The sequence below is a fragment of the Suncus etruscus genome, chromosome 16 (genome assembly GCF_024139225.1).
Source record: "Suncus etruscus isolate mSunEtr1 chromosome 16, mSunEtr1.pri.cur, whole genome shotgun sequence".
Taxonomy (NCBI): domain Eukaryota; kingdom Metazoa; phylum Chordata; class Mammalia; order Eulipotyphla; family Soricidae; genus Suncus; species Suncus etruscus.
In genome coordinates this window covers 10603436-10675524 of record NC_064863.1, presented here as the reverse complement: position 1 = coordinate 10675524, position 72089 = coordinate 10603436, and positions in this window count along the sequence as shown.

Sequence of the window (72089 nt, the reverse complement as noted above, 5' to 3'; positions counted from 1 at the left end):
GGCCAATCCACCACCCGTGTTGCCCTCTCTCCACCAATGTTCCCAGAGAGTACTTATACACTACCTGGTGTATCCTATAACACAACCCTTTTCCCCCTGGCCTTCCATTATAACAGGTCCATTTAAAGTTTATTGTTAGAATTTGGGTCTCTTTATTCCATCGTTGTTGTTGAGTTTGGCTTAAAAGAAAATGTCTCACATAGTTGACATAGTAGATTATAATACATTGTTTCAGATCATCAAATCAAGTTTATTAAGAAAAGAAAAATATAAAAAAGGAGAAAGGAAGACAAGGAATACAATGGTAAAAGAGTGAATAAGCTCTTTGTGCTAGCTGTCTGAGAAGGAAGCATCAGGCTCCCAAACCAGAATTTGGATAGATGCTGGTCTGAAAGCAAATGACAATGCAGGAAATAATCCACACAGTGAAAGGGAGGTAAAAATTGGTTCAGGAATTCCAACACAAACAAGCCTTCTACTCCTAAGGGACAGGGAGGTTAGTGGAGGAAGACCAGAGAATGAATACAAAGTCTTCCTGAAATCTAGGCTTTTTCTTTTTTATTGATTTTTGGGCCACACCCAGTGATGCTCAGGAGTTACTCCTGGCTATGCACTCAGAAATTGTTCCTGGCTAAGGGGACTATATAGGATGCTGAAGAATCAAAGAGTTGTCCGTACTCGATTAGCATGTGCAAGGCAAATGCCCTACTGCCCTGTGCCACCACTCTGGCCTTTGAGACCCAGGCTTTTTATTAGCAAGAACCAGACCACATCCTAGGGTGGAAAACTAATATTAAGTAAGGTGGAAGCCAGTAATCCAACACCAGATTGCACCCTGGGGTGGAGAACAAATACTGAGTAGTGTAGGACCACTTAATACAACAGCTGTTTATTTTGTTAAACTGGTGTGTTCCTATAGGGATAACATTGTTAAATAAACAAAGTTGTCTAGACATTCACAGCACTATTACTGATACTATGAATTTTAGGGGTCTGTACTCAGCTGCCAGGGTTCCTGGAAGAAGGAAGAAGGAGTTGGGGGTGCCCTCACTCACTCCCAAAAACTGGTAATATCAGCCCCAGAACTGTCAGACCTGAAGTTTGGTTAGATAAGTGTTCCCCAAGGAAATGCTAGAGCAAAAGTCCCCACGCTATGGCCTACAGGCCACATGCTGATAGCTGAGGACTTTATCTGGTCTGCTGGGTGTTTTTGTCACCATTGCCTGTCCTGTTTAATAGCCAACTCATCTCAGGCTGGCATTGCACCTGTGTGGGATGTGTAGTTCACTTTGCAATTCCCTCCTCTCAGTCCTTTAACTCGTCATCTTAGTTTCTGACAGGGGTTCTGAAACTACAGCTTACCAAAAGGAGGCCCAGAGTTCCTATGGAGATACTGGGAAGTTTGTTGACTTAACTTTACTTTTTTTTTTTTTTTTGGTTTTTGGGCCACACCCGGTAATGCTCAGGGGTTACTCCTGGCTATGTGCTCAGAAGTTGCTCCTGGCTTGGGGGACCATATGGGACACCGGGGGATCGAACCGCGGTCCGTCCAAGGCTAGCGCAGGCAAGGCAGGCACCTTACCTTTAGCGCCACCGCCCGGCCCCTTAACTTTACTTTTATCAATTTTAAATATTGTATTTGTTCCCATTTTTTTACTTCAAAATAAGATATGTGCATTGTGCTTAGGAATTTGTTCATATATTTGTTTTAAACTATAGTCCAGCCCTCTCATTGAGAGACAATGAACTGGCCTCTTGTTTAAAGAGTTTAAGGACCCTTGTCCTAGAGGGACAGCAACAAGACAAGTCCATCTGGAAAACAGCAATTGTGGATGAGGAAGATAGCAGTTATGACTTCAGCATGGCGGGGCCTTGCCCTGTCCTCTCTTCCTGAAATGGCCATCTTTCTGCTGTGTGGACTGGTGTATCCATGATCTCTCATGGCTCGGTTTATGTCTTGTTGGAGAGCATATGGAACTGTCTGGCTTGAACGTAGTAATTGCATTTGTGGGTGTGTAAACTATCTTTTAATAATAATTTTTTGGGAAGTGGGGATATACCTTGCAATATATATATATATATATATATATATATATATATATATATATATATATATATATATATATATATATATATATATATATATATATAAAGCTTTGCTTTTTGGGCCACATCCTCTAATGCTCAATGGTTACTCCTGGCTATGTGCTCAGAAATCACTTCTGGTTAGGTGGACCATATGAGGCGCTGGGGATTGAACTAATGTCCGTCCTAGATCGACCACGTGCAAGGCAAACACCCTACCACTGTGCTATTGCTCTGGCCCCAAGCTCCTCATTTTTAAAATTGAGAAAAAATGGCAGGGGTCTGTTGATTAAATATTAATTGGTGAGTCCTGGATGGTGGTGGATAGATGATGAGATGGGTGGATGGAGAGAGGCCTTTCTCTGCAGACCCGGGCCATGTGCCTGAACTCCCTCCAGCCTGCCATCTCAGGATGAAGGCCAGGAAATGATCCACAGGCAGTCAGGTTTCAGGAGACATCAACTTTATTAAGGCCCTAGCTACCATATGTGCCTCCTAAGTTTTTAACCTTTTAAGCCTGCTCTCCATAAGTAGCCCTGTATTCAAACCTGGCTCAACCAGCTACCTCTCTTGCTGAAAACCTCTCTCCCAACTTTCTCCTCTAAATATCCTCCAATATCCTCCTCTTGCCCAGGAGGCAACCCCCTTCTTTGCCTTTCAAGGTCAGCAAAAGAGGAAGCCAAAGACCTCTCCCAGATGTGGGCAGGTCTGCCTCTAAAGGTGAGCAAAACAAGAAGTTGGGGGAGGGGAGTAACAGGGGTCAGCTGAAGGTAGGGGTAAGTTTGTTGGTGATCAGAGTCCTGCTAGGGATGCTTATGAAGCATTTTTAGAGCATATATATTTTTTTAACTTCTTGAAACGACCTTATTTGAGTTTCTCTGAGGTGATGGTTCTTGTACCTCAGTTTCAGTAACTAAGAAACAGAGACCCTGGAGACAGAAAACGTTGTGCAATTCACAAGGGTAATAAGGCACAGTAATTGCCTTTGGCTTTCCCAGATCCTGCAGTCCTGATTTTCCCCCTTAAGAGGTCCAGTGCTTTCATGTTGCTGTTTCAGTGGGAAAAGCCACAGATTCAGTTAGATTTTCTCTGAGGTGCCCTGCTTCGACAAGGTGGACACATAGGAACATTTTCCTTTTCCAAAATCTGGCATCTCACACTTGAGTCTTTCTATTGGGTCCCATGCAGTATCAAGGACATAAAATTAAGTTTTCTCCCCTATTTGCATTTTGCTTATTCAGCGGCTCTTCTGCCTGATCTCAGTGTTATTAAAGAATATTTTGTTCTCCCCCATAACTGCAAGCATCCAATTTTTTTTAGAAAGCAATATTCCTATATTTACCTCCTATTAAGCTATCATCTCTCGGTAGCTCAACTTCAAATCTCATTTTCTGCACCCTTCCCTTAAAAAAAATGACACTAAGAACCTGCAAGAACTGTATTTCTGCTTTGCCAGCTGTTAGGATCTGCCAATAAAGAAAGAGTATTAGTTCAGAGCTAGAGGGGAGAGCAAGACAGTGGAAATGGACCTTGCTGTTATTCCTTACAGTGTGGTCCCAATAATGGATCCCAATTGCTTTTGCAGTACCAAGCAGAGCCATTTCTCTAGAGGATGGCTGATGCTCTCTGTTCAACTTCCTCCAAGCTTCATTAAAAAAATCACATACTTCACCAATTCTGAAAACGAAAATATCCATGTTGAAATGCCTAGCATGGCATTTTCTTGTCCTGATTGCACCTCAACTGAAAGTTATCTGATACTCGTGATTTTTTAAAAAATTACTTTATTTAAAAAATGGCCACAAGTTTGTTCATAATATAATTATTTTCACAATTGCAGAGTTCTTTATAATTGAGTTTCAGCTATACAATGAACACCACTCTTCACCAGTGCACATTTCCTGCCACCAGTGCCCCCAGTTTCTCCTCTTCCCACTCCTTGCCAGATATTTTTCTGTTAACTTTCTCTCTTTTCTTTTTTTCCCTTTTAGACACTATGTTTTGTAATATTGTTGCTGAAGGAGGGTTATGCCTATCACTTTATCTCCTTTAAGCATCCAATTATTTTTTTTTTTGATTCCTGAGTGCAGAGCCAGGAGTAACCTATGAGGACTGCTAAGCTTTCTCTCTCCAAAATGGAATGGAGGTTCTCATAAAGTGATTTGTTTTCTTTTATATATATATATATATTTTATTTAAACACCTTGATTACATACATGATTGTGTTTGGGTTTCAGTCATGTAAAGAACACCACCCATCACCAGTGCAATGTACCCATCACCAATGTCCCAAATTCTTGTCCAGAGAGATCATTTCCAAATATCATTGTTATAGTGGTCCCTCCTATGCCCTAAACTGCCTTCTTCCTCTATCTGAGGCATTCTCACATTCATTACAGCACTATTCACAGTTATCAAAATCTGGAAAAAAAATCCAAGTGCCCAAGAACAGATGATTGGACAAAATAAACTTTGGCACATCTACACAATGAAACATGTTCTATTCATCTATCAAGAAAAACAAAGTCATGAAATTTTCTTATACATGTATGAATATGGAAAGTATGATGCTGAAAGAAATTAGTCAAAGGGAGGATAGATATAGGATTTTATTTTAGAGCCTGAAGTATAAGGTATACATGTGAGATGGTCTTAGAGGTTGTCAAGTCTAAATTATGTCACAGGAGAGAAGTGATCTATCTATGATGGCTGGAGATCCACCCTCAGACTGCTCCCATTAAAGAAAGTTTCTGAGGTCCATGTTTTAGAAAAAAATAACAGATTATCTGTGATTGTAAAGGAGAAGGTTGGTGTTGTGTTGACTTAATGTTATCTGCTGTTAATGCATCAGACAGAAACAGTACAATTCAATCTGGAACACACATTCTTAATATACATGTAGAATGAGTTCTTCCCATATAATTCTTGCTGCTTGTTCAATTGTACATGTAACAATACATTTAAAACTGTGGTCAAGGGGACCGGAGAGATAGCATGGAGGTAAGGCATTTGCCTTGCATACAGAAGGATAGTGGTTCGAATCCTGGCATTCCATATGGTCCCCTAAGCCTGCCAGGAGGAACCCTTGAGCGCTGCTGGGTGTGACCCCAAAACCAGAAACAAACAAACAAACAAACAAACAAACAAAAAACTGTGTTCAGTAATCAGTAAAATAAAGACAAGAATATGTTTCCTTTTTTTCTGTCACAAGTCACAGTCCTCTTTAAGGGTTAGATCCATTTATTTAATCTATCATCCATTTATTCATATATTTACTCATATAATGTATCAATTATTTTACCTCTTCATCTTTCCATGCTGGAACTTATTAATTTATCTCATTTGATTTACTTTATTTAGTCATTTTTCCTGAGTCTCATATTTTCTGAACAATATATTCGATTGGAAAATAAAAAAAGAAAAAAACAAATATTTCTAGGAACTTTATAAAAATAAGGACATTTCCAATGAATTAAATCTAAAAGTTATAATGGGGAACACTTACAAACATCATAGAAGAAAAGAAAGTCATTGAAAGATGATAGCTGAAATATTCATAAACTGAATTGCAATTAATTTAAAGCTGAGGTGTTCTGGAAATTGAGAAGGCTCAGATAAAGTAAACAGATGTAAGTAGTAGGTATTTTGTAGAGGCATGCAGTGTATTTCAATATGCTTTGTGTGCACATTATTTTTAAAGTCTACAAAAACTCTATAATTGAAATGGAGATTAATATTTAACAGTAGACACTACCTAGCAAAGCTAATGAATATTATGAATCATTCAATAATAAATGTAAATCTTGTTAAAATTGCTATTCTAAAGAACTTGATCCCACTCATTTCAATCAATCATTTAAATAGTGGGTGCCTATTTAATATTTGGATATACATCATTATACATATAATCTTTGGACATACATCATTCATAGAGCCTATATGTTTATAAATAGTTTTCCATCTAAAATATGAGGGTCTCTTTAATGGATCCTGGGGTAGCCTAAAAAACTAGCTGTAGAAACAAACGATTAAATATGGGAATAGAGGAAAGTGTGTTATTTTAAAGTAGAAATCATATATTTTAGAATGTACTAAAACTGAATTTAAATTACCTAGAGATTCATAATAGATTTCTGGAAAAGGTAACAAATAAGCAACACTTAAAGATTTAGTAAGAATTTGTCACAATTTGATGATGGGAGTTAACATTCCTGGATAAAATTAGCAGTACTTCTGGATCTTGGAGTTTGATGAAATTTCAGTGTTTTGAAGCCCTAAAATAAGTCTCTGGACTCTGGTTTTGTCTCTTGGAATTCTTGGCTGGATTCTGGGTGTTATTAGGAGGGTATTGGAGGCTTTCAGAGACCACATCTAGAGTATCTTTCCAGCCAAATGAGCTTCAGATTTTTCCAATGTCAACTAAAATTTCTTGGATGATGCAAGTGCTAGAGACACCATTAGACTTGCAATGTGTTCGCATTCTAGACTAGTAGTCAGAGGGACAACTACTTCCAAAGCAGGTGGACTTGGGGTGAACAAATAGTAGTAAACTAGTCTGGGGATACTTCATTGGAGAAAAAAAATGTGAACCCATTTAAGAGTTGTGCTCCTTAGGAGAACTTGTGTTGGATTGACACAATACCAGGATACCTAAAGAATGAGGTGGTAGGAAGAAAAGATGGTAACTATCTGGGGATAAGAAACTGTGTACCTTTAGTTCAACTGAGCAAAATTTAGAATGTTTGCCTTGATGGAAAAAAGACACATTGAAAGTTGATGGTAATGTGATTAAACTATAAATGGGAGAAGAGCCAGCAAAGCCATTATTCTAGAAAGAGGAAGAATAGGGTGGGTATGAGAAGTGTTTATTTTCAGGTTTCGGATTGTTGGTTTGTCCTTTGCCCTTGTTGCTTGCTTTGTTTTTATAAGATAGAAAATGAGACGATTTGCTTATAAAATGTTAAGAGTTGGAGTTCATTGAAAATGGTGGCTTGAAAATAAATTGGGCTGGGCTTTGTAGAACTCACATGTCTGTGCATAAGAAAGAAGTTATTCTTTTCAAAATCAGCTTCAATAAGGAAACATTTTGAGCCTAGATATTTTCATTCTTAAGAGTTTATTGAGATTTCCTTTACTTTTGCTTTCTACCTTCTTTTCTTTCCATGAGCTAATTTTGCACTGTTAAAGCTCTCATCACTTTACAAAATAATAGTTAAATACACTTTTAGAGCTTTAAATAGACCCTATTCTCTTCTGGGGGAACATACTGTTAGCTGATATATTATTCCAGAGAATTGGGAAATCAATTCTGTGCCTTATTATTACTAGTGATAACTGTAGAACCTGTCCACTTTACAAAAATGGATATATATAATTATTTTACCACTTATATATAAATTACTTTATTTGGGGGGTAAAAGCATTTGAACTAGGGAGATAGATATAGCAGAGAGCTAAAGAAAATATCCTGAATATACAGATTCCAAGTTTCACCTTGAATCCTGAGTTACCACCACCGGCTAACACTGGGTTAACTCTGTTGGCTCAAGAACCTTCAGTCCCAACAGTCCAATATCACAGGCCTGAGAACCATACTATTAACCCATACCACTGACTGAGAATCACTGAGTGTCCCTCAGACCCCCCCACCAGTTCTAATGGATCCTGGGGTAGCCTAAAGAACTAGCTGTAGAAACAAATATACAGTACAGTAGTAGAAATATAATGAATAAAATAAGACAGAAACACAGATAGGAAAAAAATGTAATTCTCTAGATTTGGAGGATAATATTCAAATAGGCCTCTAAAATCAGTGTATATGTAGACGTGACTTCCTATACAGTGGTCCTCTCTGACTGCCAAGCCAAATCCATAAACAATTCATCTCTACAATGTATATAACCCCTCTGATATATTTCCCCTCCTCCACACCAGAGCCCCTTCTACTCCCTCATCTCCCATTATGGATTCATTATCTTCCCCTTAATTAACCCTCTCTACCCTCAGTTCTTTAATTTGTTAGGCACCAAGACTGACCTCCTGCCCCAACAGATTCTGCCCTTTTACACACCCCTACAAAGCTTATTATTATTCCTTAACTCTCTCACCCCAACCATCAGTACCACATATTTACCCTTTTTAACTTCAGTACTACACAGTCCTAATCACAGACCAAAGTCGTGTATTGGATTTAACAACCCCAACTATTTTAAAAGACATAAAATGGAGACATATGTCTTCTGAATATTTTATGTGTATTTTCTTTAACAGCTATAACTCTTTCTAAATATTCTTTTACCATGACGATTCTACCTACTTTTTATCTTGTCTTCTCTTTGTGAGCTGTTCAATAAGGAATTTTGGTGGAAGAGTCCCTCAGTTTAATGCTTATGATTGAACCATGTCATGGGGATTGTTGGACTTGTTCTTATGGCCCCCATATGCGCCGATAACGCCACGTGGCATTGTTCCTTGTTTCCATAGGCACATTAAAATGGGAAAATACTATACATACAAATAAGTTCTTATCTAATAGAGATTGGAACACTCAAATCTCGTAGTGCAATGGGGCCTTACACCCTGAACATTGATATAATGACCTGGCACAGGCCTCAGTAGAATGGGCATCCTCCATTCACCCCTGAACCAGGGAAGCTATCTACGAAACATCCAAGGTTTTTTTTAACAACTTTAACAACGCCTGAAAGCAATCCTCTACCAGGGAAGACACTACCATGGCACTGACATCGACCTGCTCAAAAGAGACTTCCCTTAACACTAAGAAGACTCGACAACAATAACAACGACCTGCTTACAGGACAGAGTTCTCTGCATTGCCCTTTAATTGTGAGGTGAAACTAGAGGACCCTCTGCACCATCCTGACTGCAATATAGGATATGCAGATTCCAGGATCTTTAATACAGAAACATGATAGCAACAACAGAGACTGTGTGAAAAATAAAAGTGTATTGGCACTACAGACAATGACCTTGATTGGACAAACTAGTTTGCCTGGAGCCTAGATTTGGTCTTATGCCAGGAAACTTCAGGGCTAGGGTCTTCTTGTATTTAGGCCAAGGTTTTTCCTTTTCATATCCCTCATATTTTGGTGGGCCTATGCAAACAATAATTGCCACTCTAACACCATTTTTCTGTGCTCCTTGGACTATAATCCTTAAGAAAAACAACCCACTTAAACTTTTGAGGTTAACTTAAACTAATATGCATGTGTGGAAATGTAAAAAAGTACTTTACCTTTATTGTTTAAGGAGTTACATAAGTTTTATGTCTTTAGATTGCTTTGTGTGCTGCTAAGGGCCTGGAGAGATAGCATAGCGGCGTTTGCCTTGCAAGCAGCTGATCCAGGACCAAAGGTGGTTGGTTCGAATCCTGGTGTCCCATATGGTCTCCTGTGCCTGCCAGGAGCTATTTCTGAGCAGACAGCCAGGAGTAACCCCTGAGCACCATGGGTGTGGCCCAAAAACTAAAAAAAAAAAAAGAAATATTATGTACTACGATTTGGGGACTTGAGGGACAAAGTAATTGTACATGGGTTCTGTTTTATTTTTCTTAATGCTCTGGCTGAAAGTTCAAAGTTAAGATATCAGCAATGGGTCTACTGAGAATTTTGTTTATGGGTGATTGTCTTTCCACTGTCCTTGTCCTCTTTCTTTGCATCTTTGTTCTCATAATTAAAAATAAAAATTAATAAAAAAAGAAACACAGTCAGAACAGAAAAATATTGTCTTATAGAACTTTAATTGACAGATCCACTTAGTAATTCATCTTCTATCAAATTATTGTCTCTATAAGGGACATATACAAGATACTGAAAATTCAGCATCCATAATCGTTTCACACTTCCAAGAGCTTTCAGTTTATTTCTGATAGATTAAATAGAAGAAACATGTCACCAATAATCGCAATGCAATATAATTTACTACAACCCCATAATACCTCTTGTGTTTGGGCAAGAAAATATGCTGCAGACTCTGTGGAGAAGTTGCCAAATGTTTCACTGAAACTTGGTTAAATGAGTAAACCAGTATTTTCTCATCCAACTCTGCCTTCATCCCCTCTTAGACATACAAAGTTCCTGCAAAGCTGTGTTTGCTATACAATATATCTCAGAAGCATCGATAAACAGAAATTTTAAGATCTTCAAAATGAATCTGGAGACATGCACTCAGTCTTCATTTATGGAGAACTAGTCTTGTGGCAAATGTCTTGACTTGGCAGGTTAGGTAGATTTCTCCTCTTCCCTGATATCAACCACCATTTTAGCGAGAGCCGGTAACAATCAGTACTCTTCATAGAAGGCAATGGATATTATATATAAATATATTAATATAAGACATGATATATAATATGCAATGCACATGCATTTTACAAGGTCTATATGAGAACCAGTAGCATTGGAGTTAAAACCAAAGGGTCTGATTAGAGCATCATTCCCTTTTCTCCCTTAAGCCACATACATTTGCTTCTTTCATGGGTTATGGGTGACAACTGGGTGGAATACAAATGCATTATCACTGCAGTTGATCGGCCTGAAGATTGGGTTTAAATTAAAATCTCCAAATCTCATTTGCTGTGTGAAAGTTTGGAAATGTCAGTGTTCTATAAAGTATGTAAAAATATTGAAGCATTCTTAATAATTTTGTCCTTTTCTCAGAATTTTATTTCTGTGCTGGCGTTTGTTATAATTTTCATCCATGATAGATTCTTGATTCATTAAGAATAATAAAGTGAGAAACCTTGAATTCAATAGTAAGATTAGTTGTAACACCCCAAATAACCTGCAAAAGAATTCTTTTAATGCCTTTATTATTGCATCTTTCATCATGCTTCTTTAATATTTCCTTATTAAAAAAGTAACAGAAACTCATTACAGACAAATAGGAACAGTCAAGATCTCCCACACTTCTACATTAATGGTTAAAACTGTTCTATACCTATCAAATTTCCCCATACATTTTTCTTTATGCCATTTTACTTTAACATTGAGATTTAATACACTCTCGCTATTACCTGCCACACTTTATATCAACCTCATAAATAATTGCTTGACATTTAGCTTATTCCCATTATTCACTACCATAAACTTCACAGAACAGAATTAATTGATAAAAGATGATTTAGAAAAGAACTAGTGAAAAATAAAACTGACTTGAAATACTTGTGATAAGAGCACATTTAAAAATTTCCCAAACCCTGCAAATGCGCACTCAGCATTTTCCTCTTGGTAAAGCTAATTACTGAATAGTTTAAAAGTCAGGATGCGGGGCCGGAGAGATAGCACAGTGGTAAACCGTTTGCCTTGTATATGGCAGACCCAGGACTGACCCTGTTTGATTCCCAGCATCCCATATGGTCCCCTGAGTTTGCCAGGAGCAATTTCTGAGCACAGCACTAAGAGTAACCCCTGAGCATCGCCGAGTGTGGCCCCAAAAGCAATCAATCAATTAATAAATAAACTGCTAAAAAATCAGGATGCGTTTTGCCAAATGATTATTAGCAGGAACATACTCATTTGTCTTTAGACATTCACCTTCTCTGTCCAGGAAAAATGAAATTTATGAGCATGGTCAATTCAACTTTCTTTTTTGGGGGGTTGGTTTTGGTTTTGGGGCCACACCTGGTGACGCTTAGGGGTTACTCCTGGTTATGCACTCAGAAATCACTATATGGGATGCCAGAGATAGAACCCAGGTTTATCCTAGGTCAGCCAAGTGCAAGGCAAATGCCATACAGCTGTGTTATAGCATAATTCCCCCTCCCCCAATTCAAAACTTTCTAATGATCTAGGTACCCTCCAAAATGTTCACTTGTGGGCATTTCATGGGACAATCCTTGACACCTTTACTCTTATATTAATCCTAGCAGCATATACATCAGCTATATATCTACATCTTCAGTCACTTCTACCCAATTCTCAACACAGCCCTACTTATTATTCTAGTCCCAGGCACTCATATTACTCTTCCTTGGTCTTCTCAATTATAGTTTACCTCTGCATACTCTATATCTCAGGCATAGATTGGATTAACCTTAATTAAACACTAGATCATATATTCCAATTCTATATTCAAATGTCCTGTTATCATATTCAAAGACAACCCCCAACATTTATGGCATGTATAATGTCCCACAATGCCTTCTTTGCAGCCCATCTTTTCTCTGTTTTCATTCCCTAATGTTGTTCTCCTTATTTAATCTTCTACTGCCAACCGATGTTCTTGACTTTTACTCAAATGAAGCATTCTTCTGCCTCAGTCTGCTTTGATTTTAGTATATTGCTGGAACGTTCTTCTCTCCATTTACATTACTGGGTCTTTAGGAGTTTACTCAGTTGTTACTGTCACTCAGATTCTGCTCAGCTGTAACCTCTACAATCCCTCAGTAGTTCCCTTTTTATCTTATTGTTTTTCTGTTACATAGTAATATATATATATTAATATATTTACTGCTTTGTATTGGATCTCAGTTGATTAAACTAATCTGCTACAAGCCAAATATAAGCCCCATGAAAGCAAAATGTCTGTAGTTTAGTTCACTGCTATTCCCTAGTTACACAGAGTAGGTGTTAATATACCTGTGTGACCAATGTGCCCCTTCTTCACCTCCACCCATCTGTTGTTATAACATTTCTTTGTTGACCATTGAAAGTAGGAATGGAAAGAATTGGTAGCAAATTAAAACAACTATGAGGTACCATTTCACACTACAGAGATTGGCACACAGCACAAAGAATGAGAAAAAGCAGTGTTGGCAAGGATGTGAAGAGAAAGGAACTCTTATTCACTGCTGGTGGGAATGCTGTCTAGTCTAACCTTTATGGAAAGCTATATGGAGATTCCACCAAAAACTGGAAATTGAGCTCCCATACGATCCGGCTATACCACTCGTAGGAATATATCCTAGGAACACAAAAATACAAAATAAAAATCCCTTCCTTACACCTATATTCATTGCAGCACTATTTACTATAGCAAGACTCTGGAAACAAGCAAGATGCCCCTCAACAGATGAATAGCTAAAGAAACTATGGTACAATATTATTTAAAAAAAAAGAAAGAAGTGGAAGACATCACTAAGGTCAGGTATGGAGGGAAAGAGGATGGAATAAAATTTATGTGAGAAATTTTACATGATTATTCCCCCACTGGTGATCTATACTTTTATCTGCAAGGTGAATATTTATCCTTGATTTTATCACTATAATTTAGACATCAAGGGTGTTTCAGCACCCTTAACTTCTATCTTGCTTTATCCTCATTTGTTTTTTTTTTTTTTTTTTTTTTTTGGATTTTGGGCCACACCCAGTGACGCTCAGGGGTTACTCCTGGCTATGCGCTCAGAAGTCACTCCTGGCTTGGGGGACCATATGGGACGCCGGGGGATCGAACCGCGGTCCGTCCTAGGCTAGCGCAGGCAAGGCAGGCACCTTACCTCCAGCGCCACCGCCCGGCCCCTATCCTCATTTGTTATCATCACCAAAAAAACACAATTTGTACATCAAACAACAAAATGGTATGGTACTCAGCTGTTAAAAATATATATAAGCAATAAGAATTTCAAAGAAATATGAATTCAATTTAAAAAATAAAGTAACATGTGATAAGTCTCTTTCTGGATCAGATGGGCAATGTATGAATTCTCGATCATTGTTTGTTCATTGGGAAGTTCCTCACTAATTTAGGCATGCAAATTGGACTCAATTTTAATAGCACTTAACTAAAATAGAAGGGCTAGATGATAAAATAAGAGAATGTTTAAGAAATTCATAGTACATCAGACCTAATGTTAAATAATTGTGAGCTATTTTCATTGTCACTCTAATTTAGTTATCGGAATTATTGAGCTATGTGTAAAAACAGGACAGTTAAGTGTGTAGGTGGCATAAAATGCCTATATCAAAGAAACTCTGGAATGTTTTCTCTCTATAGTTTAGAACTCGATGGCTTACCCTTTTAGTCCTCACCCTACTCACGACTGACCAGTTTCCATTTTTAAGTATCTGATTTATTCACTAACAATGTACTGACTCTTTAACTTCCCTTCCTTTTTTTTAGTGGCAGACACATAAACTAAATTAACAAGAAATGTGAGTGTTTGATTCATAACAATAGTGTAGAGTTGCCATTATGCAAATTTAAACTGAGGCATCCAATTGAAACAAGGTTCAAATCATCCTCTTCCATTCCTATCTCTCTCACCTTTCCTACATTTCTCTTTTCCCAAACCCACTCCCTTATATTGGATTATTTTCATGAAGAATTTTTTTCCTACATCAAAGCAAAAATTCAAGTCATTCCTTATGAGTGACCTTACATTTCAGAGAAAAGTCACCCTTTTCGATAAATCAAGTAAAAGTAGCGGAGGTCTTCTATGCACTGGACTTTGTTCAGGTGTCCATACTTAAATAATTATTGCTAGGAAAGATCACTTGGACTCTCACTTCACTTCTTAGGGGCTAGGGAGCATTGTGAGGCTCATTGCACTACAATGGTATTTATTATTATTATTATTATTATTATTATTATTATTATTATTATTATATGTAAGAGTATCTAAGGGAAGACATTAGTTTTTCTAGAGAATTGTTGAGTAGACATAGAGCAAAATAAATCATCAGATAATTAGTGAAGGGGTCCAAATGGCTCAATATTCTCTCTAGTCAGGCACAGATCCTGCTCTATACAGGCTTTGGATGCAACGTGCTGTTTCATGGCTGATGCCCCAATTTACAAGAAAACTATAGTCATGTTTAAGCTGCCAGAAGCTAGGGATCCTCTGAAAAGAGTATGAGATCAGCAGTCAGAAGACCCGGATATTTGTTCCACCCTTGTCCTTAACAGCTGTATCAGATGTCCGACACTCTGGTCTGCAGGGCTCCCGTCTATAATCAGAAAGTTTATTTTGGGTATTAACAATCTGTGATGACTATTTCCGCTTACTGATGGAGTAACTAATTACTTCATTATAGGATTTCTCAAGACCAGTTACCTCCTGTTTGGCTCAATTAGTAGAACGCCAATGTGATTGTCATTGATTTTGATGGTTGGGCTGCAGGAAAAGAGCCCATTGAGAAAATACTTTGGGATCTTAAGCAGATTTTGTGTTTATCATTCCAATGTAGTATAAATAGGAGCAGAACTTGTTTGCGGTTTTCAACATTCTTACTTGAAAAATGCTCACTCACCCTCCTATTCTTTTAGAAATCATTCACTTTTTCCACCCTTTGATTAGAGGCAAAGAAGAGGCACCAGTCAGGATCCAAACTGGCTGAGACTAAACCTCTCTGCTGAAGCTGAATCTCATAGACCATTTGTATAGTCCTTTGAAGTCAAATAGGAATGGTTTGGGTTCTTCCTCTCCCACGGATTGGTATTCCATATCTGAGTAATATCTCATTTTGTCTGAGTTTTATTCTTATTGTAATCTACATTTTGAAACGGAGACTAAGTGGCTGAAGAGTGATTACAATGCCTGTCTCTGGTTCTGTCCACATCGCTGCAGGTGGTCCGTTGGGCACTACAAGGAGCACAAAGCTAGGGGTAAGCCTTGACTATTTCCTCATATGGATCCAAAAAATACCCTCCCAATGATAATACCCACCTTGTAATAATTATATAGATCTGTGAGCAAAATAAAAACTCATACTCCCTCCCACAAACATTCTACTTCCAAATTCCCATGAATATCTAAACTCACATGGTCAAAGGCTCTTTGAAGTTTGAATTAAAAATCTTTTGAGATGGGAGATTATTCATGGTATGAACATATTTTCAAGGACTTTTCTATGTGAGAGGAAAGGGGGGAGATCAGAGTTAGAAGAAGGAAAAAGAATTACAGTAATGCTCTTTGGGTAGTATAGAGTGAAGGTTATGTATCTAGAAAAGAGGGCAACTTCTAAAAAAAGGATATGAATTTTCTTCAGAACCTGAAAAAGACACCCACTCTCCCACTCCTGGCTTAGACACTGGAGATAAACATGCATAATATGATTGTGGGTTGTTTAAATTCTCAACTTTAAAATAATTTGCTTATAGAAGCAATTGAAAATCAATTGAATGAGGATCAGCCAGATGTTAAGTGACTGGAATACAATTTATTTGTTTTACTACCTTTGTGGTTATGGTCCCTTTCTCCTGTTTTCTCGTCATTCTTGTTTTCCCCTCAGCTATTTTTTTCCTTCTTATTTTTTGAGTGCTTTTCACTTCTTGGATCTGTCTGATGAGAAATAGAAAAAAGGAAAGAAAAAGAGAGAACACATTTCATCATGGACTCTCTAGGTGTCAGGCCAAGTCCTTGATGATGCCATATGCATAAATGAATGCAGTCTTTCATGTTACACTTTGTAAATTGTTTCATTTCTGTCTTAAAGATGATAAAATTGAGCTCAGAATCACAAGTGACTTCAAATACAACAAGGGTCAATGATAGTTCTGAGATTGGTTCCCTAATACCTGGCATACTCCTCTCTGTTATTAATATCCTAGTTTCCATTCCAGACAAAGAGAAGTTCACCTGCAGCTTTTTGTGTGTGTGTGTGTGTGTGTGTGTGTGTGTGTGTGTGTGTGTGTCCTGGATAATTCGAGCTAGACTGGACCTGGGCCTCCATCACCATGACAACAACCTTACCTGCCTGGCTTTCAGCTTGCTACACCGGAGGGCAGGGTAGCAGATGTTGAGGAGACCTGCACAGCCCCACTAAGGTACTGCCAACTGTCCAGAGATATCCCTCTGCTTAGGACAGTACATAACCTGTCAAACTCCTTACCTTCTCTCAAAATTCTTTTTTTGTTTTTATGGATGAGCATGCAATGCTCAGAGCTTACTTCTCACTCTACAATCAAAGATCACGGTTGGGGGGACTTAGAAGACCATATAGGCTCTTGGGGATTGAACCTAGGTATGTTGACTGCAAAGCAAGTGCCCTTCCCTTGGACTTCTGTCCCTGCCCCCTTCCTTACTGAAGATCAGAAACAGGAACTCATAGCCCAAGAGTATTCAGTGACTAGGAGCAGAGCTATAAGTCAGTGTCTAAAATTCTTTCCTCTAAATGATGTTGCTTCATTGGAATAAAAAGTGATAAACAGTGAATAGCCAGTGCCAGGCTCTGGGACATGAATAAAGCTTCCCAGCTCTGCTTCCTTGTTCTGCTCTGGGTGAGGAGGTGACAGGATGCTTTCTGGGCTGGTTAGCACACAGGTGCTGCAGGACTGCACGTGATTCTCTAGTGGCACATGTAATGCATAAAAGACATTCATCTCACATAACAAAGAAGCATAGCCACTAATGGAAAAATTCATATGCTAGAACCATTTCTTAAATAGAACCACTTGTGAATGTAAAATTCCCTCCAGATTTTATTTAATAAGCTTATCTGAGATGGAGAAAATGCAGATTGTATGCTCTGAAATCCCATCCTTGCCTCTTCATTTAGCATCTTGATGGGAAGTCTCTTTCCCTGAATAACTACATGTCTGTCCTGGTCTTTTGCTTGAACTTTCTTCTTTTTCCTTCTAAGCTGTTACTCTAGAGAGAATTCACCTCTTCGCAATTCCTTGTGAGAGATTCTATGACAGGCATTCAGTCTCTTCACTTTCCAATCATGCTATTGGCAGGGACACTTGAAACACAAATGGCTCATCTAGGATTTAGTCCCTGTTGCTAGAGAGCTTACATATGCGTTGAGAGATAGACACTCTTATAAAAGAGTATGGTAGAGAATAAAATGGTTGAAGACAATCCACATAGACACTTGCAGTAGTTGGAGGCTGATGGTGGTTCTGGCAATGGTGGGATGGTGATTTGTGACAGTGGAGGTGATGAGGAGTATAGTGGTCAGGGAAGGAAGTGATGTGGGAAACACAGTTGCTATGGTAAAAGGTTGTTGTAAGGTCATTGAAAATACCCATTAATAAAATGTGAGTAGATCTGAATACTAAAGAACCAGACCCTAAAAAAATATAATCCAAGTTAGACTTAGGGTCTAAAATGTAATCTATCCTTAAGAATGTTCTGTGTGGCCTAGAGAAGACTGCGTTTTCATCTTTTGAAGATGGAAAGCCCTATATGAAACCACTAGTCACATCTCTTCTGATTTGTCATTTAGGTCTCTAATGCCCTTAATCATTTTGTGCCTAGTGGATTCTCCAGTGGTGAATAATTTCAGTAAGGTACAATGGTTTAATGGAGCATTCACTAGAATACTCTTGGTTCCAAAGTATAATGAGGAGAAGAAAAGAAGTTGAGTTGAGGAGGAGAAAGAGAAATGCTAAGTAATAGGGGATAGGGACAAGAAAACTTGGGTCCATTTGTGGTGTTAAGAAAGAATAGAATTAAATATTCAAGCCATGGACTCAACCACCATGAAATCATGAGCCTCAAGCTTTAAAAACCAAATTTAAAAAGATGTCTGTTAGGATGGCAGGCTGGGGCAGGGCAGCAGTGGCACAGAATGAACTCTGAGAAAGTTGATAAAGGAGGCTGACACTGGTATTGAAATTGGTGCTTCAATAGTGTATGTATAAATCCTAATTATGAATAACTGTAAATAACAATGCTTTAAATAAAAAACTGAAAAGAAAACAAAGACAAACACATTTGAATCAGGGCAGACGCAAATTCAAATGAAGAAAAATGAGACTTCCTTTCCTCCCTTTTCCATTTTGTTTACTTCAAGAAGTGACTCACCATGTATATGGATTCTTAGTTCTTTGAATGACTGAGCAAATATTACTCAGTGGTTTTTTTCCAACAAAACATTTCTTAGTCGTTACTTCTTCATAGCTCTCCCTCTTGTGGTAGCCTTCTATGAACCCCAATTTAAGACTGTGTGTATAAATATCTCTTTTAAGGCATTTTCCTGTCATAAAAGGAAATTGTGGTCAAGATTCCTAAGTCCCACAGGCAACTCAAACCCAGTATTTTCAATTCTAAATCCATTGACATTTTCTCTTCAACTTGGCTTCTTTTCCAAGGTTAACCTTCTCAAAACATGCTAACATTATTCATATGTCAAAAAATATCCCTGAGTCATTCTCTCTACTCCATTCTATCCCCAGACTTGTAATCTTTCTCCTGAACCATATGGAGTTGGCAAGGGCTTGGTCAAGAATAATGTAGCTGGTATTGGTGACAATGCAGGCCACTAAAGCATGTTCAACTCTGTTAACCCCAAATAAAGCTATATCCATTTTTTTCAGCTTGGTTCTTAGAAGTCCTATAAAAATGGTACACTGTGCCTAATGCCAATTTCATTCAACTTTTTAAGTAAAAATGGAAAAGGAATATATTCCCCAACATGTCCATGAATGCTCTTGCAAAGGGTGAGGGATTATACACTTACTGTGTTTCCTCCAACCTCTAAGAATATAACTATAATCTGAGGGGAAACTCAGTAGATTCTTACCAAACAGCAAAGGAAACAGGTGAGATTTTGGGAGGGGAAATATGTGGTTTCAAGTTTGAGATTCTGAGGCAATCTGGGCTTTGAAGAACTGGAATAGAGAAAGAAACCCTACTAGTAGGGAGCTGATTCAGAATCCAAGATTATCATCTACCATTTAATTATGTTGTCTGAATCACTGCCCTAGGAGTTCAGTTACTTTCTTTCAATACCGGTTATAAGAAAAGAATATGATTCCGGAGGCTTGGGGTCCTGCTCCTAATTTTCACTTAAGATAGAAAATAAAAAATCTTCCTTTTGTCCCTTTTCTATTATTTTGTCTTTTAAAGAATAGCCATTGTCTTAGATTCTTTCCTTCCTTGGCAAATAATCATTTTTATTGTTTTCATGTAAGTACAAAATTCTAAGTTTATTTCACCTTGTAGTAATTATGTCAGATGAATTACTGGATACAAACTCTTCAGTTTGCCTATTTTTGCTTTTTATTATCTGAAGTGAATCTCCTAAGACATATATTTTGTGTTTTAGATACTTGTCATGTATACAATCAAGGATAAGTCTGTCCTAGTTTCATGTATATTGCCACACTAGCTTTTGACCAGGAAAAAGATATTAGCTACAGCTTTATACATTTTAAAACTAGTTTACAAAATGAGTAGGTGGGAATTAAAAAGTCACATGATGATCAAATGAGTGAAATCCAATATTCAAAGACATGGTTATGTGACTCCACTAAGCAACCATCTCTTCCCACTTTGATGAAGTGAAAATCTGTGAAATAGTATAGTCAAGATATTAGTCTTGCACAAATATTTCAAAAACATTGTGACAAAAACTGTAACAAAAGAACTATTCAAATTTTATTGACTAGTTCTGGCCTCTGCTAAATTTATTTTGATATAATTTCAAAATTAAGTCAAGATAAGGTATTAGGACTTCATCATGTTATAAGCCAATCCTATTTGTCTCAGTTTATTGATCTTGGCAAGACCAACATTGTCCTCATATTTAGGACTGAAGACCTAGACACATAAGGAAATATAAACAGCAATGAGGAGCAGAGATATAGTAATAAGAAGAATTTGAAAGGAGAGAAGAAATCTTAGAATTACAGAAGTAGATACATGTGAATTATAAACATATATTTTGCAGAGAGAGAGAGAGAGCCTGAATTTGACCCTTGGTAATTTTATGAATAAATTTTCTAAGAGCAACATATCTAACAACAATATTTCTAACAATAATATAAGGCAACACATCTACCAAAACCTTAATTTATCTTATACTATAAATTATATAAGTAAAACTTTTTTGTTTAATTGGAAATAATGCACTCTTTCCCCTAGTACTTTTTGCTGGAGCAGTTGAAACATATATATATATATATATATATATATATATATATATATATATATATATATATATATATATACCAGCTGTTATTATTACCAGTACTATTACCACTACCACTATTACTACTATAACTATTACTACATTGGCTTTTTTATTAATTTTTTATTATTAACTATGAGAACAAAGATGCAAAGAAAGAGGACAAAGTAAAGTTACAGTGGAAGGACAATCACCCGTAAACATAATTCTCAGTAGTCCCATTGCTGATATCTTAACTTTGAACTATCAGCCAAAGAACATTAAGAAAAATAAAACAGAATCCTTGTACAATTACTTTGTCCCTCAAGTCCCCAGATTGTAGTACATAATATTTCTTAGCAGCACACAAAGGAATCTAAAGACATAAAACTTATGTAACTCCTTAAACAATAAAGGCAAAGTACTTTTTTTTTCATTTCCACATATGCATATTAGTTTAAGTTAACCTCAAAAGTTTAAGTGGATTGTTTTTCTTAAGGATTAGAGTCCAAGGAGCACAGTAAAAACGGTGTTAGAGTGGCAATTATTGTTTGCATAGGCCCACCAAAATATGAGGGACATGGAAAGGAAAAGCCTTGGCCTAAATACAAGGAGACCCTAGCCCTGAAGTTTCCTGGCATAAGACCAACTCTAGGCTCCAGGCAAACTAGTTTGTCCAATCCAGGTCCTTGTCTGTAGTGCCAATACACTTTTATTTTTCACACAGTCTCTGTTGTTGGTATCATGTTTCTGTATTAAAGATCCTGGAATCTGCATATCCTATATTGCAGTCAGGATGGTGCAGAGCGTCCTCTAGTTTCACCTCACAATTAAAGGCCAATGCAGAGAACCCTGTCCTGTAAGCAGGTTGTTGTTGTTGTTGTTGTCAAGTCTTCTTAGTGTTAAGGGAAGTCTCTTTTGAGCAGGTCGATGTCAGTGCCATGGTAGTGTCTTCCCTGGTAGAGGATTGCTTCCAGGTGTTGTTATAAAAAACCTTGGATGTTTCGTAGATAGCTTCCCTGGTTCAGGGGTGAATGAAGGATGCTCATTCTACTAAGCCTTTGCCAGGTCATTATATCAACGTTCAGGGTGTAAGGCCCCATTGCACTACGAGATTTGTGTGTTCCAATCTCTATTAGATAAGAACTTATTTGTATGTATAGTATTTTCCCATTTTAATGTGCCTATGCAAACAAGGAACAATGCCACGTGGCTTTATTGGCGCATATGGGGGCCATAAGAACAAGTCCATCATCCCCCATGACATGATTCAATCATAAGCATTAAACTGAAGGACTCTTCCACCAAAATTTCTTATTGATCAGGTCACAAAGGGAAGACAAGATAAACAATGGGCAGAATCGTCATGGTAAAAGAATATTTAGAAAGAGTTATAGCTGTTAAAGAAAATACACATAAAATATTCAAAAGACATATGTGTTCATTTTATGTCTTTTGAAATAGTTGGGGTTGTTAAATCCAATGCACGACTTTGGTCTGTGATTAGGACTGTGTAGTACTGAAGTTAAAAAGGGTAAATGTGAAGTACTGATGGTTGGGGGTGGGAGAGTTAAGGAGTAATAATAAATTTTGTAGGGGTGTGCGAAAGGGCAGAATCTGTTGGGGCAGGAGGTCAGTCTTTGTGCCTAACAAGTTAAAGAACTGAGGGTAGAGAGGGTTAATTAAGGGGAAGATAACGAATCCAGATTGGGAGATGAGGGAAGTAGAAGGGGCTCTGTTGTGGAGGAGGGGAAATATATCAGAAGGGTTATATACATTGTATAAATGAATAGTTTATGGATTTGGCTTGGCAGTCAGAGAGGACCACTGTTTAGGAAGTCACGTCTACATATACACTGATTTTAGAGACCTATTTGAATATTTATTTTTCCTAAAAACAGTCGAGAATTAAGAATATTTTGGGTGTTGTTAAAAAGTATATATGTCACTTTTGAAAATGAATGATAGTAAGAAGAGAACTCCTGAATGGGGTCCAGTCTGGGGAGGGGGGATCTCAGTCCCCTGGACTAAGTGGTTAGCCCAGGGGGCCTATGGCTAACTGTCCTGCCCAGAGCCCCCAACATACCAGCTGAAGAGAAACAGAAGAACTGGCATGTGGAGTCTTCTGGGTGCAGCCCTGCCTCACTACATTGGGTTTTTACTACTGCTGCTACTATTGCTCTACTACTTCTAAACTATCAACCTACTTGGGTTAGCATCTTCTCAAATGTTGTTTTCTTTTCTCCAGGCACTACGTATAGTGATTATCTTTCACCTGATTGATGTGAAAAATAAATGGCATGATGCATGGGAATACTACGGATATTTTTGACAAATAAAATGTATGTGGTACAAAAGGCTGTTTCTGTAAATTATGTTTGTGTAAAATAGACATATTTTCTCAATCCCACTGGCATTAAGTGCCTATAGTGATCCAGGAAATGTATGAAAAAAAGGAAAACAATAATGTTTCCACCAGTATAAAATTTGGACTCTTGTGACCATGAACACTTGCCACTGTTAGTAAGCAAAATAATTTCTACTAAAGATTGATTTAATAGTGACAATCCAATCCAATAGGATAAAACTGTCAGTTAAAGGGTCAGTAGCTATTTTTTATTCCCTTTGGTTTGGGGGCTACATGGATGATGCTCATAAATTACTTCTGGCTCTACACTCAACAATCATTCCTGATTGTGCTTGGGTACTACATAGGATTCTGAGGATTGAATTCCGTTTGGCTGTACTCAACACTAGAACTCAGGTTATGCACATTTCTGCTGTATCTGCTCCATACCCAGAGTTGGTAACTTCTTTGAAGTGTAGAGACAGAGACTTCTGTGAGGAGAAAAATTGGAGGAGGAGATACACAGGATGAGTTATAAGAATAAGGTATAAATAGCATGTGGCCAAAGAGAAGCTTCATTAAAAAATACTTAGTTGACCCAAACAAATAATTCTAAATTAATAGACTGGAAAAAGTTCTTTGGAGTAAGGGAGGGTAAATAATGCTAATAATTTTAATGCAATTGTCTATAGTCAGTACCAGGGTATTCACTTTTCTGTAAAGGAACAAATAGTAAATAGTTAAGATTTTATGCCAATGGTAACTATAAATTGTTAATTGTTTAAACTCAGCCTTTACAATCCCAAGTGCCAAGAACATATGATTAGATAAAGAAACTCGTACATCTACACAGTGGAATACTATAAGGAAAAATAATACTGTAAGGAAAAATACAGTCATGAAATTTGCTTATACATGGATTGATATGGAGAATATTATGCTGAGTGAAATGATACAGAGGGAGAGAGATAGAAATAGAATAATCTCACTTGTTTTGGGGGTATATAAAAAAGATGAGTATGGTAATATCCAGAGACAATAGAGTTGAGGAACAAAAGGTCAAGTTCATGGTAGGAAGCATGTCACAAATAGTGAAGCAGTGCATTTAGGGTGGAAAAGTGTCCACTCTGAAAATGATAGTTGGGAAATGATTACATTATTAAATGTAATGATAATAAATTAAATGATTGACAATAACTGGATGTTGAAAGGAGATAAGGTGATATGCATAGTATCTTTTCATTAACAATAGTGCAAGTCACAAGTAAAAGGGGAGAAAAGGGTGGGAGAGAGAGAGAGGAATAAAAGTGTAGAATGCTTGCACCAGAGCATGCAAGGGAGAATATAAGAGGGAGAATGGGCACATAGGTGGCAGGAAATATTCATGAGGGAAGGGTGATATACATTGTATAACTAAACTCAATCATGAATAACTTTGTAATCATAGTGTTTAAATAAAAGGAAAAATACAAATTTGGTGAAAATAGTACATACAGAGATGGGCTTGATTGTGTTTCAAGAAAACTTAATTTACAAAACAGGCAGAGGTCCAGTTGTATTGACCTGTTGACCATGATTTGCTAACTCATGGTTGATAATATTAGACAAAAGATCTACATATACAATATAAAAGGAAATTGTTTTTCAAAGATTGCCACATGACAATATCCATGTCATATTCCTATTACAGTGTTCCATTGACATTCTTATATTCATACATAGAAGCTATGTCTTAAATTTGGGTGTTTCTGGGACTGCAGCAGATGTGTGCTGTCTGATGTTTACAGATAAATCATGAAAAAACAAGGTGGCTTTCATTTGACTTTCTTGGAATACAGCTTGAGAAGCCTGAGTTTATACATTAAAAAAAGTCCATCTGTTCTGAGACTACCATGCTGGAGACGGCACAAAGAGAAAGTACCTAGAGTCATACTCATTTGTATTCATTTAAATCTGGAGAACCCAAGGACTAGTCTCTTGCACAGAATACATACAAACTTTAATTCATTATTCTTGGGGGAGGTTTTAGATCACATCTGGCAGTGCTCATTATGAAACTCAAGGCTCCGTTCTCAAGGAATAACCTCTTGTTATTCTCAGTGGACCATATATATTGCCAGGGATTCCAACTAGAATCATGGTTGCCCTATAAAGGCAAATGCCTGACCTCCTATAGTATTTATCAACCCACATGTGACCATTTAGATAATTCTTTCCCAAATCATCTAGCTATTTCAGCTGATGCTAAATTAAGGAGAGATTAGCTATTTGTCAAACTTTTACAATATTTCATATTAATAATCAACTAGAGATTTTACTGGCTTAGCCGACCATATTTGAGCAAGTTTGTTACATGAAATTGATAGTTAATTCTATTTTTAAAAAGTATTGCTTGATGGTATTTCATTCCTCAAATATCTCAAAGAGACTGCATATTATCTTCATTATATTTACAGGACTTAACATCTAACTTCAGGGAGAGGAATTTATAATAATAGGATTCTTGAATCACAAGATCATTAAATATTTATATTTAGCACTGACACTTTTAAATTCTATCTCATTTATTTTGCTTTGTGCATTTAGAATTTTGTTTGCCCCTTCCTTGGTCTGAGAATTTTTTGGTTTTAAGGAATGCTTTTAAGATTCTAGAGAGATAGTACAACAGGGAGGGCACTTCCCTTGTAAGCAATCCCCAGGATCCCATATGGATCCCCAAGTACTGTCAGGAATCATTCTTGAGCACAGAACCAGGAGTAAATACTGAGCAACACTGTATTCACTCTACAAAAAATCCCCTGAAAATAAATAAATAAGCAGTGCTTTTAATTGCCCACTGGAGTTTTATTATAGTTATCTTTAAATACCTGAGCAGTATTTTCAACTTTTGCATCATCATAGTAATAATATTTGCTTATTGTCTTTTCTCAAGGTGGGATTTTTGTTTTTTACTATTATGAAGTTGTATTCTTAATATGGTAAATATTATAAGACTAGTTTTGATCTAAACTTTCTGTTTTAGTATTTTAGTGTGGGCTGCTATAGCATAATATACTAAATTGTGTTACTTAATAAAAATGAGCATTTTTTCTTGTAGATGTAGGAACTAGAAATTTGAGATCAGGGTAATAGCGTGAGGAGAGATGACTAGATGACTTCCAGATTAGGATTGTCAAAGCACATTGGAGAGAAAAAAACAAGTTTTCCTGGAATTCTCAGGGATACTATTGGTAACCCCATTTATGTGGGATGAACCTTCATAGTTTCATCTAATCCTAATCACCTCTGAACTGTCCAAACTCATAATTCATTATATTGCAGGTAGGATTTCATCAGAGAAATTGGTGAAAAAAACAAATATTCAGTCAAAAGCAATTCAAAAGTCAACCTACTAGTATTCAGAATTAATACTCTAGTTCCCAATTGTTTAAATGTTAATTTTGATGCAGTATGTCTGAGACACTTTTCTACCTACTGAGGGCTGCTGGGTGACAGTGTCATTGTTATGATGGGATAGGCCTGAGGACCATATGTTCAGCATTGGCCATAAAATTCACCCAGGAGTGGCACCCTGACCTCAATCATTTTTATTAATCCCACTCAGTCATCCTTGCTCACTCCACATTTCAATCTTTTTCTGAGAGCTAGTGTGTTGTGTCTAAGTTTTTAAAAATTGACTGAAAGACCAAAATGAAATACATCTTCCATGTGTGTTATTCTAGTTCTTTCTCACTCTAAAACTTGTACTTTCCCCACTCATTCACACTTTGAGGTTGTGATATCAGAAACAGTGTGTGTTCTGCCTACTTTTAAATTGAATTCTGGACATTCAGACACATTTCTTCTGTGCTTCTTCTTGTCCCTCCAATTTTCCTTCACCTAATTTCGTGTCATAGTTACATTCAGAATATTTTCTCTCTGCTCTCTGACTCTCTCATTCTTTCTGTATCATTTCCCTCCAGTGGACTATCAGCATTCTATTCATATTTTTGAGTGGCTTAGTTTGTAAGTGTGAGATCACTGTGTTTTTAAGGAATACACAAAGAATGAGGAACTTTTTTTCTGATACTGGTAAAGAACTGGAATATAAAATTCAGAAAAAAGCTTTTCCTGTCTCTGTGGTTCTTTCTTATTCTTCTTTACTATACTGCATCAGACTTTATTGATACCGGTGCAGAAACTATAGTGAACCTGATCTTAGCCATATCTCTCTATTTCTCTTTTTCTTCTTCAAATTGCTATTGCATGTAATGGAAGAACTCTTCCATATAATGAGAAGAGTTGATTTTGTTCCCAAAAGGAAGGAAACCTTATTGTTATGCTCTTGATTTTATTTTCTGGGTATCTGTTGTATTTGGTTCTAAGATTTTGGAAAATGAGAGATTGAGCTGAAAAATTAATACAATAATATATCCCTTTGGTTCAATTTGTGATTCTGGTTAATTGCATTGGCTGTGAGAATTTTGGCTGAATAGTTAGTCTTATCCAGTTTTGATTTTCTTATAATAGCAGCACAATTAGACACTTTGAGAAGGAGGTACACTAGAGGGGAGAATGCATGAGAGAAAGAGAGAAAGGGAGAGAGAACATGTAATGTTTATTATAGATATTTTTATAACTACCAAATTTTATTATTGGTTTTTAAACTACCATTATCTAATTAAAATTCATGCATCACATATTTGTATATGTTTATATATACACATCTATAAAAATAACAGTACATACGGAATTGGTACTATCTGTAGTTACAGGCATCTATTGGGCACCCTGAAACATACATTAGAAAATTAAGCTGGGGGTTACTGCATGAGTGTTACTCAAATTCATAGTTTAATCCAAGCCAATGCTTGGGTTAATGCATATGTGCAAATGTGTGTGTAAGACAGGGAGATATGGTGTGTGTATTTGTGTGTGCTCTGGAAAATGTTGTTCAGTTATCAAGAAAGGGGCTGAAATATAGTATCAGGTGGAGATGTAAGGCACTTGTCTAGTACATAATGGTCTATGGTTTGATTCTTGACACCTTAGGGGTGCTCAAATAGGAGAAATCTCTGAGTCAAGAGCAAGCCCTAAGTACAATCCCCAAAATAAATCAAATAAGAAAGATGTAGAAAAGAAGTCTCAAGTGCTTATTGAAAGCATTTGGACAATGATATTCTTCAGATTTTTAAGATTCTAATTTGAGGTCTATTCCTAATACCAAGTGAAAGAGCCCAATGGGATCGTTGTTATTGTGGGTTACTGTGGTGGTAGCTTGTTAGATGGATAATAAGTGTGCATTTTTCAAATCACAAGCTTTACTCCTGGAAAAATTAAGAGGTCATTTAGAAGTAGAGCTCATCTCCCTTTTCGAGCATCAAACAATGAACTACCGGTTTCAGACAACTGTCTTTTCTCTCTTGCTCCCTCTTTTCTCTAGCCTATATGCAAAATCCCCGTAAATGATTTAAAGATGAAATTTATTGTCACAAAATTAAAAAAAAATGATTTTTTTTGTGACTAGGAACTGGATAGCTGAATTGAAAAAAGTGCTCGGACATTAGTATTCTTTTTTAATTGTTATGTAAGAGATGACTCAGACTTAGATAGAGGGATGAAAGGAAAGAAGGAGTGGAGGGAGGGAGGAAGGAAGGAAGGAAGGAAGGAAGGAAGGAAGGAAGGAAGGAAGGAAGGAAGGAAGGAAGGAAGGAAGGGAGGGAGGGAGGGAGGAAGGAAGGAAGGAAGGAAGGAGAGGAGTTAGTGATGAAGGGAGGGAAGGAGGGAGGAAGAGAGGAAGGAAGGAAAGAAGGAAGGAAGGAAGGAAGGAAGGAAGAAAGGAAGGAAGGAAGGAAAGGAGGGAGGAAGAATGAAGGAAGGAAGGAGGCAGGATAGTGAGGGAGGGAAGAGAAGGAGGAAGGAAGGAAGGGAAGGAAGGAAATACTTTCATTTCACTATAGAAAGCTCACAGTTGTTGTGCATTTTAGTAACTATGTCTCTGCATGATTATTGAGCTCTAAGCAATCGAATTTCTACCTTCTTGCAAGAAGAAGATGAATACGTATGACCCTGCCCTGCAGTTCAAGCCCAAGCTACCACAATGTCTGCATGCCGAAGTAAATATAGTCTAATTAGCTGCATAAATTAGATCAAGAGCTACAGAATTCACACTTTATCCTTAAACAAACCTCCCCTACTCCACGGCCAGGTTCCCCAATCTATCTTAGAAAAACACAGTTCATTTACTCAGGCAAGTGAATCTGGGCTGAAAAAATCAGAGAAGAGAAAAAAAAGCAGCTATCAAAAGTTTTTCAAAGTTTTGTTTTCACTACCCCCTCCCAGTTTCCAATTCCTTTGCCAATTTCATTCTCCAACTTTCTTTCAACAGGGCTTGATCTAACAAGAAAACAGTGGGTTCATTTACCCAGCAAGGGAGCGCTTTTCATGTTTGAGCTTTGAAATGAAAATTGTCTTTGGGCAGACTTCTCCCAGTTCCATCTGAGAGCAGCAGGCCTGTCATCCTGTCTATGAACTTGCAGAAACGAAGCCAGACTCGGGAAGGCAGCAGAAATGGGCAAGTTTCTCCCCGAGAAAAGGTCTGACCTAGAGAAGAGCCCAAATCAAAAGTGAAGAAAATTCAGTATTCAAAAGACTGGGGTGATACAGTTTGATCTTGCAGACTACAAGCATTAAATATATCTCCCCCATGGTTCCCAGTCATAGACTTAGATATGAATTTGATCACGAATAGCTGCCTTTAGTACAGGGGAATTTAATTGCATATTTTCATGCAACACATCTGTAGATACCTTTGAAGTAGTAAGTGGGTTCTGGGATAGTAAGGTCTCTCTAAGACAGGTTGAATTGCTTCAAAGTATCTTAGCTAGGGAGCTTGCTGGAAAGATGTACAGCAGGCTGACCCAAGTTCAATCTGCGGTACCCAATATGGGTCCCAAAACCCACCAGGAGTGATCTGTGAATACAGAGCCAGGAAAAAGTCTTGGGTATCCTTAGTTGTGCCCCCCAAACCAACCCAAATATATCATCTGTTTTTATCTTTTGATTTGGGGTTGGAAGCATTCACAGTGGGACGTGAATGTTCCCTCCTACCTCTGTATTCAAAACTTACAATAGAGCTACTCCAAGAAATAAATCATTGCCATTCCCATGGTAATTAGGCCTATGCAACCCAGAAATCCTTACATCAGGGTTTCATACTGTCATTCCTTTTAGAAACAATGTGCCTTTGGATAGTGAGTTAGTCTCCCTCAGAGACTCAGTGTCTCCCGTTCTAAAATGAGAATGGCAGTATTTTATTTGGGGAAGTTTAAATGAAACTATGCAAATAAATAAAAACGATTAGGATGTAGCTAAACATGTGCCATAGATGGTTCATACTATCGACTTTGGGATGGTAGAAGAAGAGATCAGGAGATTCTGAGAAAGGAGGAGAAAGCCTTTAGCAGAAGTGATTGGAGGAAAGTGATTTCTCCAGAAGGAGTTGGTAAGATAGATAACTTCCAGTAGAAGTTAGTTTTTTTGTTTGTTTGTTTGTTTTTGGGCCACATCCAACAGTGTTCAGGGGTTAATCTTGGCTATGCACTCAGAAATCACTCCTAAAAGGCTCATGGGATGCTGGAGATTGAACCTGATTTCTGCCGGGGTTAGCTGCGTGCAAAGCAAAAACGCTCTATCGCTTTGGTATCACTGCAGCCCAGAATTTAGATTTCTCAAGCAGAAGGTAAATACCAAGAAGGAATTTCAGGAGGTCTGTGTGTGTGTAGGGGATGAGGGGACTACTGTGCAGTCACGGTTATGTATTCAAATGAGGGGTGGACCAATAGAATGTTTTGAGTGATCATCTGAACAATGCACACTTGATTAAACAGACAAGGGGAAATCATTGAAAGTTTTCAATTAGAAAAATCACAGCTGGAGAACTTTTCCTTCTCAGGGAGATTATAAGAAGCAACAGGTAGGGTGGTTGGCTTTGGGGGGGGGGAGTGACTAGGCCTATCATGGGGAGTGGTCTGGACAAAGTGACTTTCAGAAATGCTCCTGGATTATTTGCACAAGCAAAACATGACCTGATCTTATTTTTAGGGTAAAAACGATGCTCTTGGCAGCAAGGATCGAATGTGAAACCTAAAAGACCAGGGGGCCAGAGGAGAGATGGAATATGTTTTCTGGCCTACTTTGCACTCTAAGTGGTCCCCAGTAAATCATTCTGCAAAGGCAATCAACACACTTGTTCTTGAACCCTGACATTTAATTGGCATTATCTGTCCCAATGTAGAGGCAGGCAATCAATGACTTTGGTCTAGAAATTGAGCACCTTTGGATTTCAGACAATTGAGAGGAAGGTAATCACATTTGTGTGTTGCCTCCCAAGGAAGGTACATCTGGCTGGGACAGTCACTTGCTTTGTGAGTCAAAGGCAAACAAAGGGGGCCCGGAGAGATAGAACAGCAGCGTTTGCCTTGCAAGTAGCCAATCCAGGACCTAAGGTGGTTGGTTTGAATCCTGGTGTCCCATATGGTTCCCTGTGCCTGCCAGGAGCTATTTCTGAGCAGATAGCCAGGAATAACCCCTGAGCAATGTCGAGTGTGGCCAAAAAAAAAAAAAAAGGCAAACAAAGGACTTTTATTTCATGTGACCCTTCCTTTCATCCCCAGTGAGTCCCCATAATATCTAGGATTATAAGGTGTCAGCTAGGGGTCTGGAGACTTTAGTACTTACTAATGGGAAGCTTCTTCACAAAGATACTGTGCCCTTGAGGGATTGGTCACATGTTTATTGTGTGTTTCTGCTCAATATCCCGCAAAACAACTCAAAAAGGAGGAAACATCATTGTAATCAGTGTGAATGGAATCTCAAATACTGTATGATCAGTTTCAATATTTATTCTTCTGGAATTCTTCAATGTTCTAGGTTCCATTATAAGCTATATCCATTGAGGTACACAATGTCATCAGAGACCTTTATGTTTTCAAGAATCCCAGAGCACACACGAAGAGCTACATAAATTGAGGTGCAGAACAGACTACGATAGAAATAACCTGATCAAAGGCTCCTATTGAGGGCATTTAATGTGGGACTTGGGATTTGAGAAGCGTTAGCTAGACAGAAAGAAGAATGACATCCTAAATAGAAACAGCAACACACTGTATTTTACTGCATAATCATCACATCTTGTTTTCTCAGCTTCCAAATGGGATTATAACCTGTCATCATGTAATTGTCATATGGCAAAATTCTACTTGTCACATTGCTTAAAAGGTAAAGAGTAGCAATCAATTCACTAGTGGTATATATGCATGCATGGAGTATGTATTTGTCTTCTCACACACTATGAGCCATGAACTTAGAATTCTTAGTGCACTTATATCAGTGATTTTCCAAAAATCAACTCACTTTTTTTTTCAGACTGCTGCTGTCAGTGCTAATGGGCTTGTTACTTAACCCAATAATGAGCTTTAGGTATAAAGTAGGAGGCAGCTAGTTGATAGGCAAAGCTTCTCTGAGCAGATTATAGGTGATAGGTAACCATCTTCCAAGACTAGCTAAAATGTTCTGTCTGCCACCCACATATTAAAGTGGGAAGCCTTTTCATACAAAAGTTATTCTGTGGACTTTAACTTGACAGTGTTTATTTGAACTATTCAAATTTAACGTATCTGTAAGTATTTCAGGCACCAAATATTTCAGGCAGCTTAGTAGTAATTTTTAGGTAATACCCAGTATAATTTTTAATATTTATTTTTATTTAAAATTATATATATATATATATGATTAAGCACCATAGTTACAAAATTGTTCATGGTTCATTGTTCATCGTTCACAGAATGTACACCACTCATTATCAGTACACATTTCCAAATACCAATATTCCCAGTTTCCGTCCCATTTACCTTCCCATGCCTGCCTCTGGAGCAAGCATTTTACCTCTCTTTCTCTCTCTCTTTCTACTTTTTTGACAATATGGCTTGCACTATTGCTAGTGAAGTGGTAACATGAATATCACTTTATCCCCTTTCAATACCCAGTTCTTGTCCAAAGTTATTATTTTCTCCAACTATCATCATTGTCACAGCGGATTGTTTCACTATCCAACTGCATTCACTACTATTTGTAGTAATCTTTCTACCATGAACTGGCCCTTCTTATCTTCATATCTACTGTCTCTAAATATTATTACTATACTATATTTTATCTTTCTTATATCCCACAAATAGTGAGAATATTCTATGTCTATCCCTCTCTCTCTGACTCATTTCACTCAGCATAATAATCTAATTATTCATACACTTATAAGCAAATTTTATGACTTCATTTTACTTAACAGCTATGTAGTATTCAATTGTGTAGATATACCATGTTTTTTTTTTATTTAGCCATTCCTCAATTCTCAGGTGCTTGGGATATTTCCATATTCTGGTTATTGTAAATAGTTCTGTGATGAACATAGGAATGAAGAGGGCTTTTCTGCATGGTGATTTTGGGTTCTTGGGGTATATCAGTAAAAGTGATATTGCTGGATCATATGGAAGCTCAATTTCTAGTTTTTGAGGAATATCCATATTAATTTCCAAAAAGGCTGGACCAGTCTACTTTATCACCAGTGATGTATAAGTGTCCATTTCTTCCTGCAACTGTGTCAGCACTAGTTGCTTATGTTCTTTATAATGTGTGCCAAGTTCTGTGATGTGAGATGATAACTTGTTGTTGTTTTGATTTGCATCTCCCTGATGATTAATGATGTGGAGCATTTTTTTTTCATGTGCCTTTTGAACATTGGTATTTATTCTTTGAGGAAATGTTTATTCATCTTTTCTCCTGATTTTGGATGGAGTTAGATATTTTTATTTTCTTGTTACATTCTATGAACACCAGCAAAACGTTTAAAAGTAAGTTTCACTTAATGATCACTCCTAAATTTGTTACATAAAAACTTGTAAAAGGCACATTAAACCCGTACAGCTAAATGTGGTAGGCAAAAAGAGACATATTCAAGAGTATGTCCTATTGAAAAAGGAAGATCAGTCTAGGTAGGAGATTAAAAAAATAAAATGAATCATGTGGGAGATTATGAAACTAAATTTTGGGTATACAGTAGTAGAGTTACATCAAATCTATCTGGAACATCTAAGATTGTTTGATCAAGATCATTTTTTGATGGAAAGGAAGAAATAATATGGTGTCTAACTCTTTCTCTAGTTAACACCCTGTGAAAGGTAAAAATATAATACACAGCCTCCATATTATACTGGCCACTGAGAACACAATACAATAAAGTTGAATTTGACCATTTATTTATTCATATTTATTTATCAACCCTTGACAAATTCTGGCAAATCATGCTTGACTTTAGGTACCACATGTAAAGGAAGTGATCTCGATAATGCCCATAAACAATGAAGTAGATGATCATACGTTTTAGACTAATAGAAAAATACATGAGCATGGATAAAAGGGTAGGTCAAGAAGAACTAACTTCTTTTCAAAAGAATGAACATATGTCACTCCCAGGTATATAGCCTAGGAACACAAAAACACAATACAAAAATACCTTCTGCATGCCTATGTTCATTGCATCACTATTTACAATAGCCAGAATATGGAAACAATCCATATGTCTGACAGCAGATGAGTGACTAAAGAAACTCGTATATGTACACAATCGAATACTATGCAGCAATCAGGATAAAATGAAGTCATAGAATTTACCTATACATAGATGGACATGAAAACTATTATGCTGAGTGAAATAAGTCAGAGGGAGAGAGATGACACAGAATAGGATTTCTCATCTATAGGATTTAAGAAAAATAAAAGACATTATTGTAGTAATACCCAGAGACAATAAAGAAGAGGGCTGGAAGGACTGGCCCACATATAAAGCGTACCACAAAGAGTGTTGAGTTCTATTAGAGAAATAACTACACTAACAGTTATCATGACAATGATAGTGAATGAGAGAAGTAGAATGCCTTTCTCGAATACATGCAGGGAATGGAGGGAGGAGAGGATGGGGGCAAACAAACAAACAAACAAACAAAAACGAATGAACATAGAGTGAACACTGAGAGTAAGTTAAGGGGTCGGGAACATTGTGCATACCCTAGAGAGCTTGGAGAAGAATGAGGGGAGATGTTTTTGCAGAAGAGGAGTTTAAGTATACTGACACTGGAAAAACATGTCTTTGGGTAAAGGAGAGCATAGCAGGAAATGCAGTGAGGCAGAATTACAGCTGAATTGGCCTCTCATTCCCACCAACCGCCAGAGCTAGTGAACAGCAGAGGGGCTGTCCATGGTACTTAGGGTCTTAATGGAATTGAGAAGCTAATGTTTTTCATGACAGAATTTCTGTGAAACTTTATAGGTTGGAGATCTAAAAATAATTGAAACACAAAAAATAATGAAACCTTCCAATAAGATTTGCATTTTCTTCTTAAATTCTCACTAAAGACTGTCAGGAAAGGTGCAAGGGTGAGAAAACTTTATGTTTTGCTCAATGTTTTGCCTGCTCCACCACCCACTCTGGGATGAATCCCTTAGTTCCTTTTGCTGCTGAACTATGCCCAGAGAAAATAGGAGCAGGATTCAGAAGGGTTTGGGTGTTGAAACTCTTACTTACATTTGTTAAGGCAAAGTTTTATTTCTCTGTGGTCAAAGGTGAGAAGGATGGACATGGAAGTAAGCTGTCTGTTCTAGGCCTGGCTGGGGGGAAAGACTACATATGTGGGAAGAGTCAAAGGCAGTTATTAATCAACCAAATTTTTAGAGACCTGGATCAAAATTGTTTTAAAGCAGTGCTCAGAAATTTTGTCTAACTACTCAGTGACCTGAGTAGCAATCTCCTGCTGGGATTATTATCAAGTAGGAACACCAACATCAATGCTGGAATGATAGTTTTATTAAGGAATTAAAATCCAAATTCTGTTATTTATGATTGAATTTATCAAATGTTAAAAGGAGAACAGTTACTGAGAGGGACTCCATCAGAATTTCCTAAAGCTCCTTAAGGCTGAATATCTGGGTATGAGATAAGTTGGCAAAGGATAAGGCCCATTGTTCAAACTTTCAATTACTCAAGGTTTATAATACTTTTTATATGACATAAAAATTGCCATAATCTTGATGGCTTAAATAATTAAAACTACACTTTTTAAAATAGATTTGGAGAACATTTTAAGAGATTCTTCAAAATCCTTTTGCTCTGTCTTCACATTGTCTTTGCTCTATGTGCAATAAAATCTCTCTCTGATCATCCCTTAGAAGATACATATTGTCGAATTAAAGGCCTATATGGAAAATCCAGAATTCTGCTCCCTCTCAAAACACTTCATTTAATAATATCCAGGAAAATCTGTTTTTCTTACATAAAAAGAAAATACTTTTTCTTCCATACTTTTTATGGGTACTTCCATAAAAGTATCCATAAAAAGTATCCATCAAAAATTGCAAGGGGTTTAATATATCCTCTTTTGAATTATATTTTCAGTCTATTATAGTGTTTCTAAATAATAAAATTGCTCGTCTTATTTAGAATCTATGAAGACTAAAGATTGTACAATTCCAAACGATCCTCCCCACATAACATTGTCTTATACATAGTAAGCAGCCAATAAACATGAGAAACTTTTACTATTTTTAAACCATCTTCCTTACCAACTCCCTTGAGGACTCTCCCAATACCTTCAACAATTTTTCCTGTTCAGGCTATCCTGTTTTGTCTGTTTTTCTCTTATAAGTATTGTAAGCAGCTATGTGATAATGCAGTTATTTTTCTAGTCAACATTAGTTTTTCTACAATGATGTTTCAACCTTAAAACTTCCGTCAATGAAGGTGTGGGTGGGAAGGGCAAGAGAAGTGAATGTTATTGACAAAGAAGATGATGCAAAGAGAAGAGTTAAATCCAAACACATTGGTATTTTCTCTTTGTCCTAACTTGGTCTCTCAACATCATTCAAAACCCAGAGAACTGCCTATGATTGGTAAAAATAGCAAGTCTTAGATCTTATTCACAAAAGTCTCCCCACATTGTAATGACATGCTAATGAGTTAGTCCCACCTGAGGGATCCCTTTCAGAAAGGTCTCTGATTAGTCTACTCTCCAGTCTCACTGCCACACTCTTGTTAAGACCCATGTTATCACTGCTTTTTATGATGATGTAGTATGTTCTTTGTTTCTCTTTCCTTAACTTTACTACTCACCAGAAGCTCATTTTAGTTTTTTCTTGTTAATTTTCTATTCAAAGATAGGGAAGGGTGTGTGTGTAATATATGTAAAAGAATGAGAATAATCTTTAGACTGAAACAGGGAGGAATTGGGTGTCTAACTTTGCTGTGTACTAGCTCAAGGGACTTAAGATTTCTTGAGTTCTGGAGAAAGTTTAATAGAGCTAATATAAAAAACTGCTAAGAACAGTGAATGTAAAACATATGCATGGAGTCCACCAGATAAAAAGTGCTGGCTAAACTAGTTTGTTTCTTGCGTTCAATGAGAAAAAATTTCAGATCATGCATTATAATACAGAGCCAATAAAGGCTTTGAATTGATCACATCTCTCTATATGTTACAACAATAGAAACAAATCCTTTCTCTTGGATAATTCTAATTTTCATGCCATCATTTTTGTGCTTTAAATTTAAAAATAGTAACTAAATATCTACCTCCATATGCTCTTTTGTTTTGGAAAGGGGGAGGTACACCTGGCTGTGCTCAGGGCTTAGTTCTGATTTCATTCCTTGCCAGGGTTTAGATCACACGTGTCTTACACTCCATTAAAGTGGTAGTCATAAAAGATTCTGCCCCTTTAAGAAAGATCAGATCCAACTGTCATTGGCTATCTGGAGCTATGACCCCCCCCCACCTCCTAGTGAGAGTTGGGGTAGAGTTGGTAGTGGCAGTTTGAAAAGGCAGTTTGAGCATTGAACTGGCAAACAGTTTGTACTCCTGGCTGTGGCTTTTCTCCCTGATTTTTAACAGATCTTCAGCTCTATTTTTTTTGGACTGCTTATTCTTTTTTTTTAAATAAATTTTTATTGTGGTCAAAGTAAATTAAAAATCTTTCATAGTAATATTTAAGGCACATAGTGACAATGAATGAGGGCACTTCCACCACTGATGGTGGAACTGCTTATTCTTTACTCGGTATACTTCGTTCTTTTACTTGACCCTCAATCTGATCTCATGCTGGTCCCAAACCCAGCTCTCTCACTCTCTCTCACACTTAGGCCTAGGGGTTTGTCATAAGACACCTGGCTTCTCTATTAAAAAAGGCTTGAAGTATCTTGTCAGTGTTTTTCCTCATAGTTCTTCAACAAGCCAAAGGTGCATGCAGTTCTGGCACATCTACCAAACAGCAATGGAAAGATCTGATAGTTTCACTTGAGATACAGTAATCAATGGTTATTTTCTTCCTTTCCTCCCTGAGGCCAAGGGTGATCTAGGCATCTCCCCCATTTAAACCATTGCATTAACATACGCAATTATTCTAAAAATCACATATAAGTGGTCTTTCTGTGTTTATCCTTCTCTGTGTTTATCCTTCTCTGGCTTACTTCATTTAACTTATTTTCCACCTTGATCCATATTGAGGCAAATTGCATTATTTCATAATTCCTTACAGCTGTGTAGTATTCCATTATGTATTTATCTCTCACATCTTATGATCCCAATATCTGTCATTGGACATCTAGGTTGATTCTGATCTAAGCTATTGTACTGAGTACTGCTGTGAGTAATAGTTTGCATATGCCTGAATGAAATTTTTACTCTCCTGGGAATAGATGCCCCAAAGTGGAATGTCAGTCATCTGGCAACTCTGAGATTATTGAGAAACCATCACACTGTTTTCCACAGAGATGAACCAGACAACATCCCCACTAGCACTGGATGAGAGTTCTTTTTCCACCACATCTCCTCCAACTCAGATTGTTCTTAGAAATTTTTATATGTGCCAATTTCTCTGGTGTAGGATGGTGTCTCATTGTTGCCTTGATTTGGATTTCCCTAGTAATAAGTGATGGTGAGCATTTGCATTTTATCTTATGAGAAATATTTGATTCTGTTTGCTAAGTCCACAATTTCCTCTTTTACAATCCCGTGAGATATTTTATTTTATTTTGGAAAATATAGGTATGATTTCATAACAAATCCTACTGGCTACTTATTTGTTCCAGGTCTGCTTTTCTTAGTTGTGCTATCAACTTACTACATCTCAAGATCTCTTTTGTCCTTAATTCTGAGTATATGGTACAATGATAAACATAATAATAAAAATTTGTAGAATAAGTAAAAGAAAAATTAGAAAATTTGATCAAAATACATAATTTTATAATTAGTTTAAATATTTTAAGGATGGAAAAACATTTTAAAACAAATAAAATAAATAATGAAGTAAAAGCATGCCTAAAAGTAGATAACATTTAACACTTCTAGAACTTTGTAGTTTTGATTTAATGTTAGGGTTGATGAAGGATGATTTTAACCAATGTCTAGTGAAACAGGACATATAGGATGCACAGATCAAATTTAAATCCCTGCAATAAAAGAATATTAAGCTAGGCACAGAGTGAGGATTACTATTTGTATACACAAGGAAAAATCAGAGCCCTCAATCAGCAAGGCATAGAATTGAATCTTCACCTCATATTTCAGCAGGGAGGACTCTAAGCACGTTATTTTAGTCTTCCTTAGCTGAAGCTTCCTAATCTGGAAAGGAGCAGAGTAAATATTCACCTGGACATGTTGTTTTGAACACTAAATGGGAGAGAGTCTGTTTTATTATCAGTACTGAATAAACAGTTATTATTGTTTGCCTCAAAGACTGGTCTCCAGAATAAAAATGCCTGTTAAAAGTGAATTTTACTCCAAGCTATTTACCCAAATTACCATGTAAACACTTTTCCACATGCATGAGCATGTACATTTATTTGTATACATAGATGTCTATATGTTCATGATAAAGGATTAGAATTAGTGGAGAGCAAAAGAATCATTTAAGAGATGGGACCTCACCTATTTAGTCATGGAATGGTCATAAAGGCTGAGTGGTCATAAAGACTCCAGTTGACTAACCATTCTTCCCAAATCTTGCCGAATATAGTCTGTTATTAAGTTTATCAATTCCTACTCTGCTCAGCCACTATGATGAAAAAATCAGATATAAAAACAATGAGTAGTCATTATCTCTATGTTAAACTTTCTAACCTTAACTCTAAGGTTATTACAAAACATAAATACTCATTGTCCTTTGTCTGGAGACATGTTGATCTGGCATGGCCTACCTATGAAGTCGGCAGTGATTATATTCCTGAAGATTTCTAATAGATACCCTTTGTGAGTCATCCAAGGCAACTTTGTAGAAAACAAATAAATTAATATGCAGATCAGGTGGCCAATATAAAATTCCTATATAGAAACAGAATTCTGGCAAGCACATCTTAACCTTGTAAATAGCTGCCCCATGTAGACACAGAAGTCTGCATCCGAATTCTGCTGTGCAAATTGCCTCCAGAATTCTGACTCTCTGCCAACATTTTGAGCCTGTCAGAAATTCAGTGGGCTCCATCAAATGAACGTGTGCTTTCTTCTCACTTCTACAATGCACAACAAAAGAACCTGATTAAATTGTTAGTAAATGTTTTATTGAATAATAATTTTTTTTTAGAAAAGCAAAAGAATATGTGCTGTGGATCTTAACGTTTCCTTGTCATTGAGTGACATGTTTCAGTAAATATTTTGGAGTCATGCCCTTGGAATTCCAAGTCCAATTATGTGATTATCTCCTCAGTGATTCCATATAAATTCATTATTGTTAATATTTCTGTGGTGTATATCGTGCAGGGTTTTGTATATTTCTTGCAGATGGGGCCATGTCTAATTCAATTAATTAGCCTTTGAAGAAAAAGTATGGGGATAAACCTGGATATTTATTCTAGTTTTGTAATCATGAACACATTATCTACTTTACCTCAAGTTGTTTACATTTAGAGACATGAATATTTCAACTACAAAGATGTTGAGAAATTGATAAGCTTCTCTGCATAATATGTGTGGTAGCAAATTGAAGTTCATTAAATATTTTTCCCTTTACATGTAAGGCTTGTTTCTAGACATCTCTATTTTTCAGGTTGATTTTTCAATGCCCTACTTCCTTTATGATAAATTCTTAATAGTTCTTAATATATATGGGCAATCTGCATTAATGAGATCTTAAATAAAATGAAATGGTAATAAAGCTGACTTGCAGTCTGACCTATAGTCTCTTATCTATGGTCATTCTTTGTCTTGGAATTCTCACATACAACCACACATCACTTGGCTGCCTGTTTCATGAAGGTATTATTACCATAGTGACCGATTTCACTGAGGTTGGCCAATTTCACCAGGGGCAACCTGACAGCATTTCACATCAGCCTGTACTGAATCTTCCTCATTTCTTACTCTGGAGATTCCCTGACACAGAAGATTGGTATTCAACAATCTCATGGCTGGAAGCTTGGGTAAAAACATGGATGAAAGTGCAGAAACTGATCCACAGGGGCTCTATCCCCTAAGCAGGAGTTTTGAAAAATAGTTAATAATTCTCTTTAGAAAGTTTTGCAGAATTGACACTAACTTCCCCTGCATCTTTTGTGATTCCAACCTTCACTCCTCCTTTCTAGTATCATAGTTGCTTTTTGTTATTTTTTTTTAAAGCTCTTTGTTTGGGGGCCACACCAGCAGTGCTCAGAGATTACTCATGGCTCTGTGCTCAAGAATCATATGAGATACTGGACATTAAATCTGGCTTAGTGTCCTGCTAGGCAAGTCCCCAATCCACTCCACTACCTCTCAGGCAAAAAATTTGATCAATTCTAAAAAAATTTTTTGACCAATTCTTTATAAAGAAGCTATCTGTATCCAAGCATTCATTATTCAGTTTACTTGTTGGAAACTAAAACAAAGGTCCCTCATCCCCTAAAATACATTATAATTTCTAGCACAGAGTATGATGTAGATTAAGTTGTAACTGTTTACTCATCTATTACTTTGTTGTGGGAATTATTAAAAAGTTCAATATTTTCATTCTGAGAATGACCACTTGAATAAATGTTTTTCCTCTTAACTTTCTATTTCATTCACATAACTTTATTCTGTCATATGTGATTGTAGCTAGAAAGACTACCATTAAAAGGGAATAACTTCCTTGGAAGGACTGAAACATTCATGCTCATTTCTTAAAATTTGATTTAAGTGTTTGGTGACATTAATCCTTTTCATCAGATTCTTCACTTGAAGAATCATTCTAATTCTTTCCTGATCTAATCTTTTCTATTATTTTACTTTCTTCATTATTTCCAGGTAACCTGAATGGCATACTATGAAACAACTCTTCCCATGGTAGTTTTTTCCCTCCAACTTAGAGCTTCTCCAGTCTCATTTTCCTAATATCCCCTCAATGTTCTTATTTTTAAAAGATCCTCTGTGATCCAGATTTCATTCAAACAACCTACCAAAATTGAATGAATTCATCTTTTTGCAGTATATATAGTTTTGCTGACTACCCACATTTTTATAAAGCTTTTATGTTTTTAAAATGTTTTATTTAAACACTGTGGTTACACAATTATTCATACTATAGATTTTAAATAGATAAAGCTGTGCATGAATGGGTTTCAGTCATACAATGCATGAAAACCTTCACCAATGGGCATTTCCCACCACCAATGTCTCTAATTTCCCTCTCGCCTTCTCTGATGCCCTCTTCCTTTCTACCCACCCTTCCTACCTTCTTTTGGGGTAGGCATTTCACTTCTATTTTTTTCTTTTTTGACACTGTGGTTGACACTATTGTTAATGAAGGGAGCCAAGCATGTCACTTTCATTGTAGATCCTTCTTTACTCTAACTGTATTCTGCTCTTTATAGCAAGCTTCCAACCATAGACTGGTCTTCTTAATCTTCATCTCTATTATCTCTAAATATCATCCCCACACTGTCCTTTATTTTTCTTATATCCTACAGATGAGTGAGATTATTCTATGTTTATCCCTCTCCCTCTGACTCATTTTACTCAGCATAATCTCCACAACAAATAAATAAAGCTCCTTTCTTTACAATCTTTTACATGGTAATTAAATTTAAATCATCATACAAAATTAAATTAATTATTTAAAAATATTAAGACACCATTATTTTACAAAGTTATTCATATTTGAGTTTCAGATGCACAGTGCTTTGATACAAATATGTGTTTTGTTACAAATATGTGAATTTCTTTGTACCATCCTAACTTTATGGGTTTTTCTCCTTTGCATAAAAGTACACTTTAGAGTATATACAATTTAATAACATTTGTCCTCTGTCAATAATATATTTCTATTGGATATTGGTACAAGGCAGAGATTGAATCTTCTACCAATAAGAAAATGAACTTTTCTTATGTAGCCAGGAATGAATGTGTAAATGCTGGATAACTCCCTCAGTTCCAAACCCTTACATACCAAATATGTCCTCTTGTACCAAAATTGTTGAATCTGGATGAGGGTGAGGCTGATTTAAATAAAAAATTCTAGAGCATATGGAAAGAAAAAATAAAAATAATTCTGAGATTTTTAGTCATGATTCACCTGAAGTGATTAAGAGATAGAAAAAGCTCAAACAAATTTATATATCTCCACTCTTATTCCCATGTCAGGGAAAAGGAGAATAGTTGTCTAAAGAATTCCTTTTATGACAAAAACTGGTGCAGATATTTCTTTGATTGATTTATGGACTTAGAAATCTTTATTTCTAACAAACTGGCAGGTTGGAGGATGACTGACTCATGACTCCAAAGCAACCATTGTTTATTATGGGCGTTTTAAATGATGGATTTCATTTAATTTTAAAGTCATCTTTTTTTTTCTATTAATAACTATTTTAAAGGTAATGTATCCAAGACCATAAGATATTAAGTGAATTTTCCTCAAGGTGGTTATGTAATGTTTTTAATTTAGGATTTTATCATAAATCTATTTAATTTCAAAAATGGCAAATTTCCCAACAGAGCTCCTAGTATGACAAAATAAGAAAGTGAATAAAATATTAAAGATCAAACAAAAATTAATGAATGACAGAATTAACATTTATGGCTGGAATCCCTTTTTAGTGCTAATGGCCAATTAAAAGATCTAGTCCACCTAGAACATTATTTCTAAAATATCAAGATAGGTTTTTTATTCAGGTTATTCAGGTTATACCTCCTCTTCATTTGTAACACAAAAGCACTCTATTAATATTTTCTATACTTTTTTTAGAGTTCTCTAATATTAACATGTGTAACCCTGTATCAAGGTTTTTCAAAATAATATTGACATTTTGGTATGAGTTTTTATTGCTATTAGTTATGTGCTGTGTGCATTATTTCAAGTTTATCACCATCCATGTTTATACTCCCTTGATGCCTGTTACCTCTATTCCCAATGACAACTACAAATATATTTGATTATTATTATTTTTTTTGGTCACACCCGGCAGTGCTCAGGGATTACTCCTGGCTCCATGCTCAGAAATTGCTCCTGGCAGGCACGGGGGACCATATGGGATGCCGGGATTCGAACTGATGACCTTCTGCATGAAAGGCAAACGTTTTACCTCCATGCTATCTCTCCAGCTCCTCGATTATTTTTCTAAGGGAAAATACATTCATGTTCAAAGCAACTATTTGTAATTATCTATCTATCTACCTATCCACCTATCTCTCTCTATCTATTTATCTATCTATCTATCTATCTATCTATCTATCTATCTATCTATCTATCTATCCAACAAAAATGTATGTGCAATTTATGATAACTGATACTTGCCTAAATCCATGGTATACCTTATTAAAAGTTGCTATATAAGTTAACTATGAAAATAATTTTTGGCAGAGAATATATTTTCTCTGCAGATCCTTCACGAAGAGTTCATTTTTAAATAACTGTGAAGTGGCTAATAAATTAACTCGCCAAACATCCCTATTTTTACTCATTTACATGTGTTGACATTTTAACTTGTTTCTATCTACACTAAAATTTAATTGTTCAGTGAAAGCCAAAGTATATAGAAGTATGAGAACTGTGATAAATAGTGTTTAAGATTCAACAAATGAATCTTCACTATCATTTAACTTTTTTGTAGAGAAGATGATTTACATGTTCTATGCTGATCAAAACAGAATTTTTGGATTTTATTACTGAGATTTTCTAGACTTGCACAAATTATATTTTCAAGAAAATATTTAATAATAATAATATTTAATTTTATGCTTTCTTCTTATATATCTAATTTGTAGGAAGCACCTGAATTGTTTAGTTATGTTTTCCCTTATCTTTGGAATATATCTTTTGCCACTAAATTTTATTATAATAGCAATTTTCAATTCATATATTTATTGCCTGTAGATGCTCTTATGCTGCAGCAGCAGAGTAGAGTGGTTGTGACAATAGATAATGCGTAATGGCAGAAAGAAAATACCTTTTTATGGAGTACTTACAACAATTGTGTAGTAAATTCTGCTGAGTATTTGTGCACCAAACATCTGAAATGAATGAAAATCTTGATTCTATAAATGACAAATTTATGGGCTCAGAGGATGAAACCTAAATAAAATAGCTTTAATAAATCTATTTTGGGAAAAATGGAATGATAACACGTAAAGGAAATGTCCCATAAATTGTTTTAAGATATTAAAATTAAGATAGAAAAGGTTGACCTTTGGGCATTAGCTTCAAAATGGTTCCCAAGATGCTGTATGATGATACAGAGGGCAGGCACTTGCTTTGCAAACAGCCTACCAGGCTTCTATATCTAGCACCCTATATAGTTATCTTAGCACACCAAGAGTGATCCTTAAGCAACAACAGGTATGCCCATCAAAAAAGATCGTATCTGATACTGTGATTAGTCATTTATCTTTTTCTAGAACATGTTGCATTGAAAAATTTACATTGTAATTATAAACAATAAATGATTATAAATTCATAACTTACATTGTCTGAGAGGAAGAAGCTTTTAATCATTTCAATATACCAGCAGTGTTGGCATGTTCTCAACTGTTTTCCAAGGTGTAAAGTTGGGTGAGGTTGGTAAATCTAGTTTTTCCTTATTTATAACTCACAGTCATAATCTACAAGTTTGAACCAAAGGGTTATTTTCAAGCAGTCTGTAAAAACAAAGCTTAGTTTGCTGTTTGATGGTACCTGCATAAAAATGGAATAAATACATAATGAAGCATTTTTCTCTTGACCTAGTCTTTATATATTGGAAAGTAATGACCTTTCAGGTCTTGAAGTTTTTTGCTATAGATGACTTCAGTATGAGCACAGAGTTCCTTCAATGACGTGCTGTTCTTTCAAAAACAAAAGTTATATGTGAAATTACTCTAATTCTGGCAATAAGAATGGTGGAGTAAATATAATAAAAAAAGAAGCCCAGTGTAGTTTAATGGTGTTGTGGTTTCTAGTTAGTCAGTTCTTTGCCATCATTAATTAGTTTCCAAGAATATTAATGAGTTTCTAAGTGTGGTGCCGAAGAGAAAGAAAAAATTTTGAAGTTGCCCATGTGCTTCACTTTCTTGACCTAGAATTGACATGCCACTTCTGCTTGTATTTTATTGTCTAAAACCAAGTAATAATGTCCCAAACAAGTTAGACATAAGATTAGAAAAAAATAGTCTTCAGTTTACTAACTTCTTCTCAACTGCTTTACATCAGCAAAGAAACACAACTCTTGGTTGATTTGGATTTCTAGTAGATATTTTGTATTTCTTTAGGTTTATTTACACAATGTCTCTCTACAACAAATAAAAACTATAGAATGAACTGTTCTGTTCTTTTAATAAATTATGTCAATAATCAGTTAATAAATGCAAATGCTTGACCAATGTGGCACATTGCAGGTAGAGCAATATTATTTTTATTATATGTTGTGCAATATATGGATATTTTATTTTGTTTTGTAACATTCAATATCTTGAACAAAACCCCATAGTATGCTATTTAATTTTCACTGTGTCCAAACCATTCACTTATTTACCAGGAAAGACTGTCTTTCCCTGTCATTATTAAAACTATAATTTGAGGTTCCACTGAAAAGACAGGATAAAGATACACTTTGTATGTTCAATAACCAATGAGTCTATATTAATAGGACCACAGTTGTTTCTCAGCTGTACTTGTGACTGTCATCAGTTTATTAACCACTTTGCTTTCAATACATTTATTGTCTCTCATATATTGAGATTAGACATTTGAAATAATATGTTGACATTATTGTTTTACTGTGGAGTGCCCATACCACTCTCTAGCTTCTGTTCATTGCCATCTTATACAACATCTTATAGATCTTATACTACACCTTATAGATCTATCTCTCTTTTCATCTAAGCATGAATTTCTTCCTGTGTATTTGATTCAAATTAATTCTTATAAGAACATCAATTGTTGATTATGACTCATTCTAACACTGTATCTTTATATTAAGTTGCAATTATATTTATATATAGAAAGTATTATATCGACACTAATGCCATTATCAAATACAGTCACCTTGTAAGATTCTGACATCAAATTTAAATATATTATTTTTGAAGGGCATAATCAGATCAAGTAAATTTTATTGAGGTAGTAGTAAAATATTAACAATATACATAGTATAACATTGGCTACTCCTTATTTGTTTGCTATAAACCGGGTGTGGTGTTAGGTATTACATACATACATACATACATACATACATACATACATACATACATATATAAATAGCCTTTCATCAAAAGCCTCCCTGTGAAGGCAGTCCTGTTATTTCTATTTTAGTGATCGTCATAATTATTGCACCATATTTATGTGAGAAAACTTGGTAATTAGAAATTATATGCTCTTAGGCAAGCCAAAACATTGTTAGAGTTGGAGCTTGAATAAATTCTTGAAGGTCCAGACTGAATGGCTTCATCAAATTTCATATTCAGTTGATATCTGTTTCCAAGACTGCAATTGCTCCCCAAACTAATACACAAGTAGAGTCTCTCTCCAATTTCAGTCCAACTCTCCAATTTCATCCTATCTTCAATTCAGTCCAATTTCAAGCCCTTTCTTCTGTTTCCCTTTTGGACCTGTTTTATATAGGTACACTTCCCCAAATTTTTATCTTAGAGCTCACTGAATGAATGCTGCTATTCTCTGCTCCAATAGTCAGAGTCAGGAAGATTAGGGGAACCTTTCCATGGTTCTGAAATATTGCTCAAGGCAAACTTTCAATACTAGCCTCCTTCCTGGAAGTCTCTACCTAATATGCTTACTGCATCATTTCATAGAAGAGTGCAGGATTTTCTACTCCTACAATTAGTTCTTAATATGTGCCCAGTGTTTTGAGTCATTATTCCATCGAAGGGAAAAGAAAAGAAGCCCCTTTTATTTGGAGGTGGGTGGGAAACCATTATTTTTATCTTTTATTTATGATTTTATATAATATTAAAGTTGTATTAAAGTTAAAATTGATTTTTTAAACTAGAAGTAGTAGAATGATTTCAACAATTCTCTCTTTTGTAGTGAGTTTCAATTTGTGTGTGAATGAAGAAAACTTACTTAGAAAGATGTGAGTGGAAAGAGATGATCAAGTACATTTTCAAGAGAGAACACAGGATTCTCATGAATGGAAGGAAGCAAGAAAAGAAATAGAAATAACAAGTAAGCAAGCAAGCTATGTGTTCAAGGAAGGAAATGGACTTAGAGAGTCAGCCAACATTTTTACTTTTAAGCCCCTGAAGTAAATAGTGTTAGGTTTGTTAGGGGCTACCGCCTTTATTTTATAACCTTGGGGCATGGATTGCTTTGTTTGCTTTGTTTTACCGCATATTTCTGCACTTTTCTATAAAATTAAGAATAAAGGATAAAAGAAAGGATGGGGGCCAGGGGCCAAGTGGTGTCAGGTGCATTGGTGGAGGAAAAAAAAAAACAGAACTAAATATCCAAACTAAATTCAACAACAATAGAATAAAGAGACCTAAACTTTAACGATCTAAACTTACATTAGAAGGCCAGGGGGAAGGGGAGTTATACTCTGGGATCATTGGTGGACGGAGTTCAATAGTGCTAGTGAATATGGCCCTGACTGAAATTCTGAAATTCAACTTAAAGGCATTTGTAAATCACAATGGTTTTAATAAAATAAAATAAACTCTATTTGTATATCATGTCATGGTATTCTCTGTTCTTACACAAACATTACATAAAATAAAATGGCATCTTTAGCTTTATTTGCCTTTTTTTCTAGAATATATATTTATTTGTTTTTTTTGAAAGATTTTAATTTTTTAATTGTTTTTGCTTTTTTAAAACATTTTTAATTGAAGCCATTGTGCATTACAAGTCTTTCACAGTTGTATTTCAGGTGTTTAGTGATAGTGAATTAGGGCCATTTACACAACCAGTGTTGACCTCCCTTCACTATAGTTCCCCACATGCTTCCCGAAACTCCAACTCATTTTCTTTTAAGAAAGCCAGACTCTGGAAACAACCAAAATGCCTTTCAACAGATAAATTGCTAAAGAAACTGTGGTACATATACACAATAGATTATGCAGCCATCAGGAGAGATGAAGTCATGAAATTTTCCTATACATGAATGTACATGGAATCTATCATGCTGAGTGAAATAAGTGAGAGGGAGAGAAATAGACACAGAATAGTCTCACTCATCTATGGTTTTAAGAAAAATAAAAGACATTTTTGCAATAATCCTCAGAGACAAAGAGAGGAGGGCTGGAAGGTCCAGCTCACGACATGAAGCTCACCACAAAGAATGGTGGGTATAGTTAGAGAAATAACTACACTGAGAACTATCATAACCATGTGAATGAATGAGGGAACTGGAAAGCCTGTCTACAATACAGGTGGGGGTGAGGTGGGATGGAGGGAGATTTGGGACATTGGTGATGGGAATGTTGCACCGGTGAAGGGGGGAGCTCTTAGTATGACTGAAACCCAACTACAGTCATATTTGTAATCAAGGTGCTTAAATAAAGATATTAATATAAAAAGATTGTTACATATTTGGTGACATGTCATCTTAATATGATGAATGAGTGACATATATAATGGCATTTATCATTCAGGGTTCAGTCTTTGCCTTTTTCTATTTTTTAATCTAGTGTTTCTTAACCTTTTACTGAGCATGGTGCCTTTCTAACTTGTTTCCTTTCTGTGTTTTCCCTTTCACACTGGTTTACCCCCTGGTGCCATGCCATGGCTTCCTATTTATGCAATTTCTTCCTGTGGTCCCTTTGGGAAATATTGGGAGTCCACAGGGGACCATAAGGTCTAAAATGAGAAATAATGCTTTAGCTCACCTCTTCTCCTTTTTGTATTGTTTTTGGGCCACAAGTGCTGATGCTCAGGGTTTCCTCCTGGCTCTGCACTGAAGAATCATACTAGCGGATTTGGGGGAACGATATGAGATGCCAGGAATTGAACTTGTGTCAGTGTTGTGCAAGACAACCACCCTACCCACTGTGATATCATTCTACCTTCACTTCTCTTTTTTTAAAATGATTTTTACTTATTTAAATAAAATGCAAACATAGTTGAAATGGTTGATCCTAGTACATTTATTTACAGAAATCAAAGTTATTGAAAATAAAATGGAAAGAAAAATATAAAATGTAAGAGAAGCATAAAGAGAAAGGAGAAAAAAAGAACAGTCGCAAGATCATTTGTGAAATTACTCTATCACCAATGAAGTAATCAATACAATGGCAGAAGGTTTAGTAAGCCTTTGTTTTATGTCCAGTTTGTTGAATTGGATATTCCTTTAGGGATGACAGCAACAAACAAATGAATTTGTTCGGAAATTCAAAGCTACAATACTATAAATTTTAGGGGGCATATGCTGAGTTGCAGGGCCTCCTGGAAGAAGGCCTGGTTCTAAGATGATGACTGCATTTATGGGCATGGTTACAGCTGTGAGGCTTCTCTGGAAGAAGAAAAATATGTACTTGCTCAAAAAATAAACCTTGATGATATCAGCCTAACAACTAGCATACCTGAAATGTAATCAGATCAGCATTCCCTGCAGGAAATTGTAGAACATCAGTGATGAGGCAGGGCTAACAGGAAAATGGTGATTCTGGTTGATGGAGGCAGCAAGCATATCTTTGGAAGGTTGGAGCTTAGCCCATCCTCTCCTCCTGATCTGACCAGCTTTGTGCTGTCTGGGCCTGTGTAGCCATATTATTTGAAGACTCAGTTTACTTCTTGTTGGAAAGAAGAGTGAGCTTATGAAGATAGTCCAATTCAAACAAGGAGACTACATTTCTAACCTCTTTATGACAATGTTCAGTCCCAAAGTATTAAGTAACCTCCTGAATTTGTGTCTTCAACTTAAAAAATCAGCTGAGATGTATCACTGTGCCCATATAGTATATTCATCATCACTCATCATATTTTGTATCATCTACACTGAAAACATATCCAACAGGAAATGACAGATGTTATCTCCACATGTTTTTTCACATCTTAGTTATAGAGATTGCATCATTTCATTGGCTCAAAAAACTTTTTTGCCTGGAAATATTATCTTCTTCAACTGCACATAAAATCCTTCAGCAAACTCTTCTGGTTTTCTTACAAGCACTGTTGACTCCATCAGGTTTCTGTACAGGATATAAAAATTATATGTTAATAATGTGCACAATATTTCACCAAAACTTATGGATGAGTTTATTTCTTTTGTGCAAATGGGATTATGTCATACTTATAATTTTACTGTTATTCTTTTCTCCTTTTATGTTCTTATTACTTTTTAATTTTGTTATTTTGATGTATCACACTTGTGCCTCTTCCCGTCTTCGTCATCCCTTGATAACCAGGAATGCATATTTCTATGTAGTTTATCTGTGCTCTGTGGCTAGTTAAAATAAGTAGTATATATTTGCTATAAGTGAAATTATGAGGGAGTTTTCATTGTTAGTTTGAAGAAGACTTCATTGAATTTTATAACTATATTTCTACCTAGATATTATTTCTGTAGTTATAGACTGTTAATATCTTTGGGATATTTAAATGCCTCCTAGTCTATATGGCAATAAACACCTTTAAAACCTCTATTTAAACTTTATATCGATTTAATATGTATACTGTCTTATTTTTAAGAACGAGTGGGTGAGATTTCACTCTTCAAAGAGATTCTAGAATCAAGAGTGCATTTTTGTTTTGCAAAGATGCTGCCAGTTTCTATGAAAAGTGTTTTATTAAGCAACATTTCTACAAGTGGCATATGTGAATATATTCTGTTCTTCCTAGCCAGCAATCAGTGTTATTGTACCTAAAAGGTGCCCTTGGCAATGAATAAATGGAATATAAATTTAATCCTTTGCTGCTCTCTGTGTACCAATAAAATTGAGAAGATTTTTATATTTGTTATTCGTTTGGATTTTCTCTTTTATGCTTGTATATAGGTGCATGTATTGTGCATCTATAATTTAAATTTTATCTAGAATATTACATTTTAATACAAAAGATAACTACTAATAGCTATTTACCTTTATTGGTATTGCTATTACCCAGGTTTACAGTTGCTTTTCCAAATTTATTCACTTAATGATAAATTTCCCGATACACAGGTATATATCTATACTTATGACAAGTTGTATCAGTATTATTTCTTAGATTCTTAAATTTACTGTATTATGTATATAATACATATATGACTCCATGATGTTATTTCTTAAATTAGTAATATATCATTTAAATTCTATTTATATTTTATGAAAGCTCCCCATGTTTATTTTCTTTTATGCGAATAATCACTTTCATTAAGATAGTTTAGTGTATGCTCATCTTCCATTTCCGTAAAAATCTAATCTTAGTCACAGTTTGTATATTTACTGGTACTTTATAAAAAAAATAATACACTTCAGGCTGGTTATAAGTCACCTGGAAAGAGGAGATAAAAACCCTATCAAATTCTCCTGTGCAAAATACAATACAAAAACCCCTTCCTTACACCTATATTCATTGCAGCACTATTTACCATAGCAAGACTCTGGAAACAACCAAGATGCCCTTCAACAGAGGAATGGCTAAAGAAACTGTGGTACATATACACAATGGAATATTATGCAGCTGTCAGGAGAGATGAAGTCATGAAATTTTCCTATACATGAATGTACATGGAATCTATTATGCTGAGTGAAATAAGTCAGAGAGAGAAAGAGAGAGAGAGAGAGAGAGAGAGAGAGAGAGAGAGAGAGAGAGAAACACAGAATGGTCTCACTCATCCATCGGTTTTAAGAAAAATGAAAGACATTCTTGAAATAATAATTTTCAGACACAAAAGAGAAAAGAGCTGGAAGTTCCAGCTCACCTCAGGAAGCTCACCACAAAGAGTGATGAGTTTAGTTAGAGAAATAACTACATTTTGAACTGTCCTAATAATGAGAATGTATGAGGGAAATGGAAAGCCTGTCTAGAGTACAGGCGGGGGTCGGGTGGGGAGGAGGGAGATTTGAGACATTGGTGATGGGAACATTGCACTGGTGATGGGTGGTGTTCTTTACATGACTGAAACGCAAACACAATCATGTATGTAATCAAGGTGTTTAAATAAAAAATATATAAAAAAGTGGACAAACAATAAAACAATTTCCCTACTCATACTGGAATAAAAAAAAATTCTCCTGTGCATTTTGGAATTTTAACTATGTTTTGTATCCTTTTTTGCTGCAAACAAAAAGATTACTACACCTCTTTTAAGGTAATTGATAATTGAATTCTGATGTGTAAGATGCTATTACATTTTTTCCTCTATACTGTGTCTGGGATGTTACTTTTCCTTTTAAATTTATTTATCCTTTTTTGTTGTTGTTTGTTTTTGGACCACACCGGTGACACTCAGGGGTTACACTTGGCTATGCACTCAGAAATCGCTCTTGGCTTGGGGGACCATATAGGGAACGCTGGGGATCGAATTCAGGTCCATCCTAGGTCAGCCATCTGCAAGGCAAAATCCCTACCACTGTGCTATCACTCCTGTCCCTATCATTTCAATTATCATTCACTGCCTGACTTCTGTTATCAATCATTGTGCTAGTTATTAAATATAGAATAATGGGTTCAATTGACATCTATTTATGGGTCAAATCTATCATTTTACTCCCATTTTCCTAAAACTGAGTAAATTTTTTGATCTTTTGAAGTACTAAAAGTTTAGATTATTTCTATTATCACAAAGGAAGTACAAATAGACGTTTACACACACACACACACACACACATATACTCATGCAGGCTTGCTTTTCTAAACCTTATTCAGGGAAGGATAAAACTGCAACAATGTGATCTGAAAAATATTGTATTTGACTTCTATATTTTAACACTGAATTATATTAATACTTTCAGTTAATGATTTTACACTTTAAGTTATTTTGTATGTACATGTTACATTTAAAAAATGTTTCCTCTGTAATATTTATAGTGATGCTATCATATTTACACATTTTATAGAGATCGAAGACCCAGAGTTGGAAAAAATCTTGGTCAGTTAAAATTTTCCTGTTCTTTAATATTATTCCCAGTATCCTAGTATAATTTTGGTCTAACCTGTTCTATTTTTTTTTTAGGGTACCTACTTGTTTTTAAAGTAAATAGATCTTCTGGTTTTCTGTTCCAAGGACCAGTCAGTGAAAAAATTCTTTCAAAGCTCCCCTTTAATACACTAGAACTTATTTTACTGAAGAGTCTTCAATTATAGATGTACCTTCCCTTGGCAACACTATGAGGAGAAAGAGAAGGAGAAATTCTGTACTCTTAACTTCTGGAATTTGCAAGCCAAGTCTTGGATTAGGGAAATTAATTGAAGGATAGTTATAAGGATGAGACATGGACTGGATCTTTGTAATCATCTAAGATAGCTCTAAATCAAGTTCCCAGAGGTAGTGGATCTACGTTGGAGAAATCACCACACACCTTACTCCTAATCCCCTGATCTTCATTTGGAATCATTTAGCACATTGGTGAGCCAGAAAAAGAATGTGATTAAAAATGTCTACTGTTAAAAAGAAAAAAAAAATGTCTACTGTTCATGGTGTGGTGATAATACGCCAAATCCCATAATAAACTAATTCTAAGGATGATCTCATTTAGTATTTATAGCACCTGAGAAGGAGTGTTTGCTATATTTGCCATTTTATGAAAACTTCAAACACTGAAAAATGTGAATTAATTTGCCAATGTCACAATGCCAAGGGTAGAGCTAGGTCTTAAAATAAAGGCTATATGTACTGGAAACAGTCCGAAAAAGGGAATGATTCAACGGTTTTCCCCTGATGTTTCAGAAACTTCTTGAAAACCACCTCTTTGCTTCATTTTCGTACTAGCAAGCAGGGTAGTGGGACTGCAGTGGACCTTTTATGAGTCAAGAGTCATGCTTTATTCTCTTGCTCCCACAGATAAATTGAATTTACCGTTTACCTGTCCCCTTTATCTGTAACATGGCTAGTAGAGCTCACTGGTCATGGCAAAAGCATTCTGGGTTTCACAGCCCAGTGAAGTCTAGTCTACTACTACATAGTATCTATATGTACTGTTTATTCCATCTAATGTCACCCTCCCTCTGGAACAAGAACATAAAACTTTATAATAATAAAAAGCGGTCGGGGACAGACATGTAATATAAAGAGAAAGCTCATGTGAAGCATGGAACAGACACCCAGAGCAAGACTTTGGGAACAGCTCTGGTTTCTCTGCAGGTGAATCTGAAAACAGATGTGATTTTCTAAGCCCCTGCCTCTCTTTTAGACCTCCTACTGATCCCATCATCATTTTGGTCTAAGACTCAAGACTAATGGTGCTGAGTCTGTGCCTCAATCACGATCGGTGACATAATTCTCTGAAGCAACTGGTGGTATTTCAATATGCTCTCTCCTATGTTCTGGAGGGAGTTTGAGTAATTGAATAATCCCGCCGATTTATATTTCTTTAGCTTCTGGGGCTCTTTACTGAAGGAGAAGGAGTCAGACCTGCCAAACAAAATGAACAACTTTTGTTTGGGAGAGAAATAATTTGCCAATGACTAAGAAGTTAGTACCCACTTCATCATGAGTCTCAGCGAAGTCCCACAGAGTGCGAAAAATTAGGAAAGAATTAAGGTGTCAACTTTTGCTTATTTAAATACCTTTATTTATGAACTAACCTTTAGGTACCAAAGATACTTGTTTCTGAGCACTAAGTTCCCTAAATATAGAGAGTTTATGAGTATATAGTGGAAGAAGGAAATAAATGAGGACAGACTTCTTTCTAGAGAGCTTGAAAGGGCACTTTAATGCTACAGAAAGCAAAGTTCAAAAGGGCTGGAGTCACCCCAGTCACTCATGTACATAGAGAGTGTCTTTGACTTCCAGCAAACATGGTCCAATGAGTTGGGTTATACCCGAAGAAGTCTGCTTAATTCTTTCTACTTCTGAAAGAGAGTTCTAGTGCACAGTAAAGAGTGCATGAGGCATAGTTTTAACCTTTGAAAGAAAATTTCTAGTATTTTTCAAAAAACATTTTTAAAAGAAAAGTATTTTTATCTGAACTTATATAAAGATTTCTTTATTGTATTTTCTTTCAAATGGTAAAATACTTGACCTTTATGAATTTTGATTAATATCCAGGTTATCATTGTAGAAAGGAACATTACAAACACATATACCTCAAATCTATCTTTTACATGAACAAAAGAATAAACAAGACTGCCTAATGTAGAATCCCAGGGTTCATGATTTGCTTAACCAGCATTCTTCCTCTGTATTCCAATATATCTCTAATCTTGGCATTCATTTTCTTCATGGTTATTCCTTCTCATTCTTCTCCTTTAAATATTAATGTTTCCTTCCAGTATATTTATAAAGTATTTGCTCATGTCCATGAAGTTTAGTCAGAGAAATTCATTCGAAGTACATGTCCAGGAGAAATAAGAACATATATATAAGTCAAAATAGTTATGCACACATAGTCTTATCTTCTCTGCTTATGATGTTTTCAAACAAGGAACTCTCCCCTGCAGGTCTACTGAAGTACAAATAAAATTTGTTTAAAAAAAATACCGTGAAGTGGCCGGAGCAGTGGCATAGGGCGTAAGGCATCTGTCTGCCTTGTGCTCGCTAGCTTAGGAAGGACGGCAATATGATCCTCTGGTGTCCCATATGGTCCACCAAGCCAGGGACAATTTCTTAGCGTATAGACAGAAGTAAACCCTGAGCATCACTGCGTGTGGCCAAACACCAAAAAAAAAAAAAAAAAGCTATGAAATAGTATACAGCAATATACAGACAAATATTGGCAAGCAGAATTACACAGATGAATTTCAAAGACATTATATTAAGTTAGAGAGCTGGCCATAGATGATTGTTTATTCTATTATCAAGTTCATATTATTTTTAAGAATAACAGAATACATCTATGTGATGGAAGTCAAAATAATAGGGTTAAAATTGGGAGTAGGAAGGGAAGGACATTTCAAATGATCTTGTTCTACATGGTGGTGGTTATATGGGTAAATGCTTTTACCAAAAATACATTGGCTATGTACTTTTTCATATATAAATTATTCCTACATTTAAAAATATCTTTGAAAATGGTAATATAAGAGTTGGAACTATGTTCATGGAACTATTAAGAACTTATTTCTAGGCTAATAGAATTACCATTATGAGTACCAAATTTAAATTTGTTTTGAGGTAACAGAAAATGAAACAAATTTTAATAATCTATTGCTCCATTTTGAAAAATACAATTAAGGATTATTTGAGGGATATGTTTCAGAAGTCTTATGTCACTCCTCTAATGACTCTATCATTAATCTTTTCAATAATAATCTTTTCAATAAAAGATGTTAGGGGACCGGTGCGGTGGCGCTAGAGGTAAGATGTCTGCCTTGCCAGCACTAGCCTAGGACAGACCACAGTTCGATCCCCCGGCGTCCCATATGGTCCCCTAAGCCAGGAGCGACTTCTGAGCTCATAGCCAGGAATAACCCCTGCACGTCACCAGGTGTGGCCCAAAAACAAACAAACAAAAAAGATGTTACAATAGATAAAAATCCCTGTAAATAACTTAGTAAAACTGTTGAGATATTTAATAAGTCCCTTTTCTATAATAGCTAATCATGAAGTTGACATTTGTAGTGGAAAAGAATGAAGACATTTTCAATTGGGATCCACACCTGAGTCACTTGGGGATCTTGTTAAAGTCAATACATCTTCAGCAGGTAAGGAGCAGGGCCACAAATACAAGTTCTTTCAAATTCCCAGGTTATGTTGTTAGAACATAGAGAATACTGAGAAACAAAGACTTGGGGGTCATTTTAGGAAATTATATACAGTGTTTATGTACACTCCTAGTGTTCCTATTAGGAGAAAATATACTATGCTATGAAAGAAGGCAGGACCAGATTCAATATAAATCCTTAACCCTCTCTACTGCCTCTCAGCTCCAAAATACAGTTTTTGTATATTTTTTTGTTTGTGTTATTTGGGGGAGGTGAACATCCAGCAATGCTCAGAGGTCACTCCTGGCTTTGCAGTCTGGAATTACTACTAGTGGTGCTAGGAGGAGTATATGGGATGCTGGGTATTGAATCAAGTGTCCTACCATCTGCTTTACTATCTCTTTAGCCCTCTGCAGTTTTTTAAAACAATATTGTTTTAAACATCTCTCTGCAGATTTTTAAGACAATATAGCTAAAATAATACAACGTGTGGTAAAAATTTGTTGCCACAGGCAAAGAAAATTGTATATAGGGCATTTCCATTCGAGTTTTTAAATGAGTAAAGCTGTCTCAGCTATTTTCATGTATCAGGAGAAAGGAATAAGAAAGGTTAGGACATACTATATACTTTGAGTCATGATGCTTTTCAAATTTGGGCCTAGACACACAGATTTGATTTTGGACTAGGTTTGAGTCAGCAAAACTTATGTAAGTATTGATGTCGCTTTCTATCATATGACCACATGTGGGCATAAGTGAGTAGGAGGAATGAACAGGAGAAGGAGTAGGGATGCTATCAGGTCTCTTCTCCATCTGTAGGCCTTGTTCACTTTCTTATACCCGAACATTTCCTGGAAGCTGTTTAGAGTCCAGGCGAGGGTGGGGTGGGGAGGAGGGAGATTTGGGATATTGGTGATGGGAATGTTACACTGATGAAGGGGGTGAGTGTTCTTTATATGACTGAAACCCAACCACAATCATGTTTGTGTTTAGAGTGTTTAAATAAAGATATTAATTAAAAAATCAATACTTCCTTTAAAATAAAGGTTACAGTGAGATACTAATTTATTAAGCAAATCCTTTTAGATCTGTGAAAAATAACACTGCAGTGAACATAGGTATGTTCATATATCTATTTAATATAGAAGTTTTGTATTCTTCATATAGATACTTAATGGTGATATTGCTGAATCACGTTCTGGTTTTTTAATTTTTAAGACCCCTATACAATTGGGAATAGTTAACATTCCCACCAATAGTATGTAAGTTTCCTTTTTCTGTGCAACATCATCTGAACTTGTTTTTGACTTTTTGATATAGGTCATTCTCACTTTGGTGGTAAGTGCTAATGCACTTTTTGCCTGTTGGCCATCTGTATGCCTTCTTTGGAAGAGGTGTGATAGTGTGCTCCTAAAATATAGGGGAACTTGTAAGCCAATGATCTTTATATAAAATAAAAATAATGAAAGCAAATCCAATTGCTGACAATTAACATTTGGAACACTGGAGCTTAACTCACTCCTTCCATTCCAGAGCAGAGAAGGGAGGAACTGTGTCATATGTACCCCCTGGGTTCCTATCAACTGACTCTGAGACAATGCTCAGTAGATGATTGGTGAATAATGGCTCCTTTGTGGAAACCAGGTGAACTGGTGTTCAGTAGAGTCTACTGGGGTCTTTACTTTCAAACAATCTTATGAGTCTAAGAGGACACAATTCTGAGAAACTAGAGCCTTGAATAATGACTCAAATAAGATAACTTTGATTGCCATTCATAGAGTTTCCAGAACTGCATAGACACAGTATAGCATTCTGCTATGTGGGTTTTAACATATCACATTTAATATGCTGGCAAAGTGGGCTCTTTTTTTTTTATTAAGTAGTTTTCTTTAGAGAAATGTGAGCGAACATGCACACAGACATAGCCTGTATAAGAGAGAACATAAAATTCTTCAGAGAGGAAAATGTCAAAAATGTACGTCTCAAGTTGAGGTTCAGGTGTTGACTAAGATGGAGAATTGGGTGCTCGATCATACCTTCTAAAAAATAGGCCAGCGGATAAAAAAACAAGACGCAAATCAAAACAATGATGAGATACCACCTCACACCCCAGAGAATGGCACACATCACAAAGAATGAGAACAAACAGTGTTGGCGGGGATGTGGAGAGAAAGGAACTCTTATCCATTGCTGGTGGGAATGCCGTCTACTTCAACCTTTATGGAAAGCGATATGGAGATTCCTCCAAAAACTGGAAATCGAGCTCCCATACGATCCAGCTATACCACTCCTAGGAATATACCCTAGGAACACAAAAATACAATACAAAAACCCCTTCCTTACACCTATATTCATTGCAGCACTATTTACCATAGCAAGACTCTGGAAACAACCAAGATGCCCTTCAACAGACGAATGGCTAAAGAAACTGTGGTACATATACACAATAGAATATTATGCAGCTGTCAGGAGAGATGAAGTCATGAAATTTTCCTATACATGGATGTACACGGAATCTATTATGCTGAGTGAAATAAGTCAGAGAGAGAGAGAAAAACGCAGAATGGTCTCACTCATCTATGGGTTTTAAGAAAAATGAAAGACACCTTTGCAATAATAATTTTCAGACAGAAAAGAGAAAAGAGCTGGAAGTTCCAGCTCACCTCAGGAAGCTCACCACAAAGAGTGATGAGTTTAGTTAGGGAAATAACTACATTTTGAACTGTCCTAATAACGAGAATGTATGAGGAAAATGGAGAGCCTGTCTAGAGTACAGGCGGGGGTCGGGTGGGGAGGAGGGAGACTTGGGACATTGGTGATGGGAATGTTGCACTGGTGATGGGTGGTGTTCTTTACATGACTGAAACCCAAACACAATCATGTATGTAATTAAGGTGTTTAAATAAATTTTAAAAAAAAGGATCAGGAAAGGTCTTGCAAAAAAAAAAAAACAAGACTTAACATAATTAACTTAATTACTAACTTTTTATTTTACTTTCTTTATTTTTGTTCGGTGGGAGCATACCTGTGAATATGGTGGACTCTGTGCTCAGAAATCATGCCTGGAAGGTGTGGGAGACCAAATGGGATGCCAGGAATCAAACCTGGGTCAGCTACAAGCAAGACAAACATTCTATCTGCTATGCTTACTTTTTAAATTTAATTTTTCTTTGCTGTGAATTCTGAAAAAATTATTCCAACTTTCTCAAAATTTCTTGGATTTTCTTGGAATGTAGTTCTAAATTGTTTCTTTATTAACGATGATAAAACAAAGACTATCAGTTTTTTTTCTTTTTTGGTTTTTTGGGCCACACCCAGTGATGCTCAGGGGTTACTCCTGGCTATGCACTCAGAAATTGTTCCTGGCTTCAGGGACCATATAGGACGCTGGGGGATCGAACCTCTGTCTGTTCTAGGTCAGCTGTGTGCAAGGCAAACGCCCACCGCTGCACCACCAGACCATTCTTTCTTTTATTTTAATTTTTGAATATCAAAAAGCCTTTTAAAATTTCAAAAAGAGATGATAAATAATGCCCTATATAGTAATGATTCAGATTGTGATAGAATTATGAGTAAACCAATCCTTATGTACTTGTAGAATCTACACTGCCAACAGCTTGTCACATAAATTTTTATTTTAAATATTTCAAAGAAAATTCACACCACAACTTATTTTACTCATGCTTCAGAGTATTGGCAATATTTTGCTTTCTTTTATTTTAGACATAGAGTAAAATTTATTCCAAACTTTTTTAAACTGAGAGCGCATAATTGACCTTCTCATATTTTTTTAAAATATTTTCAGTTATTTCACCAAGGGAATTGTTGAATGATGTTCATATTTACTGAAAGAACCATCCATGCATATATTTATAAATATGTGCAGTGCTTTGCAAAATAAACTATCTTTGCCCTTTTAATACATATTTATTGGATGGTTACTTAATGTATGTCTATGCACATATCTATCATATTGTTGAAAGACCTAGTATTACGCCATATAATTTATATTTGTAATAATTTTTGAAGGTGAAGACTAGGTATCCTTTATTTTATTTAAGCAATCTTAAATATAAAATAGACCTTGAAACTTATGATGTATACAGTTTGCCCTATTGAAACTTAAATTTATTTTCAGCTTGGCATAACAAATTTTCTTTTGAAACTGCAACAATCCTATAACTTATATAATGCAGCAGTGATCAATCTATAAATGAGTCTTTTCTTTAATGGATTACTTAAATCAGAATTTTCTTAGGAAGGTCCCCAGATTATAACCAGGCAGAGATCTATGCTATTGGTCTTTTGGCCTATTTGGTCTATTAACACCAAACTATCTGGAAAAATGCCTCGTATACAGAGAAGAAGATTTAAAACTCACTGAGCTAAAAGGAGTTATTCAGTGTCTCAGAATTCATTTTTGGTAGATTTGAATCCACTTTAGGTTTAGGGACAGGAGGTTCCAACTTTTTTTTTTTTTTTTGGTTTTTGGGTCACACCGTGCAGTGCTCAGGGGTTACTCCTGGCTCTATGCTCAGAAATCGCTCCTGGCAGGCTCAGGGGACCATATGAGATGCCGGAATTTGAACCACTGACCTTCTGCATGCAAGGCAAATGCCTTACCGCCATGCTATCTCTCTGGTCCCGAGGTTCCAACTTTTGAAGCCAACCTTTGGTTGCAACTTTTGTTGTATAAATAGTGGTAACAACTATTTTTCTGGTCAATTCACTCCCCCATTCCCCATTATTATTGAGCTATTGTGATTTAAACACTTAATGATAACTTCATTCATAGATATTTATTTTTTATCTTTCCTTTTTTACATTTTTTTATTTTTAATTATGTGAACAATGATGCAAAGAGAGAGGACAAGGTAAAGTTACAGTGGAAGGAAAATCACCCAAAAACAGAGTTCTCAGAAGAAATCCCTCTGCTGACACCTTAATTTTAAACTTACAATCAAAGAAAGATAAAACAGATCCCATGTACAATTACTTTGTTCCTCAAGCCCCCAGATTGTAGTACATTATAAAATTTCTTAGCAGTACACAAAGTAATCTAAAGCCATAAAATTTATGTAACTCCTTAAACTTGAAGACATAGTAGTTTTTTACATTCCCATCACATGCATATTAGTTTAAGTTAACCTCAAAAGTTTAAGTATTTTTTTTAAGGTTTAGAGTCAAAGGAGCACAGTAAAAACGATGTTAGAGTGGCAATTATTGTTTGCATAGGCCCACCAAAGTATGGGGGACATGGAAAGAAAAAGTCTTGGCCTAAATACAAGGAGACAGTACCCTTGAAGTTTCCTGACATAAGACCAATTCTAGGCTCCAGGCAAACTAGTTTGTCCAAGCCAGGTCATTGTCTGTAATGCCAATACAGTTTTATCATTCATAAATATTTCTAATACCACACCCATTATTCAACTTGAGAAATTTTCCCGTTTAGTTCACTATAACCCCTAGATTTGAGGCTGGACCATTTATTTTGATTCTTGCCATATGGACAGACCACACCATGTCTACTGTTCTACCATAATGACTATAGTAGTTCAGGAAACTCATGTTTTGATTTCTTCCAGGTGATGTTGTGCCATACGTGATCAGTTTATTTTTGGTTGGTGCTTCGTGTGATAAAATATTTTGCTTTGTTTCTAAATATTTGTTTGAAAGGAACCTAGAGTAATTAACGTGTTACCTTTTTTTAAAGAAAAACTCTTGTCGTTGTTGAATACCACCAGGCTGTAAAATAAATTTGTGAGTCAGGACCAGTGGGTGAAAACACAATAAAACAAAACTATAGTCCCATAGTTTTGGGACTATAGTTTCCTACTTGATTAAAATATATATGCTATATACTTTATATAAATTACATACTATACACTATATACTATATTTATATACACTAATATGTATACTTATCTATACTATATATACTGTATATAAGTACATGTATATACCTATACTTATATATATACTGTATATAGTTATAAAGTATAACTGATCCTAGCAGATTTAGACTAAAATGTTTGTGCTTGTCTGTATTGGGATATGATAGGGGTGCTACTTTTGCGGAATATAAGAAATTTGAGAACCATTGTTCTAGAAGATGTGATTAAATATAGGCTCTCAAAATGACTTCACATGGGAAAGCACTGAACAAAGTGAACTCTTTTCTCTTTATCTCATACTATGGCTACTTACTATCATTTCTATCTTCATGTTGTCATCTTATCTTCTAATGTAAAATCCACACAAAAATACAGACTTTATTTCAATATGGATAGTATAAAATCTATGAAAATGCAATTGCTACCTCTTCATTCTAGGTTTTAATTTTGAACCTATGCCTGAAGATATTTGCACCTATGCCTGAAGATAAATAGCTCTGAAGATATTATATCTCCTCTGTGGTCTTAGAGAAATAATTCACCAAATCTGCGATAAAGGGAAGTTAACAGGACCCTCCCAACCTACTTCCTTTTTTTCCTGAAGAGAATTTAGAATATTTCATAGAGATATTAAAGCTAGATACCTCTTCTCATACTGAGCCTTCACATATATTCTCAGTTCCCCTGCAGTGACATCACCTTAGAAGCTGAAAATAAATCCTGGTAGGAGTATTTGCACCATGGAAATGGGCAAACACCACATTGTAAACTTCTCCCATCCTTGAGGGCTGGTTATTAAGTCTTTTATCCAGATGGCACTACTCCTTTGTCCCATCCTAATCTCTCAAAAAGACAGAATAAAGTCTTCTCTAATGCATTTTTAGAACCTCACCCCTTTCCTTTTAATATCCTTTTGGTGTTTATTTCCAATAAGAAGGTATATCAGATAGTATTTCATATCCATTTTAGGTTTTGTCAGAACCTGCTCAATCTAACAAAATTATTATTATTACTTGATAAGTATTATTTCTTTTTTCCAAGACTCTAAGTCCCATGAAAAATGAAAATTTTTTTTGTTTCTTATCTAGCACAGTACTAGCTCTTGGAAGCAGAGCCATTATGCTAAGAGACATGAAATTACTTTTATGTTGCTTTTGTTTGCTGATAACAACTCAGAATATTCACACACACAAACACACACATACACCTCTACACACAATTGAAAGATTTTGTATATTACCTAGAGACGGGTAATAGGTGAATTCTGTGATGTCAGTGGTCATAAAAATCTATGTCTGCCTCTATTTGAAAGGGAATTATTAATAGAACGCCAGGTTGCCTGTGTTACTAACCTTTAAAACTTACTTTATGAGTAGGAAGAACAAATGTATCTCGAGGAATCCAATTTAGAAAACAGGAGAATTAGATCCTGGACCATTATTCTCTCCCCTCGATGTCATAATCTGCTTTTGATTTGGTTACTATGGCTGTGCCCAAGATGCTATAGTTGGAAGAAAATTCATTTGTTTTCCCAATTGCCATGTCTGTGCATGTGACTGAAAGAGAGCGACGAAGTATTTTTAGCCTTCATCTTCTCCATTGATTCATTAGCGGGGATGTGCTCGGCGTAGCGGGAATGCAGCTTCATTAAGTCCTTTCACTGATGGGAGTACATTCACATGAAATGCAGCTTCCCTCCACCGACTTTCATCCATGACAGGCATCCAGCACTTCCTGCTTCCAAGACACATCTTGCATCTTTAATAAGAGCATCAGGGTGCTTAGCAGCCAGCGATAGAATTGAGACAGCATGTGCGGATTTAAAGGTCAATCTGAGAAAATGAAATTGTTTTGTTTCTCAGTACTTTGTTTTTGCAAGCAGGTAATTTGGAGTGTCTCATCTCTTACCAGCAGTAGGAATCCAGGGTGCAGTTTTTGTCTAATTTTGGCGTCTTTTCATGACATTGTATTCTTAGCATCAATGCAACACTAAAGATCTCTGGGACTTGAGGAATGGCAATTGGCTAAAAGTCAGGACTCTTGGGTCCTCATTTTCATCCCAAAAACTAGAAGTCATGATAATAAAAATGGTTCAGGTTCACACTCCTTGACTTTTACTTCTGTGCCAGACATTATTTTAAGTGAGTTATAAATGTAGTAGGAGTAAAGAGCTTGAGCAATAAGCTCAATGTGTTGATTATAAGCTTAACTAAAATTAAACAGGTAAATACATCTAATCTGAGGTGAATAATGTTTCCAAAATGGCATGGGCTGTATAGGTATGAAATATACCATAATTCAATGACTTCATGTGAAATACAAGGTTTCCTATATGTTTTGTAATTATTATATTGATTGCTGGTTTAAACATCTTAGGCATTTTTATTACATACCATTTCTCTTTATGTTTTTGATGTGGCTTTGACAAAGTTTGAAACTCTGTATGTATTCTTTCTGTTATTTTCATTGAATGGAATGTTTTTTTTTTCAATCAATTTTCTTATCAAGTTTCTCTCAAATAAAGATTTCTGGATATTTTTAGATGTCCTGAACACTTTTCCCAAGGATAGTGTTGGTTTGATGTCGCATTATAGCCAGGAAACTTTGGAAAGTTCAGGTACAATCGTGTTTCTTTCTTTTTTTTTTTTTTTTTGTATGTCTGGGATAAGATATTTTAATTTTTATTTTATGTTGTAGGCCACACACAGAAGTGTTCAAAGCTTACTCCAGGCTCTGTGTTTAGGGGTCATTTCTGGCAATACTCAGGGGCTACATGGAGTGCCAAGCTTATAACTCATCTGTGCATGCCTCATGGAAATCAAACTCGATATGCACTATCGCTCAAGTCTTATGTTTTACTTTATTAAGGTCCTTTAATCTTTTTTTTTTTTTCAGTTTTTGGCCACACCCAGTGGTGTTCCTATCTTTGCACTCAGAAATTTCACCTGACAAGCTTAGGGGACCATATGGGATGCCAAGGATCAATTCCAGGTTCATCCAGGTTGGCCATTTGCAAGGCAAATGCTTAACCACTGTACTATTACTCTGTCCCCAAAGTCCTTTTTTCTTCACTTACCTAGCATTAGCTTTGATTAGCACTTGAGGCTAACAGTAAGTCTGCTCCACTCCTAATGCTTTCTAGAGTTTTTTTTTTAAATTTTTATTGAGACTATTGTCAATTACAAGTCTTTCACAGTTGTATTTCAGGCACAGAGTGACAGTGAATTAGGGCCATTCCACCACCAGGGTTGACCTCCCTCCAACATAGTTTTTTTTTTCTGATTAAAACACATATTTTTTTTTCATAATGGTTTACATATCTTTTAGGTATTTTAGGTACATATTAACATTGAATCAGGGGAATACCCATCACCAAATATGTTCTCCCCCCATCCCAGTTCCCTTTCTACAACCCATATACCCCACCATCACCCCCCCGGGCTGCTAGACTAGGTGGACCCCTCTTTGTCTGGCTTTCTATTAGTGATCATATATCTGTTTGGTCCTGGAACCCTCCCTTGTTTCCCCCTCTATTTAAGAGGCAGAGCTAGATAAATCGAGGTTTTGTTTGAAGGAAAGAAAAGCACTAGATTGGGGTACAAAATAAGTGGAAAAAAAAGAAGTCAAATATGCTGAAAATGGGTGGAGTCACTCTAGAGTCTTCCAACCTCAGTTTGAGAGAGGATGTGAAAAAGATAATTGAAACACCACAACAATACAGAAAGAAATATCAAATTAAATAACCGGTGGTGAGCACTACAGCAATAAAGACAAACACCACACAATAGTCTCAGTTCTGAAATCAAATCATGCTCGAGTGCAAAAAGAAAGAAAAAGATAAAATAAAATAAAATAATATTGGAGACATCAACTTCAATCTCTACACCAAAATAAAGACCTAAAAAAAGCGTTCAATCGATAAATATGTGGAAAATGATTGTTCTGTGCTTTTTTCCCTCCTTTTCTTTTTTCCCCTGCATAGGCACAGTAACTATTGGGGATATTATACAGGGAATTCCCTTGGCCTAGGAGATATAGGGCATGATCATTTATTCTCCCCTTCTTGCTTTTGTGGTGTATGGAAGACTTCTGCTTTGTCTTGGATGGTAAAATCAGACCTCTGTATCTAGAGATCTTGGTGGCTGTGCAGCTCAAGGAATGGAGCTTATGAAGTCTTTCTTTGTGGTTCTAGTAGTTCTGCTTCTTCATTGTCATTTTAATCCATCTTCTGTAGTTGGTGGTCTTGGTCATTATGTTGCTCCTAGAATGGAGCCTGGGATAAAGTCTTTCGTTATGTTTCCAGAAGACCTGTTCAGTTGCGGTTGTCTCAGTCAGATCTCTGGAATTGGAGCTCGTGTTTGTTGAACAGATCGTAGACCAAAAGCTAGGCTAGAGCTTTTCGTTGCTGTTGTTGTTGGTCCCTGGATGCGTACTGTCCAGTCTTGGTTGCAACAACCAGTCATCTGTATATAGCGATCTTGGCTTTTGCACAGATCAAAGGGTGACATGTTTTCTGATATTGTCTAATCGATAGCTGATGAGGAAGGACAACTTGCTCTTAGATCAAGTTGTTCCCATTTCCTCATTGACAGGTTATCAATTTAGAACTAGCGCATGTTGGTGTCAGAGCAGCATTGTAAATGTCCTGGAGGGGATTTGATTCCTGGAGCTATTGTGGAGAACTCTCGTTTCTATGTCTGGGATCCAGGAGTCAAGGCTGGACAGTCAGTGTCTAGTTCCCTGGAGCCTAAGTTGTTTCCACATGACATACATTCAGGGTGGGAGATGTCCCTGTGTTGTAAAGAAGTATGAGTTCTTATCCCTAGGAGATAAGAGCTTGTTTTTATACATACAATTTCCCCTTTGTTTAATATGTCTTTGCAGTAGGAAGTGGTGCTACATTATATTGGGGGTGGATTTGGGGAGTGGAGAGAAAAGAAAACAGACTCCCGACAAAAACTAAGAATATATATGCTCAAACATATCTAAAGGAAAAAAAGTTTCTTTAAAAAAAAAAGATTAAATAAAAGACGTAATTAAAGGGATAAAGTGGGGCCGGGAAAGATAGCATGGAGACCAGGCGTCTGTCCTTCCTGTAGAAGGACGGTGGCTCAGAACCCAGCATCCTGTATGGTCCCCCGTTCCCACCAGGGACATTCTCCAAGCATAGAGCCAGGAGCACCCTCCAGTGCCACCAGGAGTGACCCAAAGGAAGCAAAAACAAATCAAATCAAATAACAAAAACTAGAACAAAACAAAATAAAACAAACAACAGAAACTAAGAAGAATAAAAAAGAAAAGAAAAAAGAAAAATAACAAAGAAAAAGGGAGAAAGTGATACAGGAGATCACTTTACATTTGGATAAGTGGTAGTGCTATATAGGTCTATACTTATGATGAAAGAATAGGCTTCCCCATTGTCTTTTGAGATTTCTTTGTGAGGTGTGGGATCCAGGCAGGGAGGTCTTGGGTAGAGTTCTTGCAGTGGGGGTCCTTTGGAGCTAGTTCTGGTATCAAGCCACAGTCCACATTAGGGAGAGGTGATTAGGAGGCCACACTGCATGAGTCTATCAGGGTGTTGGTTGTATTTTCTTGCCGGAAACGAGGTGAGAGCTTGAGTGGGTGTCTCTTCACTTGGGTAGGAGGTCTGTCTTGATGCCTAATGGATTAAGAAATGAGGGTGAGGGGCCGGGCGGTGGCGCTAAAGGTAAGGTGCCTGCCTTGCCTGCGCTAGCCTCGGACGGACCACGGTTCGATCCCCCGGCGTCCCATATGGTCCCCCAAGCCAGGAGCGACTTCTGAGCGCATAGCCAGGAGTAACCCCTGAGCGTCACCGGGTGTGGCCCAAAAACCAAAAAAAAAAAAAAAAAGAAAGAAATGAGGGTGAAGAGTTATAGTGTGGTGGGGATATTGGGGGTGGGATTGAGGGGTGAAGGAATAGTCAGATTTCTGGAGGAGGGAGAGGGGATAGTATACAGGAGGGGTTATATAGGGTATAGGTATGGGTTGTTTGTGGTTTAGGTTTGTCCCTTAAGGAGGATTCCTATCTCTGTGTGCTCCTGCACACATATAAACATATAGAAGTTAGCTTAGGTATATATTAATATAGAGAGGTGTGGAGTGCAAGAGGTGCACTGAGTACTAAGTATAGTACTTGTAAGGAAAGGAAACTAATAGATCAACTTTTGGGTATGTATAGGTTTCGTGTCTCGTGTACTGACCATTGTGTTAGTGAGGTCTATCTATATAGGTCTTTACCCTTTTCAGTTTTGTCCACAGCACCCTATATGTCCGCATTCCTTTCCTATAGAGGAGGTAACCATGTGGTTTTTATTTGACATAGATTGAGTTGATGATAGCGAGGAGGAGAAGGTGGAAGAAGAGGGCGACAAGAAGAGAGAATAGGAAAAACAAAACAAAACAAAACAACAATCAAACACCACCACCAACAAAAATACTAAGTAATGAGGAGAGAGGGTATAAGAGCAAGGGCATGTTAGTTTGGTTGAAAGGGTTCGATGCTTGGGTGTAGGTCTCAGTTTTGCTTCAGTGCTCCACTTTCAAATTTTTCCTCTGGAAGGAATAAGTCACCCTTTTTTGGGAATAATCCCATTTCTAGGTTGGTAGAATATCTTAGATACAGTGACTCAAATCTCCATCAAAACCATTTTGATTTCTAAGACTAAAGTTTGCTTTAAGTGTGAGCAGCAAAGCAATTGAAGTTAAAATTTGGCTTATTGTTGACCTATTTTTCTTCTTAAAAATGTCATTTAAAATGCAAACAATACATAACATTCAATGAACCATAAAAGTGACCCATGATTTCTTAGATGTGTGTCTTTTTGATCAATCAAATCTATTTCTGTCGTTATCTGTTCAGGTAGAACCTTGAGGAGGGGTCTGATATTACTCCCCTCCCTCTCTTTGGTATCTGTTACCTGCAAACTCTGACCTCCTGTAATGTCTCTCTCCAGTTCAATCAATTATGTGTTTACTTTTCAGCTCTGGTGACAGTTTGCAGTTAGAGACAACTTGACAAGCATTGCATCTCTCCAGGTGACCAATGAATGACCAATTCAGGTGACCAACCAATTACCCACAGAGGAGGGTGGTCTATAGAAGCTAAGCAGTAAAAGTCCACACACAGAATGTGTATCCATTCTGTTTCCTCTGGTACAAAGTTGTTTTTTCTGTAGAGAAAGTTTTATTCTTTTCTTTCCAGTGTTATAAATGATAAAATAGGCAATGCTCTGAAGTGGTTCAGAGCACATCAAATCAGAGTTCTCAGACTAGGTGCTAACATTTTGTCACATCTCTGCATCTGTTTGTACAATAATGCTAAATTTCCCTATAGAGTTATTGAATCATATATTAGTCATATGTAAAGCATGAAAAACTGTTTGATCCAAGCACTAAGAAAACTTTATAGCAATGTTGATGATAATTGATAATGATGATAGCCTACAATAAAAGTCCTGATCTAGCTCTGTCCCATAGATAAAAGGGAATTTTCTCTATATAATCAGAGCTCTTTATATTTTTCTTAAAGTAGGGAATGGAATTTTTCTTCACAAATTTTGAGTATAGGGAAATTTACGCTAATGTAGATCATGTGTCAGCTCAATATTTAAAAAATAATTGCAAGCTATTATTTTACTTTTTTCTATAAGCAGTTGTTGCAAGAATTATTTGAGTTTTAAAAATGAAATCCAGAGTCATAGCACTGCAGTAGAG